Source organism: Quercus lobata, chromosome 8 (assembly GCF_001633185.2).
Source record: "Quercus lobata isolate SW786 chromosome 8, ValleyOak3.0 Primary Assembly, whole genome shotgun sequence".
Lineage (NCBI taxonomy): Eukaryota > Viridiplantae > Streptophyta > Magnoliopsida > Fagales > Fagaceae > Quercus > Quercus lobata.
Genome location: NC_044911.1, coordinates 1241534 through 1306465, shown reverse-complemented (window position 1 = coordinate 1306465; position 64932 = coordinate 1241534). Strand labels below are relative to the sequence as shown.

The window sequence follows — 64932 nt, the reverse complement described above, 5'->3', positions numbered from 1 at the left end:
AATAATCATTTAAAGGCATAATTAGTCCAAAATGGACTGAAGTAGACTGATAGGACCAAAGTGGACCGAAGTGTACCAAATGGACGAAAGTGGACTAAATGGACCAAAATTGACTGAATGGACCAAATTGGACCAAATGGGAGCGAAGTGGACTGAATTGGATGCAATAGGCCAAACGTACTTGTTGGACCAAAGTGGACTAAATGGATGGAAGTGAATTGAAATGATATTGCTCAAAAGGAGTGTAATAACTATAAATGATATATTTCAGTTTTTAGATATTATATAGACTTGTAAGACTTATATATAGTAAAATTTTGCACTAACTACAATATCACTAAAAAATAATTAAGAATTTATTTATTATGTTGTTGATCTGAAACTAATTAATCAATCATGCCACTTTGTAAGTTGGTTAGTTAGTAAATGATATCATTTAAAGTTTTAATTTTTACTATATATTAAAAATTTAAATGAAAACATTTATAAGATCCATTGCTTAAAAGATTTTACTGTTTGGAAGTGGGGGGCATGGATTTCGTAATATATAGGCTACCTTGTGGTGGATTGGAGTGTCACAGCCTCACTGGCCACTCCTTTAGGTTGTTCCTGTGTGGGTCTATTTTCTGTTGTCTTTTATTTGATTAGCCATAATGGGATTCATTAATCACGGTGCAATTTGTGGCTGTAAAGCCTTGACTTTGCTAGTTCACAATTTTAGTGCTACGTGGGATGAGGTCCTGAAGCCCTCAGGAAAAAAAACGTCATTAACGCCTTATTTATTGACTTGTCAAACATGTATTCATCCATATGTGCACACCAGCCTATTCTTAATAAATCAAGACTTGGTCACGATTTTGATGCTGTAACGGTTACTTGTTTTTTTTAAAGAGAGTTTCAGAGTTTCAACATATGGCGTCTTAATGATAATTTTTTATCATTAGATCAAGACATCAATTGAATTTTGGTGTAGATGGGAATTAAACCTCAGATCTCTTTTTCAATTATCGGAGATTTTACTAGTTAAGTTAATTAGAACCCATAAATTATGTTACTTGTTATATAAGTTTAGCTTTGTTGAACTCTTCTGTGCTCTTTCTTATTTGCAAATAGCTTGTCAGATACATAATGGCCTCTCCCAACCACTCAATGCTCTTTCTTTGCTCCAGTTCCCTTCCTTTTCTTTCACTCTTGTTCTGCCTTGCCCTTCAATCCACATGATGCCTTCTCGCTTGTCGACCAAATTTGTGGACAAACCAAAGACGTTAAGTTCTGCCAGAGTACATTCAACTCGAACCCTCGTGCCACAACAGCTAATCATAAGAACCTTTGTTTCATCATTTTGAAAATTTCCTATGCTAATGCCACGGACAATGAAGCTTATATTGCTGAGTTGCTTAACAATACTAAAGACCGAGCAGTGAAGCAAGGTCTTCACCATTGCACCATCAACTATCTTGGATCAGTTATCGCCCTAGAGGAATCCTTTTATGACCTTAAAGATAGTTACTATAAAGGGGTACAAAAAAAGTCTAGGATTGCCTATCAAAATTCGAGAGATTGTGAGCATGCATTAGTCAAAGGACCAGCCCATCAGTCACCCTTAATGAGTAGGAACAATGAACTAATACAGTTAACTGAAATCATCAATATTATCATTGTTATGCTTCTCAAATCAATGTGATTACATGCTTTGGTTATGTTTGAATGATCAAATTGTTCTCATTATCATTTCTATGGAGAATGAAAGACCATAATCAGAGTTCAATTAGCCTATGTCAAGAAAACTTGAAATGGAGGACTACATAAATACTAAATGTAAGAGGGTTTATTGTTTTAGTTGGAACCATCTTGTTAAAAGTTAATGCTTGTTGTAGCTTTCTATGCATGCGGTAGTTTCTCATATATTTTAAAGTTAAGTCCTTTTTGGTCACTTACTTGCATGTAATTTAGTTGGGTGCATGATAGACAAGTGGAAGATTGTCATTAATGTTTGAAAGTATATTCATGTATTTTGAAAAGTCTAGAATCAATTGAATGGAGGAGAAGAAGAAAAAAAATTATAAACCCTTTCTCTCTCTCTCTTGTTTTGAAAAATATTTGTTGTCCCCTTAGAAAAATTATCCTTTGGTGGCAAAATTTTAGAAAATGTCATCAAAATCAATGTGCTCCTTTATTTTAAGTCAACATTTTTAAAGAAAAACTAGTCTTTTTATCCTATGTAATCTATCCATCAACTCTTAAAATTGCAAGAAGTCTCAATTTTCAACACAACTTTAAAATTTGGGCTTATGTTTTTCTCTGGGTTTATTGTTTTATGGGTTATGTTTGGATTAAACTTGGTGTAACTCTTTGTTATATTACGCCACTATACAATTTTTTTTATTGAACAAGTATTTTGACAATCAATTGTTGGACTACATTGCCTTATTATATTCTTCATGTTTCTAAAATAGCAAGGATCAATATTAGAGTTCAATAACTATCTCATCATAAAATGTTGGGTAAATTATGTATTTGGTCCATTGCTTTTATATGGTGTGTCAATTTGATTCCTAACCTTGCAAATATGTCAATTTAGTTCACAACCATTTGGTATTGTGTCAAAATTGTCCTTATCGATTACTGTTAAGTGATAGATGAAAAAGAACAAAGTTTAACTACAAAATTGGTTGAAACTTAAGGCTACAACCTTGCTCAATATCTTTTTTATTGGAGATGAATTTTGACAAATCTACCATTGGATTATACGTTCTTCTTACATTCTCTATGCTTGCAAAATTTCTAGAAAATTAAAGATCAATAACTATGTCATCAATAAATTGTTTAAATTGCAAGTTTTTCTATATTAAAATTATGCATAAAATATAATCTTATAGATCATTAAGTAAATAATATCTAATTGATACAAAATTTGACATGTGTATTAAGAGCATAAAGAACATGCAATTTAACTGTTAGATTTACAAAATATGTAGTAATATTTATTTTATTGAATAAGTTTGTAACCTTAGACTACAACTAATTTTGTAACTAAATATTATACGATAAAAAATACTTATATGGCTAACTGCCAAAATAAAATATTATTTTTATGCTATAGAAATTGCCACCTAGATTGTCTTGTCGACATAACATTAAAAAAAAAAAAAAAAAAAAAACCTTTTCCCTACAAATTATTATTCAATTTGCATTCTTATTGCAGTCAAATATCAAGAAGTTTGATTTACACTAAGAATCATCCATCCGACACCTTATACACATTGGCATTAATCTAAGGAAATACTAAAAATAACCCTAGATGTCATTTTGTGAAACAAGACACTTAAAAATGCCACTTTTGTTAACTTAAGAATCAGATAATCCCTCATCGTTACACGCGCGCACACACACATCTTGCGGGACATTCTTTTACCCCATATATTGTCAACGTCACCAACTAAAGACTTCAATTCTTTTGTTGCTTTCACCACAAGGCATCCATAATTGACTTACTATCAAACCTCAATAAGTTGGCTTCTGTCATTGCTTTCACCTCAATAATTGCTTACTATCATATTTCAATAATTGACTGGCAAACTACAACTATATTTATAGCCTATACACTTGTATTCATACTAACTACAGGCCGTTACTATTCTCTTCTGACTCGAGTTTCAGAAAAAAAGTTTAGGCAATTTGAACACCGAGCTAAATCTCAGGCAATTTGTTTTCATAAACAATATTCATTATTCATAATTTGTCTCTAATATTAGAAATGTAAGACAGAAGAGAGAGAGAGATAGAGATTAGAGAGAGTGTGTGTGTTTTAAAAGCTTTCGGAAAGTGGAGGGAAGCTTCAACGTTGTTTAGATGTTGATATCAGATATGGACTCTTTTTTCTTAAGTACCATTCGAGTTACTTTACAGCTGTGGCGTAATTAAAAGTTAAAACATGATTGATGTTTCCGACAAAACATGACTGAAGTAGTAGTAGACTCAATGTATGTGGCTCAATAGCAAGAAAGTTTAGCGAAAGTGGATGGAAGCTTATTCTTTTTGAGAAAACCCGAAAACGTAAGCGAGTGTGGAAGCTTGTTCATAGAGAAGAACCAAATTCAGATGAAATGATGTCAGTTTCCTTGGAGTAAAAAATACACGATATGGCACAGGATGCAGTGTCCTCTCTTATTGACAAGCTGATTCCTTTGCTGACCAAAGAAGCAAAACTGTTACGAGGCATCCATGGAGAAGTTGCTGACATCAAAGGTGAGCTTGATAACATTCAGTCCTTCCTTAAGGATGCAGATACAAGGGCAGCAGCTGAAGAAGACATGAGTGAGGGTGTCAAAACATGGGTAAAACAAGTAAGAGAAGTAGCTTTTCGTATAGATGTTGCGACCGACCAATACTTGGTTCAGGTGGCACTACACGATCCTCATTGGCGTGGCTTCCGTGGTTTACTCCAGAAAACCACTCACTTGCTCAAAACATTAAAACCACGCCATGAGATAGCGGCTGAGATTCAAAAGATCAAAGCATCAATTCAGAAAATCAAGGAAAGAAGTGAAAGATATGGTTTCCAATCCACAGATCAAGGATCAAGTAGTGGTTCTCAGAGTGTTATGTGGGTTGACCCTCGAAAGGATTCCTTTTATCTTGATGATACTGACGTTGTAGGAATTGAAACTCATAGAGATAAATTGATTGGCTGGCTGGTAAAAGGACGTTCTCACCGTACTGTGCTTTCGGTGGTAGGAATGGGGGGACTGGGCAAGACCACTCTTGTTAAGAAAGTCTATGATCACCGGAGGGTACAAGGACACTTTGATTGCCATGCTTGGATTCCAGTGTCTCAATCGTACAACGTGGAAGGTTTACTAAGAAGCATGATAAGGCAATTTCGCAATGCTAGAATGGAGTCTCTCGTGGCAAGAATAGATGCAATGGATGAGGAGTTGTTGATTCATGAATTGAGAGATTACTTACGAAAAAAGAGGTACGTGGTCATATTTGATGATGTATGGAAAATAGACTTTTGGGAGGATATAAAACATGCTTTAATTGATAATAACAAGGGTAGTAGAATTATGATCACAACACGAAACACAGAGGTTGTTGATTTTTGTAAAAAATCTTCACCCGTTCTTGTGTACGAGTTGCAACCACTACCTCCTATTGAGGCTTGGAAGCTATTTTGCAAAAGGGCCTTCAAATTTGATTTTGAAGGACATTGCCCCCTAGAGTTGAGGGAATTGTCTTATGACATTATTGAGAAATGCAAAGGATTACCACTTGCTATTGTTGCTATTGGTAGCCTTTTGTCAACCAAAGATAAAACTATCTTTGAATGGAAAAACTTGCATGATAGCCTTGGATTTGAGCTAGGAAGAAGTCCACATCTTTCAGGTGTCAACAAAATTTTATCTCTGAGTTTTGAAGATTTGCCTTACAACCTCAAGTCTTCCTTATTATACCTTGGTATGTACCCGGAGGACTATTCAATTAATTGCGTAAGATTGATTAGACAATGGATAGCTGAAGGCTTTGTGAAGGAAATCGAGGGTAAAACATTTGAGGAGGTTGCACGAGAATACTTGACAGAATTAATCCATAGAAGCTTAGTTCAAGTATCAGAGTTTGATTTTGATGGAAAAGCTAGACGATGTCGACTCCATCATCTTCTTCGTGAGATCATCCTCCAAAAGATGAAGGATTTTAGTTTTTGTCATGTTTTGTCAAAAAAGGGGTCTAACTTTGAAGGACTAACTCGACGTATGTCAGTTGATAGAGTTTCATATGATGTACTAAAGGGATTTGAGGACTCTCACATTCATTCTCTTTTATTGTTCAATCTTGATGAATTGCCGAAGTCCTTTATGAGTACTTTTTTTGCTAATTTCAAGCTTTTGAAAGTAATGGATTTTGAAGATGCTTTACTAGATTTCATTCCTGAAGATGTGGGAATTTTATTTCACTTAAGGTATTTAAGTTTGAGAAATACAAAGGTAAGAATGCTTCCAAAATCCATAGGAAAGTTGCAAAATCTAGAAACTTTAGATCTAAAGCAATCTCTAGTGTCTGATATACCAATAGAGATTAACAAGCTCTGTAAGTTGAGACATCTTATAGCCTACCATCGCAACCTCCAAATTGATTTCAGTTTGACTCATGAAAAAGGGATAAAGATACAAAAGGGGGTTGGTTGTTTGAAGAACTTGCAAAAGTTGTATCATGTGGAGTTGAATCATGGAGGAGTTCATCTAATTAATGAGTTGGGAAAGTTAAGACAAATGAGGAAGCTAGGCATAAAAAACTTGTCAAAGGAAACCGCGAGGCCTTTGTGTGATTCTATTGAAAAGATGAACTACCTTGAATCTCTAGATATATCCTCAACAGGTGAAGATGAGATAATTGATTTACAATCCATTTCACCTCCACCTCAATTTCTTCAACGCCTTCACATAAAGGGGTATTTAGAAAAGTTGCCGGACTGGATTTCAAAACTTCAACATCTAGTCAGATTAAAGATTTTTTGGTCGAGGTTGAATGATGACCCATTGAAAGCCCTTCAAAATCTACCTAACTTATGTGACCTAGACATCTCATCCCAAGCATATAATGGAGAGCAATTACATTTTAAGAGAGGAGGGTTTTCAAAACTCCGTTTTCTATGTCTTAGGCAATTGGATGGATTGAACTTGTTGATTATAGATAAAGGAGCATTGGTCCTTCTTGAAACGCTTTTGATTGGGCCTAGTCCACAGTTAAAGAAGGTGCCCTCTGGAATCCGTTATTTGAAAAACCTCAAAGTATTGGGATTTTGTGATATGCCTAAAGAATTTGAAGAAAGTTTGGATCCTAAGCAAGGTCCATGTTACTCGATCATTGAGCATGTAGCACTTGTTTATCTCCGTCACAAGGTTGGCAAAGGATATTATGACTATACCAATCGCATTATCCGTTCCAAGAATTTGACATTGGCAAGTTGAAGAGGGCAAACAATCAGACAGAATGATGATTAAAAGATTCCAACCACATCAAGGAAAATTATTAGACACTCCCATATTGCGGTCTCAACGTTTCTATTGAGAAAGGTTAGTGCAATTTGGTTTTAGAGTTGTAGTTTTTGTTTTTGTTTTTCTTTGCTGGTGAATAAGGCTGTGGAGTTGTGATGATGAGTAGTACTGTAAATGCAATGGTTGTCCCTTCTTTGATTCACAACCTACGGTTTCTAGACTCTTGTGACATTTGGAATTCACTTGTTTTCATATTATGCTTGTATTGCTAACATTGGGTGCGTCCTGGAAATAATACTATACAATACTAATTGTTTTGATGACCACCAAAACATTGTGGAAGTAATTAATTTGAGATTGATACTTATATTTTTCTGTTACTGTAATTCTATTACCTATCAAAGTTTGTCCATTTGTGGTAGGTAAACAATCAAGTTCCACTCAGTGACACTAATCCAAATCTATAAGCACGTCTTCTCTATAATTCGACGCTTTAATAGTTTGAATCTATTCTTATTAGAACATTTTTATTCGCACCTTAATTAGTTCTGGAATTGTTGTGCTTTGTCTACAGACTTGCACGGAGAGTGATAATTAATGTTACTGTTGCTGCTGGGACTCTGGGAACCTGGGATACATTGGTTTTATTTTCTAAAGACAATCAACTTGGAAAATCAGAAGGTTTTCATTTTAAAGTTTTACAGTTGAATCTTGTACTATTCCGCTCATTTTTTTATTTTACTTTAAATTAGTGGTTGTTTATTATGTGAAAGGATATGAACCATTTTCAATTATGCTGTTTTTCTGGTTTTGATGTGTCTTTTGTGCATTACTAGTTTTGAGGCATGTGCACATCACGTGTAAAATTTAGAGAGTATTAATAACAGACAACATTATGATTCTATCACATGTAATATATATAGTCGAGATCAAGTTACATATGATATAATTTTAAGCAACATTAGATGAAAAAAAATCTATGAAACAATTTATATAGCCCAAATGGATCTATACAGGCGCTTTTAAGAGCTATATCGGCGTTTTTGAAGCGCCAAGATAGACCTGCTTTTTTGTAGTGTTAGTAGTACCTCTAGAGTCCATTTCTATCCCATATAAGAGTGCAAGAGAAAATATAAAGACTACCATTAAAGCAGACTATCCATATAAATTATATATCTATTATCTATGCAAATGCGAAGGAATTATTCCATTATCATTTCTATCCAATACTTTTTGTTGAATTAATATTTTGAAAATTTCACAGTTAGATTATATGTTTTCTATGTGTTTAACAAGTATGTCCAATTTTATGTTAATCAAATATTATTTATTATTTGATCCATAAACTTATTTATGCATAGTTTTAAAATATATAAAATTACAATTTAAATATTTTATAGATGAGATAATATATTGCTCTTAGATTATTGTGAAATTTTACAAACCTAGAGGGTATAAGAAGAATATGTATTCCAACCATGAATTTGTCTAAATTTGCATGAAATAAAAAATAAAAAAAGTTATACCATGATTAACTTGAATCCACTCATAACAGCATAACTTTGTTATCACAAATAAGAAATAGTTTTAAAAAAAAATGGTTAATTAAAAGAAGAGACTGCGAGGACATGGATCATATCCACTATAATATCTTAATGGGTAAAACTTAAGTATATTTTTTCTTAAGAAATTCCCTTATTAAACTTAGTTACATTAGGTCTATTAATGACAACTGTTATTATACACCCATAAGAATAAGTCACATCAATGGTCCTAAAAAATTGTGAACATTTTTATGCCTCTAGATATGTTGATCTTGGGGAGGTTAATTAGTGCAATTGGAATGACAATTGTGCCCTGCTCTATAGAGGTGATTGGGCAAGGATGGGGTGAGTAGCAATGATGGGTTTAGTCTTTTTAGTCCCGCCCCACCTTGATTTGTATTAATGATTATTTTATTATGTATTAGGAGTTTGGATTATGTTGTTATGTATAAGGCTATTAATGTTAAAGACATAGTTTGACTACCGCACACCCTTGGTTCGATGGTCACTCCGCAAGTATAAGTGCTTGTGGGGTGTAGAGGACAAGGGTCAGGGTTCAAGTCTCTAGGAGGAAGCTTAATATACATATACACTAAGATTAGGCTAGAGTAGAATTCTATCTTGTATTAAAAAAAAGACATGGTTTGTATTACTAAGTATTTTTTTTTTTTTTTGTATTATAAAATATTTAAATGCATGGGCAATAAGACTTTTTATTTTCTTATAAAAAAGAATTTTTATTTTTATTTTTATTTTGTCTTATTAAATATTTTGGATAATATTATTCAGCTATTGCTAAAAATTAGTTTCAATTGGGGTGATAAATTTATTTTAATTTTAAGTATATTTATATTAATAAGACAAATTTTATATATATAAAAAAAAAATAAAAAATAAAAATAAAAAAATTTGTAACAAGTGTGGGGCAGGTGGATTAACTCAAAGTAGAGTTTTGTGTTGGAAGGGTAAGGGAAGGAATGGGACAAGGCAATTTGCTTTGTCATGTTGGGCGGTATAGGAATGAGACAACAAAGTCATGCAAAGTGAGGCGAAGGATCCATCCTTCAGTCCTGCCTCGTCCCACTGCCATTGTTAAGTGTAATGTTAGAGTCCAATTGTAGCTTTGCCATATCAACTAAAAATTTCCATTCAGTTTAATCTAAACACAATTATTGATAGATGGTAGATTTTTTTTTTTTTTTTTTTTTAAGTCCACCGTTATAGTGGGAGTAGAGGAGATTTAAACATAGTCTTCAGTTAGAAACATTAGGTCCCAGTTAAGCCACATATTACTTAACAGGACTCTCAAGCGTCCAAGAAGTGATGGATGGCTTGAGGCTTACTCAACTGCTAAAGCTCAAGGCAATTTTTGTGTTACCTCAATCTGGCTTCAGATTCTCACTCAAATTTAGAATAGGTTCTTTTATATTTTCAATGGAATGGAATTTCGGGTTGGTCGGTGATAGGCTGATAGCTAGCTCGGTGTACTGTGTTCTCTCTCTTTATGTTTTCAGTGTAATAGCATTTTGTGTTCGTGCTAGTTTGGCTGTGGCATTGTTGGTGCATTTGTTATGTTTGACAAATTTCCTCAGTGAACTGAATGTTCAAAAAGTGTTCTTGAATATGATTATATGTAGTAAAATATTGAAAATGTGTGTTTTGTTTGACAATTTTCCTTTAAAAAAATGTTCTATACAATATATTGAGCCCATATGTCGTGTTTAACAAATTTCCTTTAAAAATGTGTTCTTGAATATGATTATACATAATAAGACCTTTTTTTTTTTCTTTTTTTTTTTTGGGATAAGAAGATAAAACATTGAGCCACATATGTTTTGTTTGCTTTAAAAAGTGTTCTTGGACATGATTATACATAATAAGACATTGCCCCATATGTATTGTTTGACCAATTTCCTTTAAAAAAGTGTTCGTGAATATGACTAAATTTAGTAAAGCATTGAGCCCACGATCAGAAAACTGTAGTTACCAATGCATTCATCTCCACAGTTGGTTTATGAAAGAGAGAGGAAGAGTGGGAGACGCGGGTGCTTTTTCTTCTTTAGTTTCTCTGCACACAACATGTGAAGGATCTCATTTTTGTTTCCACTAGCTCTTGCTTTTTGGTTTTTAGTCAATGTCATATAGATTGCATGTCTTTTTTGTTTTCTCCAATTTGACACAATAACAAGAGCTTTCAGGATTGCAGGGATAAGATTCCTGTGCAAAGACATCTTTACTTCAAATCCTTTCTGGGAATTGTTGCATTTCAAGTGGGGTTTTATGAAAGCCCACTTTTTCTTTTTCTTTTTTCCTTTTTTTGCATGAGATATTTTTCGAGCTGTTGGCAGGTTTGCATGCATTATATAGTTACAATGGTAAATTGGGAAAGGTGCAAGAGTGAGAGATATGGGAGGGGAGGCAGAAGATCAACAGTCACCCTTACTAAGAAGCTGTTCTTCACCAGAGGAGCCTCTAGAAAGAACAGGTAATTATACTTGGAAATTAAAACCCTTCTTTTTCTTTTTGATGAATAACACTCTCTTTCAATCAAAACAAAGTTTTAACAAACATGCAGCATTTGCTGCAAACTTCATCCTTGAGCCAATAACAACTTCTTACAGTTTACAGACAAAAGGCATTGCTGCAAAACTTCAACCTCACTAATCTAACTCAATTTACAAAGACGAGAAAGGGGCAACCTCCAAATACAGCATGGTGTTTTGTTTTGGATTGTGTGTTTTAATTTTGGCCTTGCTAACTATCCTTCCTTTCACATCGGTCTTAACTGCCTTCAAGGTATGTGTTGAAAATAGTCTCAAATTCTTATTTTTGACTTGGCTTGGAAGGAAAGTTTATTTCCTGCTAAAAAATCTAATTTGGTAGAACGTATTTCTAGGCCATCAAGAAAAAGGTATTGTATAGTTATATATAAGGCAATAGTGTAAAAGGTTTGGTGGTTTTGGCCCAAAAGATCCTCCATATGGAGAGAGGATATGAGTTTTAGAAAAAAAATGAACGGATTTTTTTGAAAAGTAGTTTAGTAATTCTTTTAGGGTTAATAATTGTGTGTGTGAGTTGAGAATTTTTTTGTTTGTTAGTATAGGAGTACCATTAGGTGTATTGGGGCATTGGATTATTTTTGTTTATTGATATTAAAAGTTTGTTATGGGTATATTGGGATCTAGGTTAGTTTCTATTTTTGAGAGGTTTTGAGTGTGATTGTATTTATGAGTTTTGTGGGTTATTATATGAAGAAAAAACTTAGGTACAGTTCCGTAGGCACTACCCCTTAGGCTCTCCAATTAAATCTAAATACTTGGTTGATTTGATCAATGCAGCATAAACAAGGGTTATCTTTCCAAAGGACAATTAAATTCAATACAAGCAAGTGTTTGAGTTTTATTGGAAAACCTAATGTAATTGTACCTGCATTTTTCCCTTATGAGTAGACTTTGTGAGAGTTAGTTGATTGTAACCTGTGTTGTTAATAGTGGATTATGGTTGGCATTGTCCGTGGATGTAGATATAGATTTGGTTGAATCATGTTAAATATTTTATTTTTGGTAAATGAGGCTTTTCATTGACAAAAACTAAACCACCCCAGATGAGCTAAGAGAATGACTATATGAAACAGCAGCAACATCTAAGCTAAGCAACAAGTAGACCTCCGAAGGAGATTCCAAATAAACGACAAAATCTTGAGAGAGGAGTTCCTAGTCTAGCAAGAGCATCCACACATTAAACAGTGATGTCTTATTTGCATGTTTTTTTTATAAAAAAACTGACAAGTAATATGTTTTATTGATCCAAGTTCTAAGATTACTGATCCATAAATTCCAAGAACTTAGAGAAAGGAAAATTCCCTGCAGCCAGCATCCATTCACAGCCCTCAAAAGTTCTAACATTTCTTTCACACCAAAGACACGACATTAAACAATGTGGAACAGCCTTCCATATTGCACTATTTCAATGTCTTCCAAACCCCTTTAGGCATCACCCATTGTACTCCAACAAGAGCGAAAACCATATCCCTTAAATCTCTAGTGACAGGACAATGCAAAAGCAAGTGATTCACTTTCTCCTTGTCCTCCTTATACATACAATAACAACTAACCACAATTATATTCCTCTTCTGTAAGTTCTTAGCGGTCAAACATGTTTTTAATTTCTTGTTCGTGAATGTGCTTCCACTAGGCTCAAATTCCAAAAAGCAGCTTCATTCATTTCTCTTCCATTGTCAATCCTTTCATTCCAACCCCTCCATATATTGTATCATATTATAGCTATCCAAGCTATATTGCATACTGAGTGCTTCAGACTTCTTCCCTTGAACTTGGTTCTGACCCAATTCAGATCATAATTCCAAAAGCCAATATGTCTATCAATTCCCTTGAACTTGGTTATGACCCACTTCAGCTTAAAATTCCAAGAGCCAAGAGATGAAGGCATGTTTAGGAATGTGATCATTAAATCAGACTCTCTTGCACCAATTGATAATGCTATGTTTCGTTTTAATGGCTTCTCGTGTATCTGCGCAGCTGCTTTCAATGCACTACAAAAAGTTGGATGGTTTTACTTTTAGTCTGTGGTATTGTTTAGATAGGTAAGATTGATCGTTAATGGTTGATATTTGCAAGAGAGATTACAAACACCAAAAATGTTCCCAAATTCGTTTCAGGAGTAAAAACCGCCCACTTAATTTTGTGACAACAATATTCTATGACTGTAACATTTCTCTTCACAATTCTGTTTAGTACAATTATTTATAAAAATCATGCTATTAAATTTAGAAACTTATATTGAATTACACAAAGCATGAACAAATTTCTTGGATTTTTAATTTTCATCTATATTTTAAAATGTAGGATTTAACTTTTACTTTCATAGCATAGCCTCATTCTACCTACTAATCCTCCCGCTTGATGAGATTCTTATAACATTATTATTTGAGACATTATGAAGATGCTAAAATTTTAAGCTTAGATGTGATTTCTATCTCAGAAAAAGATGCTAAAATCTTTTGCATCTTATTTATTCAGATGAAACTGGATCGTTGTCTGGAGGTTTGCGAGGGAGTAGTATTCTGACATTTTTGTACGTTGTGTATACGAGCATAAAGACTGTAGTTTTCTCAAACAAACTCAACACGCAGATTGTTTTTGGGCCAACAGCAATTCTTGTTCAGAAATTGACTGATAAATCTGTGAGTTGCATTTCTCTCTGCCTTGAATCATTTGTTTCATTCTTTGAATAGGTTTTTGTTTATTTTGTTGACGTGGATTACAGGTTTGGGTCTTCTTTCTAAGCTTAGTGGGCATAACACCTTTGGCTGAGCGTTTAGGTTATGCTACAGAGTAAGGATTTCTGTTTCTCTATTTTCTTTTCTTTTATTCCTTCAAAGAATTTGAATTATTAAGTAGCTAATGTGTTGATTTTCACTTTGATTTAGGCAGCTTCTTTTTACACTGGACCTACAGGTAAAGTTTTTGTTGTTTCTCAATATTAACTAGCAATTTTTGCTTTTCCTCTCTTGAGCCCTTTTCAGTTTATAGCCTCAGAATTTAAAAAAATTCCTGCTAGTTTTTGTTGGATGTCATATAATTTCTCCAAGCGCCTTAGATATTGTTCATTTGACTTCCCTCTCCCTTTGTATTGATGTCATTGAGGAAAATAGACTTGGAAAATCTTATTGGGATTTTTCTTTTTTCAAAATGCATTCCTGATCTCCTGATCAGGGGGGGAACACAGTTTCTTCTTTGTTAGCTACAATCTTTTTAAAATATGTAATGAACATTGTGACACCCTGAATTGAGTGAATATGGATTGTCAAGGTGTTGTGTAGGCATTTGCTGAGTCCCACATTAGGTGGGAACTAGGTCATTTTGAGCTTTGTAAGCGATTGTGGGGAGCTTTGATTATGACTAGTCTTTTTAAAATAGCTACCACTTTTCTCAGGTAGTGGCAAATATTATCATATGCAACTTTATGTTACCATGCACATTGTTTATCTTCACCTTTAGGTTGGTAATTAGTTTTATTATCCTGATTTGTTTTTAATAGTGAATTTGAAATTGCAGTCGAAGGCCTTTTGAATGCTACTTTTGGGAATGCAACAGAATTTATAATTTCAATCCTCGCAATGAAAAGTGGAATGATACGTGTTGTTCAGCTGTAATTATTGGGTTCAATTCTGTCAAACTTGTTGCTGGTACTTGGATGTGCATTCTTTTATGGTGGGTTTGTTCTTCATAAGGAACAGCTGTTTAATAAGGTGGATGTATTAGCAACTATTCTAATTTTTTTTTTTCTTTTAATTGTCCTGTATCTTCATGCTAAAGCTGATATATATGATATGTAGACAACTGCTGTTGTAAACTCCAAATTGCTGTTTATGGCAGTCATGGGCCTGCTTTTTCCAGCTGTTCTTCATTGTACACACACTGAGGTTTATTTTGGGAAGTCAGAGTTGGCTCTTTCAAGATTTAGCAGCTGCATTATGCTTGTCACATATGCTGCATACCTTTTTTTCCAGCTAAAGAGTCGAAGAAATCTCAATGTTCCTCTTAATGAGGATGGTTATGCATTTTGTCATACTCTCCACCCACTCCCCCTTACCCCCAATTATTTACAAAATGTCAGTGAGTAAATTTTTAAGCTCCATGCGTTTTCCTATTTATTTATTTTATAACATTCTTATGCATGGATATACTAGGTTTTATTGTTTCCTTACTGTCAAGCACTTCAAAGTTCAAATCACTAATTATTGTCAATCTGGAAAATTACTTATATTCTTAAATTTTCCAAGTTAGACGCTTTTCATCCGACTGATATTGTTTAAACTAATCCTGTTTTATGCTGTCTCTTCTGCTTCTTTCTACTAATAGATTAAACAATTAAACTTCTTCTACATTTGACTGATTTTTCTAATGGCCTATGGAGTCATTTAGGATATTTATATTATGACCTCAAAACTGGTTGCTGTAGCACATTCAACAATTACCAATCAATTGTAGTTGTCCAAAAGAAAAGAAAAGAAAAGATATAGGCTACACTACACTTTTGGTTGTTAACCAGTGACTGTTTTGAAATTGTTTGTTGTTCCTTAAAGGAGGCAATGCCTAATTAGAGATTGCGAGATTGTTCAGATCTTTTAAATCATAAATTATGGTCTTTGGGTGAGGGAGGGAAGTAATGAAGATAGTACTACTACCTCTCCTGGATGGGGCAGAATGCACATTTGCAACCCATTGAGGCCACCTCAGCCAACAAGACCAATCATTTTCATGCAACATTCATAATCGAGACTTTATTGGCTTAGTGACTCACTGAGTCTACAAAGCACCTTGCTTTATATGATGTATCCTATATTTTTATTGTCATATTTTGTGTTTAAATATTTCTTTTAGCTTGAATTGTTCAATTTTTATTTATGGTTGGATATATGGTTTGAACATAGGAAGGGTTTCAGATTGAAGAGGGCTCATATGATGATGAAGCTCCCCAAATCTCAAAATGGGAATCAGTAATTTGGCTTTTGATTATATCTGCTTGTGTCTCAATCCTATCTGAATATTTAGTTGATACAATAGAGGTATACTTTCTTGTTATTGTTTCTTTCTTCCAGAAAATTTATTATTATATTCTTTAAGATAAACCAGTTATTAGAGGAAACATATAATTTCCGTTTCCCCTGATTACATCTTGGAGTCATTACAGTTGGACACACTAACCACATAATACTTTGTTGGGTGATGTTTATATGTTTATATCAAATTCTGGCTTGGTATATGGTTAGTTTTCTACCCTATTTTTAGGGATCCAGCGGTCAAAAGTGACAGAGGACAGATTTTCCAAATTAGTCTTGGTGTGCTGATGATGGGCTTAAGTTTTTTTTTTTTTTTTTTTTGATAAGAGGGCTTAAGTTTTAAAGTGGGGTTATAGAGGTACAAATTATGGTTTGGCCTTGTAGTTTGTTTGTGACTTGAATAGATAGGATTGGATGGCAAACAAGGGCTGAAATAGAAAACAGGCAGATTGCAAGATTTTTTGGGCAACAGCAAATAATAGAACCTATAAGGCTTCTTTTGATGGGTTATTTGGTACTGAAAGTATATGGGGTTTTAACATTTTAATCTGTAAGAAGAAGGGTTTGATTTGGGGTTGTAAAGAAGGAGAAAAAGAGAGAAGTTTGTTGCTTCTGTTTGAACAAGTGACTTGAACAGTAATAGCATACAAAGAGGAAGAAGAGATAGAGCACAAGAACATTCAAGCCACACATGTCTTCAATAATTTAAATCACATTGATCAAGTATGAATTCTTTAAATACAATGAAGCATATTTATATATAATCATCGACTCTTATATAAACTAGTAGGACCATGACTCCTGATTTGATTAGTAACTAAAGGCTAAGAAATCCAAATAAAACACTCCTAATGATATTTAAAAATTCTGGAATAATCTAGACCAAACATAATTAAGAAAATACCCTAAAAGTAAAATTATGTGCAGGAATTTTATGAAATTCAAGATCTGTTTTTGGACATAAAAAAGCCCATAATTCAATAATGACCATACTCAAAAATTGTTGTAAACCAATTACATGTAATGTAAGCTTTGAAAGAATATAGATCTTGCTTCAATCTGATGTCGTATAATGGCCTCACATATGAGAAGTCCATAGTTCACAATTTTGCAGAAGAATAAATATATATATATATATATATAGAGAGAGAGAGAGAGAGAGAGAGAATTAGGTTCAAGTTACACCTGGTGTAACTCTAAGCAATGTTACACCACCTAATAACTTGTTATTAAATTCATATTTTGAGAATCTCACTGTTGAATTACATGTTCTATATGTGCTTAACATGCATGCCAATCGGATGTTATTTATCATGTGATCCATAACTCATCTTTTATGAATTATTTTAAACTACAAAAACTTGAATCTAAATAATTGATTGATAACATGACTATTAATATTTGATCACCATGAAATTTTGCAAGCATGGAAAATATATGAATATAATGTAATCCAACGGCAGATTTGTCAAAATTTGCATCTAATAATAAGTTATTAAGAGGTGTAATATCACTTAGAGTTACACCAAGTGTAACTTGAACTCAACTCATATATATATATATATATATATATATTTTTTTTTTTAAGTATCACCCTCCCATTTTTTTTTTAAACTCTTTTTAAAAATCTCTTTTTTACTTTAAATTTTTGTTAAAGAAATATTTTGAACTTAGATATGAAACACTCACAAATCATTTTTTGGTTTAAACTTACCTCTAAGCTGCCAAAATAATCTGTGCCAAACGAATTCTAAGCTGCCAAAATTAAAGCTTTCTTTAGAATGGAGGATAGACAAGGGAGAGGAAAGAAAATGTAAGTTGGATAATAGCGAAAGGAAAGAAGAGATTGATGTTTCCCCTCACCCCCTTACCTGCTTGTCTCTTCTTTTTTTTTCCTTTATTATTTTCAAGATTGTAATAGAATGAAATTTTGAATGACATTATTCTAGTGACTTTTTCTTGTTTCTTTACTAGAATTTGATTTAAGAACTTTCTGGTTGGGCAATTGTTTTGCAGAGAGCATCTATTGCATTGAATATGCCAGTTTCATTTATTAGTGTTATTTTGCTTCCACTTGTGGGGAATGCTGTAAATCATGCAAGTGCTATTACATTTGCCATGAAAGAGAAGCTTGTAAGCTTTCCAACAATCTCTTTTAAAAAAAATTTGTTAATGAGTTATAGTAATTTGAATTTCTCCACAGGACATAACATTAGGAATCTCAATAGGATCATCAACGCAGATAGCTTTGTTTGTGGTAGGTATTAACTGATGGGTTGCTTTTAATTTCTTTTCTATGTTTTGTGCTTCCAAATATATATATATATATATATATATATATATATATATATATCATGATTTAATGTGTGTCTTGTTTAATCTACATTGCATTGGAGCCTATATTTGTAGCACATGAATGCCTCCGATTATCATTGTGTTTAGTGCTTCCTCATTCAAGGACTAACAACTTCAGGGGAAATAATTTGATTGTTGTGAAATATTTTGTATTTTTTGTTCACTCAGAGGATTGATGGGCTTCAGTTACATGTTTGAAACTGTGTTTGGCCAATGTGGACTTACTTGTATTGGGGCTATTTTCAAGAGTAATGCTAGGACCACAACTTTTGTCACAACTTGCTCATGTGGCAAGTCGTGAGTGGTGGAGTTGTAGACCCACCATTTTTACTCCACCACTCATGACTTGCCACGTGAGCCAGTAATGGTCCTAGTATTTTCGTATTTTCTGTACATGAGAATACATTAGATTGGTTGAAATACTTGTCATCACCCAACAGTGATAATTCTGATTCTTCAGTTGCTTTGAAGTTTAGCTACAATATGTCTTTCATTGTTAAAACCATGTCAATAATTGGTGTATGATCTTCTCTCCCTCTGAGACAAAAGTGAATACAACAGAAGTGCGAATATCTATCGAGGCCAGTCATCTGCCACAATTTTGGAATTTAGGCTCTTTCATAGTCTTTACTCTTTAGTTTTGCATCTCATTGGCTGTCTCGGCAAATGGATAAACATGTTAACCGTATAAGAGAGCTGGTGATGATCATTTAGTAGTTTCTTCTTGCTGCAAAGCTCTTGTTGCCATCAGCTATGGCTGGACTAGGGCTGTCCAACGGGTTCAGGACCCGTTCAAACCGCCCGAATCCGACCGACCCGAAGCCCAACGGGTCGGCCTGAAGCCCTTGGCAGGTCGGGTTCGGTTTCTTCTCTCAGGAAACCCGAATATTCGGTTCGGGTTGCGGGTTAAGGGTTTAAAAACCCGTACAAACCGACCCGACCGAAGTTTTAAAAGAAAAAAAAAAATTCTGAACCAGGGGCAGATCACGTGAACTGAAGACTGAAGAGGAGTGGACTGATAATTGACAAGACTGAGCACTGTTGTTTCTGCCTCATTGAGAACCACACGGCTCCTGTGCACCACAAATTTCTTTCCACTCAAAAAGTAAACATCAAATCACCAGACACCAGCTGCCCAAAGTCTTCAGAACGGCTAATTGCTAAAAAATTCAAACTAAACTCTAAGTCTCAAAAGCCTAAAATTGTAACTAAAACTCTAAAAATCTAACCTTTCCCTTCATTCTTCAGTCCGGCCTTCTCTCTCTCTCTCTCTCTGTAAGTCTCAAAAGCCTAAAACTAGAAGCCTAAAATTGGAACTAAAAATCTAAAAGCCTAAACTTTCCAAAAGCCTAAACTTTCCCTTCATTCTTCACTTCAGTCCGGCCTTCTCTCTCTCACTCTCCAAGTCTCTTCACTCTTCTCTAGTCTTCGGCCTCACTAACTCTCTTCCATCTTCACTTTCCTCTAATTCTCTTCAGGCTTCACTCTCTCTCTCTCTCTCTCTATCTCTCTCTATCAGTCGGTCCAGCCCCAAATGGCTAGTCGGCTACCCTTCAAATCAAACTCAGATTTGATCTTTCCCATACCTCTGTTCATGAATCATAGTTTAGGGTTTCAAGACTCAACTTGGCTACACTTCTCAAAATCAAAATCAAAATCAGATTTTCCCTCATATCTCTCTCTTATAAATTGGACTTTTACCGAGTGTTCTACGTTCTCTCTGCTCTCTAGTCTCTCTAGTCTCTAGTGATTTCAAAATCTCTTATTTTTATTTTGAAACAAACAAATCCCTTTACTCCTTAACACTCAGCCTCTCAGACTCGGCTTCCTAGTCTCAGATCAGGTAAAGTTTCTTCCTTCCTATTTCATCCCTCTTTTTCTGTATTTTGTGTTTGTGATTCGGCAAATAAAGAGGAAAGCTTGATGATTTTCAGTCCTTTGTATGGTATAATCCGTTCTTCATTGATGCTAGAAATTGCTAAGCTTTATTTTATTTTATTTGTTAATGTTGTGATCTGCTACTTAATTGCATTGAAACTCTTGTTTGCAATTAGATTGTTAAATGCATTATAAGGAATCTAATTTTCATTTCACCTTGTACAAATATGTGTTCTTTAATGTTGTGATCTGCTACTGAGTGTTATTTTCATTCGGCAAATATGTGTTATTTCCTCTTTTTTTGCCCAATCTGGGTTTATCATTTTGTTAGTGCTCTGTGTGTGATTTGTTAGTGCTCCCTGGTTTTATCATTTTCTTGCATTGACTCATTATGGTAGTGCTCTGAGTGTGATTTGTATCTGCCCTATTTTATTCCTTGTTTTGTTTGTTTTTTTTTTTTTAATGATCAATATACTTGTATCTTCACTGTAAAAAAAGAATATGAACCCCTATTTTAACAAGATGAAATCCAAACACATTTTCATTTTCTTATCTGCCTGTTTTATTCTTTGTTTTGTTTCGTTTTCTATTATCAATGTACTTGCATCTTCACTGTATAAAAAAGAAAAAGATGAGCCTCTATTTTAAAAAGATGAAATCCACATTCTTATTTTCTTATGTGATTGTATTTTATTATTCGTTTGATTCATTTTGCTTTCTTAACTTAAAATTTTGAAATGTTAATTTTATACAGGAGTTGAAATCCTAGGCTTTTTGCTTCCTTTTCAAGGTTAAATCCCTGATAGCTAAGAGTTCTTTGAGGTATCCTTTCTTTCTCTTTTAACTTCTTGTTATTGTTTGTGTGTTACTTTTATGGTTGTTCAAGCTCAAGCAAAGGTATCTCAATTAACATTGATGACTAATCAAAAACTGGGTAAGTTTCTGCCCTTATGTTATTTCTATTGAGTTTGGTTCTGCTTTCTCTATTGTTTTTTGTTATAACTATTCTGTATTTGTTGGTCTTGTCCTTATATTTTTTATTGATAAATATCTTTTTGCCCATTTTCTTGTAGGAGGAAGGACACACATTTTGTATAGGAGGCAGATTTTTGGATGCAATTTGGAAGTTTTTTTGGACAGTGCTTTTCTAATTGATAATTGATAAATTAACTCTTGCTTATAGGATAGAAAACTTATTAAGTTTAATAGGCTTTCTTTTCTATAAGTCATGGACTAAACTCTATATAGTAGTTGCTCTTTAAATGTTTTAGAAAAGCTATTTTTTGGAAGTTTGTAACTAATTATAACTAGCTATTGCTTTACACACTTTCTGCCTTCTTTAACTCTATGGAAATATTGCAAGAGATGCTCTTATTATCTTTTGTTACCACACTTGTGATGTGGTTGTGATTGAATTATTTATTAAAATTTGTTTGCTGGTTTGCTGGTTTGTTGCCATACTTGTGGTGTGGCTGTGATTGAATTATTTGTCAGAATTTGTTTGTTGGCTTGTGTTAGTTGTGTTACATAACTTACATGTATGAGTGGTTGGCACAACTTGGTAGGTTTAATAGGCTGCCCAGGTTTACATGCAAGTTATGTATTGTGAAGTTTTAACAGGGGGTTTACATGTTGAAAATTTTTCAATGTATAGTGTTATGTATAGTGTTATAGGCATTTTGAAAAATTTTGTATAGTGTTATGTATAGTGTTATGTATAGGGGGTTTACATGCAAGTTATGTATAGTGTTATAGGCATTTTGAAAAATTTTCTTTGTATTGTGAAGTTTTAACAGGGGGTTTACATGTTAATGCCTATAAAATTTTGGGCCTCCTCTTGTGCTTTTGCTGCCCAGGTCCTATAATGTTATAGGCATTTTGAAAAATTTTCTTTGTATTGTGAAGTTTTAACAGGTGGTTAGAAAGTAATATCATGTGTTTTTTATGTGCTTGCAAATTGCAATTACTCAGGTTGTGTTGTTATATATTTACTGTATTCTTTTGTCATTAGATGTGAGCTAGAAAATTAAATTTGGACTGAAGGGCTGGAGGCCCAAAGGTTTCAAAGTTGTGTAATGGGCCAATTTGAAATAAAGGAGGTGAAAAAAGGCCCATTTGATATATATATATATATATGATTTAATGATATAAATCTTTGTTAAAAGTAGTAAGCCCATTAATTTTGGGCCCAAAAGGCCTGTCAAAAGTTGAATTAAAAAAAAAATTATGCAAATTCACAATTTTAGCCCAATTTCGGCCCAAACCCGCCTAACCGACCAAACCGACCCGTTTAACTGTTGACCCGAACCGTCGGGTCTGACCCATTATTGGGTCGGTTTCGGGTCAAATTTTTTATAACCCGATCCAGTCGGGTCGAGTTCGAGTCAGGCCCAAACCCGAGCCGACCTGACCCGTGGACAGCCCTAGGCTGGACACATAAATAGTACACTTCCAATGATAGGCTCCTACTCAAACCTTTTTACATGAATTTCGTGACTATGATCTTTGTTGTCTGCAATGTGAGACAAATCTAAACCCTGTCTAAACAAAACCATATGTTTAATTCAGAGAAGGGAAAGAATACAATGTACTGTAGGGACACATGCCGAAGATGTTGGAGAGGTAGTGATTTTTTGTCTATGATTCTCTGTTTTCTTAGCTCCAAAAAGTTCCTTTACTTTTTTTCCCATTTTATCAATGCCACGAGCAAGATTAGGTTGTTATCTGCTTTGGTTTTCATGTCTCCATCTTGTCATTAAAATGGCATCCTTATATGATTTATTTCATACTTGGAAGGTTTATTCATATATGAGAAACTTTTGCACTGATAGTTGTGCTGTTTAGTATTACTTTATTGAAGATTTTCCTTTTGGCATCAATAACCTCTAAAAGCATTATTATATTGCTGCAGATTCCGTTTTCTGTAGTCCTCGGTTGGATTATGGAGCAACCTATGGATTTAAACTTTCAGCTTTTCGAGACAGCAACACTTTTTATATTCGTCTTCATAGTAGCCTTAATGTTGCAGGTTTGTGTTTTTGTTACTAAGAAAAATAAATATCTGTAATTATTTCACATGTTTAAAAAAGAAGGAAGCATTTTAAATATATATGCCATGGTAGGCTCTAATTTAAGTAGGATGGCAGGAAACTGTTAAGTCCAGCTGCTTTCTAGGTTTTGTTCGTTTCACTGTGTTTGAAACAATTTTGTGCTAAAATTTTGCTCTTGATTATTCTGGATTTGATTTTTGCAAATATTACTATCTTTTGATAGTTTTATATACAAATTCTTGTATGTTGCTTTGTTTGCAGGAAGGAACTCATTATTTTAAGGGACTGATGCTTCTTCTTTGCTATCTGATAGTCGCAGCAAGTTTTTTTGTACATGTTGATGTTTCTCCAGGAGTTCAGCTTAAATTTCACTTTGTCTAGCATGTGACTTGGATTCCTGATGTATCATAGATGCCAGATGCTTTATGACATTGTTGAAACCTTGTATTTTGATGGTTCCAATTGAAGACCCTGTTTTGAGTACAATAATATATGGGATAAATACCCACAATTGTAGTACTTAGCTATACTCTACATCAATATTAATCCCCCCTTATGTGATATAGCCTTATTTAATTACATGGCTATAACAGTGGGTGCTATATTCATATTTAAAATTTCATTACCATTCATGTTGTAAATAACTTGTTATATAATGTGTTTTGGCATTGAGCTAACAAGCATGGACAGACACAAATACTGATATGACACGATACGATATGGCGTTGAACTTGGGTTAGGAGTTCCACCAGTCTTAAATGTTTGGAGCATACATAAGGCCTAAAGACCCAATCGGCCAGTTACACAATTGGGCTTTAAGCTCAAATCCTTCTTAAATCATTTGGGCTTTAAATCCATTAATTTAACTATTTCAAATCAGGATAGATGGCTTGTAACCAAGTCGGGCTAAATGACCCACAACTATATCAAGTTAGATGAGACGTAAGTAACTAAACCAAAATGCACTATTTGGGCCAAGCACTGAGCATATGAGCCCAAACAATACAGCAAAGTTTTCTTCTTCATTTTTTTTTTTTTGGGATGGTGGGGGGCTGTTAAGAACCTAAAACAAAGGTAATTTTTGGAATCCCTTTGATCAGCTGGTTTTAAGAAACTCCCATTAAAAAAAAAAATAATAATAAAAAAAAACTTGTTTTAAGAAATAATGCACACCTAACTTCATATTCAACTAATATGTCAAGTGGTGTATAATCTAAACATAATAATTGTACTCTTTGGTTTAAAATTATCATTGAATATAAGCAATCATAATTTTTTCTTTTTGCTTGTCCTTTTATTAATACTAAATATATAAATGATTAAAATATACAATAATGGACTATGACTTTGCACCGTCCAGAGTCTCTAGACAGGTTTTAACTTAAAAATGGCTTCTGTTTGTTTGTAACTATCATTGACCAAGCAATCATAATAAATATGGTTCATAAAAGCTTCATTCAATTTTTTTTAATAAAATGGTAAATTGCAAACACACTCCTAACCCTAAGTAAGTATACATTTTAATGAGTTTTAGTTAATTCAACTGATAAAATTTCTGATAGTTGAATAAGAGATTTGGAGTGCAAGTCCGATTTATATCAAAAATCGATTGGTGTCTTAATCTGATGATAAACCATTATTATCATGAGTAAACTTTATAGGTTGAAAATTATCTAAAAAAAAAATTATACATTTTAAAGTTATTAATTTTAGATTTTACATAATTAAATTTGATATGTTCGTGCTAAGTGATACATTAGCTAGTAACGTGTCCAATAAAATTTAATAATATTTAAAGTTTATGAAAAATATTATGCTCTAAAATTTTAAAAATTACATAAACAGAAAAAAGATTTAAAAAAAAAAACACATAATAAACAATTATATTCTATCAAAAAAAAAAAAAAACATATAAACAATTACAAATCCAGAAAAACTTCTTTCTTTGTTCTGCCCCTTCTCGAGTCAAACCCGAATGGAAGTGGGTTTTTCTTTTCAAAGATCCGAGTGATTTCTTCAACTGGGTGTTCTGGTGTGTGGTCTCAGATCAGAGGGTTTGGTTTGGTGGTGTTGTAGTAATGCAGATGAAGCTTGGATTGTGTTGTTTTGATCTGGGTTGGGTTGGGTGGGTTTGATTTACTTTATGGAGTCATGGGAAACAAAACCCAGATAAAGAGAGACCCAAAGAACGATTTGGGTCAACCAACGATTCATCTCATTCTTTGCAACCCTCTCCTTTTTTGGGTTTGTTGATGAAGCTGGAGAATTTGGTTGTTGAGGATGCTAATGAATTTTCTGGGTTTCTGCTTGATTCTCGTGTTTGTTTCCTAAGAAAAGCAAATGGATTTGTGGATCCGAGAACCAAGTTTCATTTTTCTAGGTTGTTCATTGTTTGTGTTTAATTTGTCTGGGTTATTCATCGGCTATATGTTAGATTTCCTTTAAGTTGTTTATCGGCTGTGTGATTGCTTCTTCAAATTTTTTGTCCTATTTGTCTATTTAGATTTTAAAGTTTACCAAAATTGGGAGTAACCTTAATTAATATTATTACATATTTCGGTTAAAATAAATGTCCACCTTTAATATATATGTCAAATTTTGTGTTAATTGAATATTATTAATATTATAATTTTAAATTAAAAAAATTTATTATTTAAACAATTTATTGATGACATATTTATTAATTTTTAATTTTTTTAAATTTTAATTTAAATATGAATTTATCAAAATTTACCAATAATAAAAATGATGTTAAGTAGTTTTAGATTACAACTAATTTTATATCTAAACTTTGTCAAACTATTATTCAATGTGCTTTTTTTTTTTTTCTTTCCTTGTTTGTGTAATTTTTAAAATTTTGGAGCACAAATTTTATTTTTCATAAATTTTAAATTTTGTTTAATTTATATGAAATAATAAAGATGACATTTCATTTTTTTCATTAGACCAATGAAATACACTGTACTAGCTTATCTAAATACTTTCCATTTAAAATTTAAAATTTGAAACTTCAAAAGGTAAGAGCTAAATATCCCAAAATTTCAAGGATGTATTTTACAATTTACATTTAATTTATATAATTCAAAAAATTAGTTATTACCTCTTTTTTTATTTCAAAAATACTCTTAATTTAATTAATTTATCTTTATTCTTAAAACATAAAAATAGGTAAAAATCGTAAATTGATAAAAAAAATTATTTGAAAAAAAAATGTCCATATTTATAAAACTACCCTATGTATACAACCAAAACTACTTCCATGTTTCTATTAAAAAAATAAATAAATAAATAACTACCCCATATTCTAAAAAAAAAAATATATATATATATATATCCCAACTTCCTATAAAAAAATAAATAAATAAATAAAACCTAAAAAAAAAAAAAAATATCACATTACACGCGTAAAACGCGTGTTATGAAACTAAATAAAATAAAATAAATGGTCTTGATTTTTGCATGTTTGTAGGCCCGTTATGAGTTTATTATAATGGGCTTATTCGGTTTCTGTCAAGTCTATTGCATTATCACTAATACAATAACTGTTCTCCCCTTTCTCTATTTCTTTAACTCTTTTTCTTCTCTATAATTCTTCGTCACTTTACAGTATTGTTCCAAACTCTTCATCTCCCTTTCTCTTTTCTCTTTTTCTCCCCATCCAATTTTCTGTAAATTTCCTATTATTTCCTTTGCGCCTCTCTCTCATTCATATATTTCATGTTCTCCCTACAACAAAAAAGTGACTACTCTCTCTCTTTCTATTCGATTTTCTACTTTTATTTTGGTGGATTTATTATTGTTTTTGACAGCTTTGTGGTGAATTACTTATTCTTTCTAACATTTTTGCTTTGTGCGGATACATTTTAGTGTGTTTGTCCCCTCTTTTGAATTTGGTTTAATTTAGTTTGGATTAATAATAATAAATCTAGTTTGGGTTAGTATTTAGTTGATTTAAAAGTGAGAATTTGACTTTATATCATAACGCACTCCCTTGGCTATGTATTTAAATTCATTTGCCAATTAATCGAGTAATTAATTATTACAAATTCTATTTCTTATAGCTTTAATATCATTTTGATTTTGGTTTAGTTAAAAATGTTGTAGATACCTTTTCTTTGTTTTGGATATTAGGGAGAAAAAAGTTAGGATTTTGATGTAATTTGCTTTTTGTCCTTTTGTGGTTTTGATTGGTGTTTTTGTTGGGTTTTGGATTCTAAAATTGTTTGTTTCATTTGTAACCTTACTTTATAAATTTTTAGATAGGTAACAACTATTAGATTATTTTTCAAGATATTAGATTACAAAATTTGTTTTTGAGATTGTAAATTTCTTGTATGCTTTTATTCTTTTTAAAATTTCTGTTCGATAGCGCATTTGTAATTTTGTTTTAAGTTTTGGGAAGTTGATATTGCGTAGAAGTGAAACTTATGTGTTTATTTTAATCAAATTATCAATAGGTAGACTAGACTTCTTTGTGTCTATATTATTTTACTTTGGTTAGAAATGTTGGGATTTTTATAATTTTGTAATTATTAAAAAAGTATCAATTTATCGAGCTAAGTTCTTTCTTGATATAAGTGGTGAACTTAGAAAAATGCATTCCATACCAACTAAGTTATTGCATGACTTACCAAGTGATAAATACATTTTTTCTTTTAAAAAAAAAATATTCATATGACAAATACAAGTCAACCCGACCCACAACCCGATTGATCCAATCCATTTCTAACTCGATTGAAATGACCCTCTTTTTCCTGAAGCCACATGTTTTGTAATGGCTAGGCAAGGGCAGAAAACAAATCCCTTCCTTTTACTTTCCATTATCATTATTTATCTCAACCAAACACTTGATTTAATTTCCTTCCTCTCCTATTATTTCCTCTCTCTCTCTCTCTCTCTCTCTCTCTCTCTCTCTCTCTCTCTCTCTCTCTCTCTCTCTCTCTCTCTCTCTCTCTCTCTCTCTCTCTCTCTCTCTCTCTCAAGTTTTGGACTTTGTTTTAGAGACTTGAAGTTCAACAATAACCATTGACAGCCTAATAAGGATAATTCTAAGACCATAACTTTACTACAACTTACCCATGTGATAAGTTGTGAATGGTGGAGTAAAAGTAATGGATCTATGTGAGTCCATAACTCTACCACTCACGACTAGTCATGTTGACAAATTATAATAAAAGTTGTGGTCCTAACATTTTTGGCCTAATAAAATACTAACAAGTTACATTCAATCTTAACATATTAGGCAATCCCATTAGGCAGACAAGCTACATTTTAGGACCTCGTAATGCAGCCAGAGTCCTTACAAGTCTACAACATTGAGGAACAATACCACTAAGGCACTAACGTAGCCTCTAATAATAATGAAGTTTTAGTAGGGCTAGATCTCGGTTTAGCTAAACACAAACACTTAGAGACATAAGAGGTTATTTGAAACAACAAGGAATAATATGGAATCCACCAAAAATAAACGAAAAATAAAAACCTATTTGAAATCTTTATTAATGAAATTCTCCATTTCTAAATAAAAAAAATGTTAATAGATTTGGAAGCCAATTGAAAAAACCTCCATAAAACTTGATTAACAAGGACAAAAAAATATAAAAGAAATTTTAATTAATTCCCTACCATAAAAGACCATTATCGACTATTAAAGTACTGGAAATAGTTCAAATTAAGGAAATAAGAACCCTATATCTAAAATCATGAAAATTAGATGAAAATATAAAAGATTAACAAATGATAAAAATAGACTCCTATATTTTTTTTTCCTACATCACACCCTCCATTTGAATGAAACTTGACCTAAATTTTCATTTGGAAATTGAAATCTTCTACTCCAAATAAAAAGATATTTCAAATTCTTTTGTTAGTGTAAACACAAGGAAAATCAAATAATACAAGAGAAACTGAATAAAAAATAATTTTGGATCATATTTATTTAAGAGAAATGACACAACACTATTTGGGTTGAGGTGCGACACCTCCTCCCTTTACCTTTACCTTCCCTGCAGATATATTTGACCTAATATCTACTCTAATATTTATCAGCCCATTAATTACCACACTTAAAAACAATAAAATAGTTTTTTTTTTTTCATTTTTAATGTGTGATTAAACATTTGACTAACTATTTATCTTCCATATTAATTCACATATCTTTATATTTATGTTGTCATGTTAATTTATTCATTTTAATTGTATAATATTAAAATGCTACAAAATACTTCAATAACTTGATTTGGTTTAGAAACTTGTATCCTTAGTACAACATATAATTTTTTCTCATTGGATTTTAATTGATTTGCAACATCAATCAAAAAAGAATTGAAAACAAAATCAAAATGGTTTACTATTGAAAAATTAATGAAATTTAATCTCAATTAAATCCTCCATCATAATTGTAATAATCTCAAACTCATTATTTTTGTATCCTCAATCAATTGCTCTACTTTGGAGTTTGTAGTGTATTTTTGTGTTATAACCTTGTTCACTCTCTCTTGTATGTATGTGTGTTTGTTTCTCCCCTCCCCTCCCCCCCCCCCCCCCCCCCCCAAAAAAAAGAAAAAGAAAAAATCCCTTTTTCCTCCGAGCCTCTTCAAAAATTTCCTCTAAGCTATCATCTTTGATTTCCACCAAGCTTTCCACCATCTATATAAGCAATTTTTTTTTTTGTTTTGTTTTTGCTGAATTAGGAAAAGCATTTAGACGTTTAGTATATCATTTCTTTGTTATTTAGAAATTGGGGTAGAAGGTGACAAGTGAATTATAGTAAGGCTTTTAGTTGGAATAACAGTATAGAAAATACAACATGGTTAATCATGTGAAGAGAAGCATTCCATTCTCGGTTTGGGTACTCCATAATTTCTAGTAATTTTTTTTTTCCATATCATTTCAAAGGAGAAGGCAAGATACACTGCAGATTACAAAATAACAGCACCAACTGGAGAAAACCAACAAGAAGTTAAAAAACTAACTTATTTTTTTTTTTTTAAAAATAAAGTTAGATTTTTTTTTTTAAATAACAAAAACAAAAAATAAAGTACAAAATTAATTGTAACCTAAAGTTATAAACTTACTTTATAAAATAAATATTACTACATATTTTAAAAATCTAACAGTTGAATTGCATATTCTTTACATTTTTAATACATATGTCAAATTTTATGTCAATTGGATATTATTTATTGATGTCATAGCTATCGATTTTTAATTTTACATAAATTTTGTAGGCATAAAATATATATATAAAAAAAAGATATAATCTAATAAAGGGATTTATCAAAATTTACTTTTAATAAAAAAATATTAAATAAAAAAACCAACTTTATAACTAAACATTTTTGCCAAAAACAAAAAATTAAAAATATTGCCTTTACGATATATATGTTTTTATTCTATTTATTTTTATATAATCTGCTGCTGCTGCCATGCTCAGTATGTTTTGATCGTGTCACTGTCACATCACTTTATAGCATCTTTTCTCCTACTATTATATATATATAAATATATATATATATATATATATATATATTTTGGAGAATATTCTGAATTTTACTCATATTTGCTGCATACAATATTAAACTAATTTTTAAAAAAAGTTTATTAAAAATTGAAAAAGTTTAAAACTTTTTCAAAAATAAATTTGTTAGGGCACACATTTACCAAACCCCTAATTTTATAGCAACTTTTACAGTTTTACAGCGACTTGTTTGGTGAGTGAGTTCAAATTCACGTTTTCACATTTTAAACAACATTATACACTTTTTCCTACACTTTTTTACCAACACATATTTCAAAAAACTTCTAACAACAATTCTCAAACTACTTTACTAAACACTTTCTTAGTTTCGCAGCTCAAAAAGTTGTGAAATTAGACGTTTAATTAGTTGTGTTTTTAGAATAATTCAGATTAGGACAGCTTAAGTCAACCGTTAAAAAAAAAATTTGAAAATGCATGAGACATTTAAAGAGCATGCATTGTGATATTGGGACATTAAAAATGCAGTAGAACGTGAAAATTTTCAAAGGAGAATATGGAAGGTGGGGAAGAAGATCAGCAATCACCCTTACAAAGAAGCTTTTCTTCACCTGGTGATCAGGAGGAGCTTCTTGAAAGAACAGGTAATTTAACTCCAAACCTATCTCTCTTAACAAAACAGAGTTTTTAATGCTTTATACAATCAAAACAAAGTTTTAACAGATAAATATTAGCTATGATATATATATTTCATTTTGAATATGCTTGAATAGAAGTGGAAGAGAGAAGTATAAAATAAGAATAAAAGAACATGAGAGTTACATGATTCATCCTTACGGTCTGCGTCTACGGAAGAAACCCTTAAGGACTACATCTTTATTATATAAGAGTGTAGTACAAAACTTGTGTTACAATGAACCATAATATAAGTATATATAGTAGACTAAACGCTAGACTAATAAACTTCTAGTATAAGTGAGAGACCTGACTTTCATACAAAGTAATATCCTTCTACAAAACCAAGAGAGCATTCTTGCATTGAAAAGTAATAGTGCATTTAAAAATTAATAAATATTTTTATTCTTGGTTTATATTATAATTTCTAAACATCATTTAATAGTCATAGTTTTTATTTTTTATTTTTTATTTATCTATTTCTCTTAGTTTGATATATATATATATTAACATTATATAAAAAAATAAATGCTTAGTAATATATAGAAAATATAAATAAAAATTATTTAATAGATGTATCTCTTTATACCCATGTCCTATTTTTTTTTTTTTTCAAAAATTACTATATTGTCGTGTTGTACCCAAACTTATACCTATACTTATACCCGTACCTATACCCATACTTGTGTCTGTGTTTCTTAGGTTGGGACCCAATTCAGCCCAGCAATCCAAAACCCAATCTGGTTGTAACCCAATTGCAGTGTTGATGTTTCTCCAGGAGGTCAGTTCTAAACGAAAGAGTCTGGTTTTTCTTGCTTATATTTCACTTAGTCTAGCATGTGACTTGGATTCCTGATGTATCATAGATGCCAGGTGGTTTATGACATTGTTGAAACCATGTAACATGTATTTTGATGGTTCCAATTGAAGGCCCTGTTTGAGTAGAATATAATATATGGGATAAATACCCACAAGCCACAGTTGTAGTATTTAGCTATACTCTACATCAATATTAGGTATTAACCCCCACTCATGTGATATAGCCTTATTTAATTATTTGGCTATAACAATGATAAGTACTTAATATTGAGTGGGGGTTAATACTCCACCACACATAAATAAGGCTTGGATGTGGTGGAGTAGAATTATTTGGATATAGTCCTATTTAAAAGCCCACTTGGCCCTTGAGAGTGCACCAAGCCCATAAATAAGCTTGGAGTAGAATTATTTGGTTATAGTCCTATTTAAGAGCCCACTTGGCCCTTGAGAGTGCACCAAGCCCATACATGTGGCACAGCTCTTCCATGAGTTCTCTTCTCTAATAGGATTCAAATCATACCTTCCAAACAACAAATCTTATGTTATCCCATAAAAATTGTATAAGCTTAGTTCATGATTCGAAAAGTTTGATACAGGAAAATCAGTTTGCTGTATTCGTGGGTATTGATTTCCAAATAGTGCGTTTTGCTTTAGTTACTTACGACTCATTTAACTTGGTATGGTTGTGGGCTTGTGGGTCATTTAGCCCGACTTGGTTGCAGGTCATCTATGCTGACTTGAAATAGCTAAATTAATGGATTTAAATCCCAACTTGATTAAGAAGGATTTGAGCTTAAAGCACAATTTGTGTAACTGGCTAATTGTTTTTTTAGGCCTTATGTATGCTCAAAACCTTTATGTGTGGTGGAACATAATGGTTTTTACTCCCCCTCTCTCTCATCCATTCCATTTTCTTCCTACAACAAAAAGGTGATTACTCTCACTCTCTCTCTGATTTTCCTCTTTTATTTTGGTGGATTTATTATTGTTTTTGACAACTTTGTGGTGAATTTCTTATTCTTTCTACCAGTTTTGCTTTGGGTCTATATGTTTTGGTGTTTTGCCCCTCTTTCTTTTGAATTTGGTTTAATTTAGTTTGGATTAATCTAATACCATATATAAAAACAGAAGTTGAGAGAAAGTTAAATCCTAAAATTAAGCTTGTTTTGCCATGTAGGAAATTAAAATGCCCACTTAAACTTCTGCCATGAAGATAGTTTAAAGTTACAAAAACCCCATTGTTACATTGTTTGAGGATTCTTTAAATTTTATCCATTTACTCTATACATTTTAACTTTCTATACATGAAGGAAAAAAAATTAAAAAGAAAATTTTTTGAAAATTGAAAGAAACTAAGACGTTTCCTTAATATATAATAATCAAGTTTGAGTTTATATTTAGTTGGTTTGAAAGTGAGAATATGAGTTTATATCATAACAAACTTGACTAGGATATGTATTTAAATTCATCTACCAATTATTTGAGTAATTGATTATTACAAATTCTATTTTTTATAGCTTTAATATCATTTTAATTTTGATTTGTTATAGATTTTTGAGATACCTTTTCTCTGTTTTGGATATTAGATTTAGTTTTTTTTTTTTTTTTTTTTTGAATCATGCTTTTGTTGGGTTTTGGGTCCTAAAAGTGTTTGTTTCATTTGATACCTTAATTCATAAATTTTTAGATAGGTCATATGTTTTTTGGATATATGATTAGAAAATTTGGATTTTAAGAAAGTTTTTTTTTTTTTGGGGGGGGGAATATTGTTAATTTCTAAAGTACTTTGATGATGCATAAACTTTTGTAAGTAAATGTTGTTTAAGAACGGATATTTTCTGTACCTTAATTTTTGAGTTCTTGAGAAATTTTGTTTTTCCTTTTATCTTGATAATGGAGAAATTGACTCAATTATAATGTGTATATATGTATTAACCTTAAAAAAATATTTAGTGCATATGGCACACAAGTTAGCAACTAGTAAAAATAATGTTAATGGTGGATTCATATGAAAGTAATATTACTCTCATCATAACTATTCAACATAGTGAAATTAAGTGTCAAAGTAGAATTGTTGTTTAAGAAAAATGGGTTGTCATAATTTTCTTTATTATATTGGCAAAGACTACTCTTTAATGTCTCCAACATGGGCTTATGAGTTCAACTTCAGGGATGTAGATCATTCTATTTTCCTTGATGGAAGAATTGGAAAATATCATTAGAGAAAATTTGTGATCACAATGTGTGTACCATAATTTTTGCCACAATTTCGAAGTAGTCAATTGTGGATGATAGATATACGGTTCACCGATTACAATTGACCACATCATCAAGCTATGGCAAAAATTGCGGTAAAATATATGGTTGGAGAAGAATTGATACCATTAAGCTACACTCTTAGTTTTAGTTGCACTCATTTTATCCCAATTTAATTAGAAATCTCTTCCATATAACATATACTATTATATTGTTGAACTCATGTTATCTTTATGTTGGTAGATATTCTTTACACTATGTTTGGAAAATACAATTGAGAGGGAAAAGAAAGGAAAAGGGGAGAGAAGAAAAAAGCAAAAGGAGTAGAAAGGAAATCAATTTCCCTCTCAAGTGTTTGGTTTACAAGAAAGAAAAAAAAAATGGCTTATTAATGGGTCTGACCCGTAAAACTATTTCCTCTCACCTTTTCCTCTCAAATTGGGAGGAAATGAATTGGTGGGCCAGGGAGGAAAACAAATCTCTCACTTTTACTTTCCTTTCTCACCTATTATTTGTTTTTCCTCTTATTTCCTTCAAACCAAACATCAACCTTTATTTTTTTTTCCTTCCTTCAGGTTTTGGACTTAGTTTTATAGGCTTGAAGTTCTACTGTAACCACTAACAATTCTCAACCTTAACTGTTAGGTTAAGATAGATTGACCCTAGTTAATTAATTCAATTATTCAAATTGATTAATTAAGTCAAATTACATGCAAATCTTGAAGGCATTTAACAAATCACCAAATAACATATATGCAGCGGAATTGATAAATTAACGCGATGATTTGTCAAATGAGAAAAACTATGTTTGGGCATAAACAATTGAGAGGGAAAAGAAAGGAAAAGGGAAGAGAAGAAAAAAGCAAAAGGAGGAGAAAGGAAATCAATTTCCCTCTCAAGTGTTTGGTTTACAAGAAAGAAAAAAAAATGGCTTATTAATGGGTCTGACCCGTAAAACTATTTCCTCTCACCTTTTCCTCTCAAATTGGGAGGAAATGAATTGGTGGGCCAGGGAGGAAAACAAATCTCTCACTTTTACTTTCCTTTCTCACCTATTATTTGTTTTTCCTCTTATTTCCTTCAAACCAAACATCAACCTTTATTTTTTTTTCCTTCCTTCAGGTTTTGGACTTAGTTTTATAGGCTTGAAGTTCTACTGTAACCACTAACAATTCTCAACCTTAACTGTTAGGTTAAGATAGATTGACCCTAGTTAATTAATTCAATTATTCAAATTGATTAATTAAGTCAAATTACATGCAAATCTTGAAGGCATCAACAAATCACCAAATAACTAATATGCAGCGGAATATAAATTAACGCGATGATTTGTTGACAAATGAGAAAAACCTCTTGCAAGGCAAAAACTCCATCAGGTGAATTTAAAGTCACCACTTCCAAGAATCCACTAATCAATAATCAGGTGGTTACAAGTATGAGGAATCTTACCATTACCCTGGCCTATTCCAAAATACCAAACTACAGTTGAACCTTCGCTTCAATACCCAATTGAATTTGATCTTGTAGCAAACTTCTTTGTTTTGCACAAATATCCAATCTGTAACTAGCTTTTTAATTTGCACGAATCCTAGTACGTGACTAATTCCAACAACTTGATTGATTGTTGTTAGCTGCAAATTTTTTCACTTTATAAACGATGAAGATCAATAAGTACTTAGTCACAAAACCTTAATGCGTACAAACACAGTAGCTTCACACAGAGTATGAGTTATATGTCTCTGTTTTCGTACTTGATGAATTTTAAAATAAGCCTTATATATGACTAGGGTTGTAGAGAGAGAAACCCTAATCATTCAAGTCATCATGGGCCGAATTTCAGATCTGAGAATTCTGAAATTGTAATTCTTGATAGATCGAACTTGTGTCGAGCATCTTCATTAATCTTTGATAAGCAGCTAGTGTCGAGCTTTAATGAAATAGATTTTCTTTACTTGTTTCTTGGATCAAACTTCATGTCATACCACTTGATATGTTTGAACAACATACTTCTTGATACATTAAACCAACTTAAATCTACCTAATTACAAGTATAACACGTTTTGTCAAAGAATTAGCCATTACATAGAAAATATGACTCTAACATTAACAAATTTCTAACAAGTGACATTCAATCTTAACATTTTAGGCAATCCCATTGGGTAGACAAGCTACACTTTACAACCTCATAGAGTAGACAAGGTCCCTACTCCTTACAAATGTACAACATTGAGGAACAGTAGCACTATCGCAGCCTCTAAAAATTATGAATTTTTAGTAGGCTTAGATCTTGATTTAGGTAAATGCAAAAACTTAAATTCATTAGAGGTTATTTGAATCCACAAAGAATAATATTAAATACGCCAAAACGAAATAAAAAAGAAAGAAAGGAAAAACCTAATTGAAAATTTTATTAATGAAATTCTGCGTTTCTAAATAAAAAAATGTTCATGGACTTGGAAGCAAATTCAAAAGCTCCATAAAACTTTATTAACAAGAACAAAAAAAAATTCTAAAAGAGATTTTAGCTGATACCCTACCATAAAAGACCATTAATTGATTATTAAAGTACTAGAAATAGCTCAAATTAAGGAAATAATAACCCTAAATCTAAAATTATGAAAATATCAAAAATTAACAAATAATATAAATAGAATCCTATATTTATGTCCTACATCACACCCTTCCACTTGAATGAAGGCCCGTTTGATATATGCATTTAAACACATTTTTTTAGTTTTTAAATAATATTACACGTATTTTCATACACTTTTCCACCTACACGTATATCCAAAAAATATAAACAACGTTACTAAAATAACGTTAATCTCAAGTTTTGTTTGGAAATTGAAATATTCTACTCTAAATAAAAAAGATATTTCAAATACTTCAATAACTTGATTCAGTTTAGAAACCTATATCCTTAGTGAAACATATAATTTTTTTCTCATTGGCCTTTAGTTGATTTGCAACATCAATCAACAAAAGATTGAAGACAAAATCAATTTTTTTACTCTCAGAAAATCAATAAACTTTGAGGTGTTGTCAACAGAATATTGCGGATTGAAAGTAATGAATTCACCCTTATATTTAATTTCAATTAAATCCTCCATCGTATTTGTAATAATCTCCAACTCATGATTTTTGTCATTGTTCTCAATTAATTGCTCCAATCTCCTTTAAAAGTTATCATGACTTTTTATTAGAGTTTTTGATGTATTTTTTGTATTAGAACATCATTGACTCTCCCTTATGTTATGTGTATGTGTTTTGTTTCTCCAAAAAAAAAAAAAAAAACCTCCTTTTTTCTTCACGATCCTCTTCAAGAATTTCCTTTAAGCTCTCATCTTTGATTTCCACCAAACTTTCCACTATCAGCATCTATACAATGAAAAACATTTTTTTTTTCGCTGAATAAGGAAAAGCACTTGCACGTTTAGTACATCATTTCTTTATTTAGAAAGTGAGGTAGGAGGTGACAAGTGAATTATTGTAAGCCTTTTAGTTTGGCATAACAGTATATATAGAGAATAGTACAAAATGCATAATTAATCAAGTGAAGAGAAACAATGCAATGTCTGTTTGGGTACCCATAATTTCTAATAGTAACTTATCTGTATATATAGTCTTTATAAAAAAAATAATTTTTGGTAGTTTTTATTGTAAATGTGTAATAGAAAGCTAAAAATTAGTTTTTTTAATTATTAAAAAACTAAAAATTATGTTAAAAAAAAAGTAAAAAAGCAAAACACTCTTCCAATCACGTTTGGAGTAAGTGCATCTTTACCAATCAACTTCATCTACATGGGTTTTGATGAATTTGTTGTTTTTATTTTCTTTTTGTAGGTCATGCGAACAAGTGCCCTTAGAGTACTTATTAATAATCAATTTTAGGAAAGTTCTGATACCACTTTTATGGGAAATGAAAAAAATGTCAAAATAATAATAATTTTTTTTTTTTTTCATTTCCCATAAAAACTTTCTTTAAATAGATTATTAACCATTACCCTAAGGACACTCGTTAGTATTTCCTTTTGTGTTTATGTAACCTGGTGCAATAAGTGTGAGTTTGGGAAGTGTGTTTTGCGCATTTATTAGTGGGTCTATAATTAAGCACTGTTTATAGGACACATTTAAAAATTATTTTAATACAATATTTTTAGTTTTCAGTTTTTAATTATCAGCAATAAGCGACATCCAAACTGACCTTAAGTGTACCCAGCTTTTTCATGAAATGACTAGATTAACAAAAAAAAAAAAAAAATTCCAACTATTTTTATTAAGGACTTCATAATTGTGGTAAGTTTGGATTTTGTAACGTCACTTTTACAGGTCCACCGACATCTTTTATCATACTACAACCTATACAAACTATTATCGTTTCTAATAATGTTTTACATGTCTGCCGTTTATAATAATAATAATGTTTTACATGTGAAATTGTGAATAACCAACCATCACTTCCACTTGCCACTTGGTGGGTCTATTTGGACAGTGCGATTAGTTGAAATTAAAAAATCTTTTTAATTTCTTAAAAGACACAAAATAACAAAAACACTACCAAACCTACACTAAAATGCACCGAACTGTTAGAATATCACAATTACATAGTTCACGGGCATTATATTGTTTTACGTAGTTCACAGTTGTTAAAAAAATATAACTTTCGCCTTATTAAAGATGGAAAGATAAAGATCAAAGATGGAGTGCCTCTCTTTCAATTTTCTTCGCAACACTGTCAACACATATGATTAAATTTTAAGTTAATCAACTACCGTTCCAAAAACTAGTACGTATCAGATGTTCGATAACCAAAGCCGTCGTTCAGGCCATTAATGTTGGTTGTTCGGTGGTTGAAGACACCATTCTGGCCACCGGTACTAATGGTTCAATCATCAGACCTCCAGCACTAGTGACTGGGCCACCAATTTTGGTAATTTCTTTGAAAAATTTTACACTCGAAAATATTTTACATATATCTTTTATCTATAAAATATTTTACGTTTAAAAAATGTAAAATCCTTTACTTCAAAACAGAGTGAGCGTTAAAGACCTCGTGCATGCACCGTGTTATTAGGACAGTACTAAAAATACAGTAGAAGCATCAAAACTTTCAAAGAAGAATATGGAAGGGGGGGAAGAAGATCTGCAATCACCCTTGCAAAGAAGCTTTTCTTCACCTGGTGGTCAGGAGGAGCCCCTTGAAAGAACAGGTAATTAAACTCAGAAACCCATCTCTCTTAACAAAACAGAGTTTTTAAAGCTTTATTCAATCAAAACAGAGTTTTAACAAACAATAAGCATTTGCTACAAACTTCAGCCTAACAATCACGACCATGACTACTCTACTCAACTTTAAATGACAGACTAAGGCAGGCTCCAAGATACAGCATATATAATACTTTGTTTTCGTTTTTGTTTTTGACTTTTTTCTCCATACTCTTCCATTGTGAATCCTTTTCATTCCTAAACCTACATCTGTATGATAGATGCTCGAGCCATTCTGCATATTGAGTGTTTCACACTTCTTCCCTTAAACTTGTGTTAGAAACTGAAGAGAATATGGATGGACCCCCAAAGTGGGCATGTCCTTCTGTATATTTCAGATTGTAACATTTAGGAGTTATGGAGTAATGGTTTAGACTATTACTTTACCCCACTAAGCCCATTATTCCACTCAGTATTAATGGAATAGTGTGTATATAAACACCAAGAGTGGTACCCATTGTATAGAAACGAATTCCACATTTTTCATAATGTTTTTAGAGTGTTGTGAGGTTCTTAGGTTGTGGGTTATGTTTGCATCACTTTAGTAGTGTGCAACACCGTCGGAGAAACGTTTTTGGCTCGTGGGTTGCACAAACTGGAATTCAAAACGTGTTTGAATAGCTGGTCTACATGGAGGCTGGCTCTAGACAACGTAGAACAATCTCAAGGCTCCTGTGTGATCGTCGATTTAGTCCGAGAGAGGTATGTAAAAAAAAACCAATTATTTATATTCCGCTGCGAGTCTATGTTTCTTACATTGGTATCAAAGCATTTATAGGTTGTTCTCGATGTCATAAGGCATATATGATTAGTTCTTAATGCGTTTTATGCTTCTGTGATATGCTATGAATTTCTATGCACCTCACATGGCCTTCAATGGCAAGTTTTGATTCTGAGTATTTCGTGCCTTGAAATTAATATATGTTGTTTATATTACATGTATTAATATCTACCTTAAATTTCGTAGCAAATCTCTAAGTGTGCCATGAGATATAGTTTAATAAAACTTAGAACACCGAAACTTTAAGGACAAAACTGCTCTTATATGATTTCTATTTGCAAAATATGATTTCATATTATGAATCTATGTGTTATAAGCTTTAAATCGGTACATTAAAAATGGCAGTTGAAGACAACTGATGCTGGAGGTTGAAGACAACCACGTGGGCCTGTGGCAGTTCCACTTGCATTAAGGCCTAAAGTGACAGCCAATCAAAAAATCACAAGAGGGTCCCATAGATGTTTGTTTTATTAAAATAATAATAATAATAATAATAATTATACACGTGTAATAGTAATACACACCGCTCTTTTGAAAGGAGTGTAAATGTGTTGTTTAATCAAGCGGGTCCACTCATGGAACGCTCTCTCTCTCGGGAAGAACAAGAGGAGCTTACACGTAGCACCAAGAAAGTTAAAGTTGTCAACCAGGCGGGACGTTGTGAAGGACAAGGTTCAGGGTCTCCATCTCCAAGTCACGTTGGGGGTACTAGTAGCCATAGCACCTCGTTCAAGGAAAAGCTAATGGGTGAAATACCCGGTGCTTACACTCAGGCCTTCAACTTTGATGACTTCATGGACGACGATGGCGAGTCGGACGAGGAGGTTGAATCACTCCGGCAAGGTGTTATTGCTATGAAGTTTGATAAGGATTTCAAACAGAGGATTCGCAAACCGTGGGCTAGAGCTTTGATTGTCAAGGTTTATGGCAGAACTGTAGGATTAAATTTCCTTCAAGCCAAGCTTCTGTCTCTTTGGAAACCAGCTGGGAGGCTCGACTGTGTAGATTTAGAACAAGGCTTCTTCCTCACGAGGCTCTCTCTGAGAGAAGACTTTGAGAACGTTTTGAAGAAGGGTCCTTGGTTCATTGGGGATCATTTCCTTTCTCTAAGACCATGGGAGCCAAATTTCAAGCCTGCTTCAGCTAGCGTATCTTCCATTGCGGTCTGGGTTAGACTGAATGCTCTGCCTATTGAATATTATAATGCTGAGGCGTTGCAACACATTGGTAAGGCATTAGGCAATGTCCTAAGAGTTGATACCTTTACTGCATCTGAGTCTAGAGGCAGATTCGCTAGACTTTGTATCCAAATAGATGTGGATAAGCCGTTGATCACCACCATTTTGATAGGAAAGCTTGAGCAGCCGGTTTTGTATGAAGGCATCCAGAGATTGTGCTTTGAGTGTGGCAGAGTAGGGCATAGGCGTGAGAGTTGCCCGTACATTATTCGCCAGGAGACACCATGCAAGGCGGCGATGGAGGATGAACCGGAATTGGGAGGTGCTAGCTCACACGATATGTGTGATTCTGACAAATAAAGGGCTGCGATGGGGACTGAGATGGGGACCACAAATGTGCGGCATGTCACTGAGCAAGATAGTACGCATAAAGGAGTGTATGGTCCTTGGGTTGTAGTGACTCGGAGGAAGAATGGGACAAAGTCGCATAAGAGTGGTGGGCCATCTGCTAAAAATAGGAATGTTTTTGCTTTCAAGAGTAACGGAAATGTGGAGGCAATGAAGAGGACGTGGATTAATGAGTGTGAGGATAAGGCTGGATTGCCTAGTGGGCCTCCCCGTGAAAGTAAAAGGAAGCTATCTCCTTTTAGATTTGTGGACAAAGCCCAATTGGAGAAGTCTATTCAAAGAATAGGATCCGGGCTCACCTCTGAAATGCAGTCCGATACATCCTTAAGGCCAAGTTCAAGTGAACCAAAGGTTATTCCAACTTGGGCTGCATCTGCTCAAGGTTTACTTAAGCCCAATTCGGTGAAGGGCAAGAAAGGAATTGCACGTACAAGGGCTTCCCAATCTGCTCAAGCTGGTGCCGTAGAAGCATCAAGTGTCAAAACTTCCTCTGTTCAGCTGAATAAAGGAATTGTTGCGCATGAGAGAGATGCCGTCCCTGTGCCAAGAGCGAGTGACAAACATGGAGATCGGAGTGGAGGTAAAGCTGGAGAGTTTCTTAGTGAAATTCCGAGCAAGTTTAACTTGGATTATGGGATGGATCAGCACCAATGTCAAGCCAGTAGAGAAGCAGAAAAAAATCTTCAAGCTAGCTGCCAGAGAGATGCCGTCACTGTGCCAAGAATGGGTGAAAATATTGGAGATCAGAGTGGTGGTATCGTTGGAAAGGATGTTAGTGAAATTCCGAGCAAGGGTAACTTGGAATTTGGAATGGGTCATCACCAATGTCAAGCTAGCAGAGAATTTCAAGCTAACAGTGGATTTCAGCTTCCATATGGCCGCATAGGAGATGGTTTAGAGAATGATGAAGTTCACAATGAGCTTGTTGTTCAGAGAGGGTCGGATAAAGGAGGATATGAAGCGATCCGGATGGATTTTGAGAGCGGAGGTGATGGTGGGTCTTCCGTTTGATGTTGTCTCACCCCAAATTTATTTAAATTTAATCATGAATGTTATCATTTGGAACTGTAGGGGCGCTCTGAAGCCCTCTTTTCAGAATCGTATTAGGGATTTAGTTCAAAGTTATAATCCTGCAATCTTGGTTGTTATGGAAACACGGGTTAGGGGAGATAGAGCCAAGGAAATTACTAACAGGCTTCCTTTTGATGGAGCTGTGCACACGGACACTATAGGGTATGCTGGTGGGCTGTGGGTGCTGTGGAATTCAGACAGGGTTGAGGTTTCTCCGTTGGCCACTACTGAGCAGGAAATTCACACCATGGTCAAGGTACGTTTTTCAAATGACTGTTGGTTACTTTCTGCTGTGTATGCTAGTCCTAGAAGTGCTGAGAGGCACATTCTGTGGAATAATTTGATTAATGTAGCAGAACTTCAAAATATGCCCTGGGTTATAGCCGGGGACTTTAATGAACCTTTGGTTGATGGTGATAAATTTGGGGGGAGAGCGGTGAGTGTTAATAGGTCTTTGTTGTTCAAAGAGTGTCTGGATAAATGTAGTATGATTGATATCGGTTTTGCGGGTCCCCGTTTCACTTGGACAAATAGAAGGGAAGTTCAGGCTTTGATTCAGGAAAGGCTAGATAGGTACTTTGTTAACCCCAGCTGGTGTTTGTTGTATCCAGAAGCTAGAGTTACCCATCTTACTCGGTGCCATTCAGATCATTGTCCTGTCTTATTAGAGATGCAGCCAGGTATTAGAGGTGAGAAGAAAAGACCTTTTAGATTTCAATCTTGTTGGCTGTTGGATGCTACTTTCCCGGAAATTGTTTCTCAGGCTTGGGGAGGTGCGGATTACCTTGTGGATGCCATTGATAATTTCACCAAGAAAGCGATGGTTTGGAATAAGAATCATTTTGGAAATATCTTTAAAAAGAAGAAGAACCTAATGGCTAGGATAAATGGTATTCAAAAAGCTATTGCTACTAAACCTTCTAGGTTTCTTTTTAATTTAGAAGATGAGCTTTTAAGGGAGTTAGACTCGGTGCTTAATCAAGAGGAGGAGCTTTGGGCTTTAAAGTCTCGGGTAAATTGGATGATCCAAGGGGACCGGAATACGGCCTTTTATCATGTTTCGACTTTGGTGAGAAGGAAGAGAAATCAGATTATTGCTATAAAAAATGCTGTGGGGGATTGGATTTATGAGGAAGGGGACATCAAAGATTTTATCAGAAGTGGTTTCAGTGGTATATATTCAACCTCTCATGTGGCTGTGGCTAGGGCTGATCCTATCACCTCTCGATGGCAAGCTAGTCTTTCTAAAGTGGAGAGGGATAACATAAGTGGGGGGGTTAATGAGGAAGAAATTAAGGCAGCCCTATGGTCCTTGAAACCCTTTAAAGCCCCGGGACCGGATGGCTTACATGCGGGGTTCTTCCAAAAATTTTGGCCAGTGGTGGGGGACTCAGTGATTCAAGAGGTTAAGGAGGTTTTTGTTAGCAGGAAAGTTCCGGACTTTTTGAATAAAACACTTATTGCTTTGATTCCTAAGATTCAAGGGCCGGAGACTTTAGGTAATTATAGGCCTATAAGTCTGTGCAACACGGTGTACAAAGTGGTGACCAAGATTATTGTGGCTAGGTTGAGGCCTTACTTGGACAAGCTCATTTCTCCTATGCAAACGGCCTTTGTGCCGGGTAGAAAAGGGGTGGATAATGTTATCATTGCTCAAGAGATTATCCACTCCTTAGGGAAGAAGAGAGGGAGAACGGGGTATATGGCTTTGAAGATAGATTTGGAGAAGGCGTATGACAAGTTAGAATGGAGCTTTATCCGGGATATGCTCATAAGGATTAATCTCCCAAATGATCTTATTGAAATCATAATGAGCTGTGTTACAACTGTTTCTACATCCATTTTATTCAATGGTGAAGTTCTAGACCCGATTTTCCCTTCGAGGGGAATAAGGCAGGGTGATCCTTTGTCTCCGTATCTCTTCATTATTTGTATGGACTTCCTTGGGCAACTTATAGAAGAGAAATGTAATATGAAGATGTGGCAGCCAGTCAAAGCTTCTCAAAGTGGTCCGGGCTTTTCTCATCTTTTTTTTGCAGATGATCTCATTTTCTTTGCAAAAGCTGATTGGGTTAATTGTTCAGCCATAAGAGACGTTCTGGATGATTTCTGTAGCATATCTGGTCAAACAGTAAGCGAAGCAAAATCGAAAGTTTATTTTTCTCCTAATGTTGATAGAGATACTAGGGAGTCACTTTGTGATATTCTTGGTTTTGCTTCCACCCCGTTCTTGGGGAAGTACCTTGGGTTCCCCCTAAAGCAACCGGGTTCCTCTTCACAAGATTACAATTTTATTTTAGATAGAGTTAAGCAAAAACTCTCCGGGTGGAAGGCAAATATGTTATCTTTGGCGGGACGGTCAGTTCTTATTCAAGCTTCCTCGGCGGCCATTCCGTCATATGTCATGCAATGTACTTATCTTCCGGGTAGAATTTTGGATGGAGTAGATAGAGTTAATCGAAATTTCCTTTGGGGATCTTCAGATACAGCCAAGAAAGTTCATTGGGTTGGTTGGGATAAGGTGACGAAGTCAAAGGAGGAAGGGGGTCTTGGGTTGCATTCAGCTAAGGGTAGGAATGTTGCTCTTTTGGCTAAGCTGAATTGGAGGTTCCAAACTGAATCTGAGGCTCCTTGGGTTAAGGTGTTGGAAATGAAATATTGTAATCATAGGAGGAGGGCTGCTGCTAGTGCTAATAGGCTCCCTTGCTCTTCCATTTGGTCGGCTATGAAAAGAGGTAGAGATACTTTTAACAAAGGGAGTAGGTGGCTGGTGGGGAAGGATAGTGCTTTAAATGTGTGGCATAGTAATTGAACTAATGGGGGTTCTCTTAGAGAGCTTATTCATGGTCCCATTACCCAAGAAGCTAGCCTCCTTGAAATTAAGGATTTTATGCTAGACACGGGTTGGGATTGGGGGAAAATCCCTTTTGAGATTCCTCTTGAAATTAAAAGGATGATTCAAGCTACTCCGGTGACAATCCTAAATAGGGGAACTGATAAGTTGGTTTGGGCTGGGACTCCTAAAGGCACCTTTGATTTAAGAAGTGCTTATAGGTTTGCAATGGGTTTTGATACAACTACTACTTTCCCGGCAAGTTGGATTTGGAATGCGGAAACTCTCCCAAAAATTAAAACCTTCCTTTGGAGATGTGCTCATAATAGTATTGGAGTCAAAGTTTGCTTGGAGAGAAGAGGTATAACTCAAGATATTGTTTGTCCAATTTGTCAGGGAGGATCTGAAACCATTCTGCATGCTTTAAGGGACTGCAACCAGCTGAAGTGTGTGTGGAATCAGCTTGGAATATCCTCTTTGAATCACGAATTTTGGAGGAGTGATCTTCAGAGTTGGCTGTCTTGGAATGGTAGGATGATGAGCAATCTTTGTGCTTCTCAACCCCCTTGGAAAATTGTTTTTCCGATAGCCTTGTGGAATATTTGGAAGAGCAGGAACAATTTGGTTTTCAACAATAAGAACAGAAACCCGAATCTTGCTTTGGATATTGTGAAGCAAGCTTTAGAGTATTTTCACTGTGTTGCTTCCCCAAGGCTGCAAACTCGCAAAGTGCTGAAGGAAATTCGTTGGGAGAGGCCACCTCAAGGATGGGTGAAGCTAAATACTGATGGGTCGGTCAATGGGACTTCCGGGTTGGCAGGATGTGGGGGTGTGATAAGAAATGATGAAGGGCAATGGATTGTTGGTTTTAGCAAGTGTATCGGCATCACTAGTAGTTTTGCTGCTGAATTATGGGGGCTTAGGGAGGGTCTTATCTTGTGTTGCAACCTGAATATTTCTTCTCTTGAGATTGAGATTGATGCCAAAGCTATTGTGGATATTTTGAACAAGCCAGATCTTGAAAACAGCGTTATTTCTCCTATTTTGGATGATTGTAGGCTGTTGATTGGCCGGTTTTCTCAGATTCGTGTGAAGCATTGTTTCCGTCAGGCGAATAGATGTGCGGATAGCCTTGCTAGAATGTGTTTTAGTCTAGATAGTGTTTTTTCTTCTTTTCATAGTCCGCCTGTGGACTTGTTGGATGTTTTTGAGGATGATCTCAATGGGGTGTATGTTAGCAGGCTTTGTCCTGAACTTGTTGTTCCCTTTTAGTTTGTTTTAATGAATCGTCTTTCACCAAAAAAAAAAAAGGAGTGTAAATGTACAGTGCCTATGTGCCATTTTCTTTGGATTCTTGTCTCTTGTGAATTTTTTAAATAAGCCTACTGCATCGAACATGCCAGGTTATCCAAAATATATATATATATATATATATATATATTTATATATATACATATATTATAACATTTAAAAATAATGGCAACGTGAATATGTCTTTGAATAATGTTTCTAGTTTAAATAACATGAAGATGAGAGATTCATTATTCTTAGATTTAAAGATTTGCTACATTTTACTAATGATGATACAAATTCTAGTTGTGGATATATTTTTTAAGAAATATTTGTATGAATATCAATGGATATTGGGACATTCTTAAATGCTACGGAATTGATATAATTTCTAAATTGTTTAAATTGTGATAGCATGTTTGGCTTAATAGTTAATTGATAAAATTGGTGAATTGTTTTCAATACATATATTTTGTAAATATGTTTAGAATTGAAATATATGGAAAAATGGGAGTATGGTTGAGTTGCGCTATCTCCCATACATAATTTTGCATGAATAGATTAAAATCAAGCTTAGTAATAGACACTAGTGGCGCAAGAGATGATTAAGAAGCTTAGCGAATTTTCGATCTTGTGACGTGTGTTGATTATCTAAGTTTATTTTAGATCGAACGTCAAAATTTTTGAAATATGTGTGTAATGTCCCATTTGTGAAATTTTGTAGCGAAATGGCTTCCAAAGGTATAGTTGCTGATCTCAATAAAGGAGAGAAACTGGATGGTGAAAATTATAATATTTGGCACCGCAAAATCCAGTATGTGCTGAATGAGCAAGAAGTCCTAGAGACTTTAACTCATTCGTTGAGTAAACCGGATGAGGGAAGCACTGAGCAACACCAACGTGATCTTACTGCCTATGAAAGTTGGCGTAAGAAGGATTTGTGCGCGCGCTTTACAATGCTAAGCAGCATGCACAATGACTTGATTGGTGAATTTGAGTAGTATACAACTGCACAAGACATGTGGAAAGCTCTAAAACTAAGATATGGAGGGACATCCGCCACTAGACTGCGTGGCTTAACAATGAAATTTGATTCATATAAGATGCGCTATGAACATACGATGAAGCAGCATCTTAGGGCGATGTCCTCCATGATTCGAGAGCTCAAATCAGTTGGAAACAATCTTACTGACGAACAACAAGTCCAGGCAGTGATTCGTTCACTACCAAGTTCATGGGAGACGATGTGTCAAAACTTGACCCATAATGAGAACATCAAAACATTTGATGATGTGGCTCGTCACTTGGAACTTGAAGCTGAGCGCCTTGAAGCAACCAAGCCGATTAATTCTGTGCACATGGCTGAGACTAGCTCGCGTAAGGCATCTAGGCCTAAACGCAAGCAACCTGATTACGCTCCTGGACAAGAAAGACCTAATGGGCCACCACCTAAGAAGGCTAAGTTTGTCAAGCAGAATACTAGAGGAAAGCGCGCAAAGAAGGACAAGTCTAAGTTGACTTGTTATAATTGCAGAAAGAAAGGACATTTTGCTCATGAATGCGCTGAGCCCAAAAAGGTAACACCTAATCCTACATCTCATCATGTTTTTGTAACTAGTCATGTCCTTGTTGCTAATTCTGCTCCTATGTGGACTGTAGACTCAGCGGCAACAGAACATGTAGCAAGAGATAGAGTGGGATTTGTGGAGTACCGCCGGATTCCTGTTGGCAGTAGAGACATCAAGGTGGGAAACGGAGCTAGCGTGGAGGTACTTGGAATTGGTACCTACAAGCTAGAATTGCGAGGTGGTCGCACTCTGTTGCTCCATGACGTGTTCTATGCTCCAGAGATCCGGAGGAACTTACTTTCCGTAGTTACTTTGTTAAGACTTGGTTTCCGGTTTATTTTTGAGAATAATTATGTTTTATTGCATTTGGGAACAGTTTATTATGGCCGTGGTTTTATTTCAAATGGTTTTTTAATTTTGGACATTGAATATTATAATAATGATAGCTCAGTTTTTTTGACTTCATCTGAAAATGCTTCTAATAATTCAAGTATATGGCATGCTAGGCTTGGTCATATAGGGCAAGAGAGGATGACTAGGTTAGCTAGAGAAGGCCTTATGGGCAATCTCGCTAAGGTCACTTTGTCCACATGCGAACATTGTCTTGTGGGAAAGTCAAAAAGAAAACCATTTGGAAAAGCCACAAGGGCATCTTTTCCATTGCAACTAATCCACTCTGATATATGTGGTCCAATGAATGTGAGGGCAAGACATGGTGGTTTCTACTTCATCACATTTATAGATGACTATACACGTTACGGTCATGTCTATTTGATTTCTCATAAGTCTGAGGCTTTAGATTGCTTTAGACGATACATGAGATTGGTTGAGAATTAATTAGACAAGAGCATTAAGGCTCTTAGAACTGATCGTGGGTGTGAGTATCTATCTAAGCAATTTAAGGAGCTCTATGATGAAAATGGAATTGGAAGGCAGTTAACCATGCCTTATACACCGCAACAAAATGGTGTGGCGGAAAGGAGAAATCGAACACTATTAGAGATGGTTAGGTCAATGATGGCGCAAGCAAACTTACCGATTTCGTATTGGGGGGATGCACTTTTGACTGCAGCCTATATACTTAACCGAGTGCCCTCTAAATCAGTATCTTCCACACCTTATGAACTATGGACCGGCAAGAAACCTAATTTGAATAATTTGCGGCCATGGGGTTCAACAGGTTATGTTCACAATACTTCTCATAAATATGGGAAGTTAGGGCCTAGAGGAAAGAAATGTATCTTTATAAGATATTCTGAGCATTCCAAAGGCTATGTGTTGATAGGAGAACAACTTGATGGAAGTGTAACTGAATTGGAGTCACGTGATGTTGATTTCATTGAAAGTGAATTCCCTAACATAGGTGAGGTTGAAAAGAACTTGACTCTTTATGAAATGATGGATCAAGAGGTAGGCGCCCCAAGTAGACTAGTAGAGCGACTCACAACCTAGTGGGAGCACACCACTAGAAGTTGATCCACAACAACCTCAGCCACATAGAAGCAACCATGGAAATATTCCTCGTCGTCGTTTTGAGATTGAGGGGGAAGCTTTCATGATTGCTTCACAAGATGATGATGAGCCAAAAACTGTGCAAGAGGCTCTCCCATCTTCTGTTAGTGATGAATGGATGAAAGTAATGAATGATGAAATGGAGTCTATGAGGACTACTCAGGTCTGGGATCTGGTAGACCTACCGTCAGGGTGTAAAGCAATTGGGAACAAATGGGTTCTTAAAATCAAACATAAGGCGGATGGGTCAATAGAAAGGTATAAAGCTCGATTAGTGGCAAAAGGATACACTTAAAAGGAGGGTGTTGATTATGAGGAAAATTTTTCTCCAGTTGTGAGGTTTGCCTCTGTTCGACTCATTTTGGCCATTGTTGCAAACTTGAATTTGGAATTATACCAAATGGACGTTAAGACAGCCTTTCTCAATGGAGAACTAGATGAAGAAATCTATATGGATCAACCTATTGGCTTTGTGACCAAAGGTCAAGAGCACAAAGTGTGCAAACTTAAACGATCCATATATGGTTTGAAGCAGTCGTCTAGACAATGGTATCTGAGATTTCATCAAGCCGTTCTAACGAATGGGTTTACGATGATCGAAGAAGATCATTGTGTCTACGTAAAACGATCCAAGGGAAGTTTCATTATTTTGTCATTGTATGTCGATGACAAATTGCTGGCCGGTAATGACATGGAGATGATTATCGCCACAAAAGGGTGGTTGTCCTCTAACTTTGAGATGAAGGACATGGGTGAGGCAGATTATATTCTAGGGGTTAAAATCCTTAGGGATCGCTCAAAGAAACTTTTAGGTTTATCACAACAAACCTACATTAAGAAGGTTCTTGAGCGTTTCCAAATGCATAATTGCAAACCCATAGATACTCCAGTTGCCAAAAATGAGAGCTTAAGCCTGGATATGTGTCCTAAGACTCAGGATGAAAAAGAAAAGATGGCAAGTGTTCCTTATGCTAATGCAGTTGGAAGCTTGATGTATGCAATGATGTGTACTCGGCCTGATATATGTTATGCTGTTGGATTAGTCAGTAGATTTCAGTCTAATCCAGGACTTGCTCATTGGAAAGCTGTCAAGAGGATATTAAGGTATCTAAAAGGGACAGCAGACTACATCCTTTGTTATCAGGGCTCAGATTTGCGTATGATTGACTATAGTGATGCTGATTGGGGTAGTGACCTAGATGAACGCAAATCCACATCTGGATATGCTTTCTTGCTGAATAATGGCGCCATCACTTGGAGTAGCAAGAAACAACCCTGTATAGCATTATCAACTATGGAAGCAGAGTATGTAGCATGTTCAGCAGCTGTTCAGGAAGCAGTTTGGTTGAGGAGGTTCTTTCAGAATCTTGAGGTTGTCAAGGATGCCTCGGATCCCGTTACGGTACATTGTGATAGCATGGCAGCACTTGCCTATGCTAAAGATTCTAAGTATCATGGTAGAACCAAACACATTGATATACGATATCACTATATTCGAGATATGGTTGCTCACAATAAAGTGGTTCTAAAACACATTTCTACAAGCCTCATGATTGCTGATCCTCTTACAAAGCCTATAGGAAGGGATGTCTTTCAGGTTCATGTTAGGAATTTAGGGTTACGTAGAATATGATAATATGTTGTTTTTAGTTACCATTTATTGTATTTTTTTGGGATATTTTGCTTTAAATACATATGATGTTATTCAGTTAATAATATGTATGTTTACACACACATATACCATATGATGAGTTCTGTGGTATGAAAGGTATGTCGGCAGGCTTAGGTCGGCTCACTCACACAAGCGATCGCCTCTAGCACTTGAGTAGTGAGTAGAGATGAGGTATTGTGTCATTCAATGCTTATATAGCATATATAGATGGATGACACAAACAGATGTCGCCTTAGTTGGGACTAAGATGAGGTCTATAATATATTTATCTTGATTAGACCATACATGGATAGCCCATGATCCATGTAGCCTGTGGTTAGCCAGATGCAAGAACTTATTTGATGCCTAAGGTGGCAAGCAAATAAAGGACTCGGGTTAGGCGCTTAAGTAGCGACTAGGCTAAGATTTGTACGGTGTATTGAGTTAAGACATACGCTCTTTCTTAAGAGAACTCCACCGTAGCATGTATTTCATACTACATGTGCTTGCTCGACCAAAAGTGGAGGTGAGAGAATAAATCCCTGCTTCTTCACCGTGTGAGTCCTATGGACCTTTCATTAAGATCCTTTTTATGCCCTTGTTACTTTTGACTATGTCATGAAGCTGAGGTTTTGATGTCTGCTGCTTTGGCATGTTACCTATGGCCATGTTGGATTCGGTCTAAAGGGACATTGCTGGGAAAGCGATTGGACCAAAGTTGAAGGACATGAGTGCAAAGGGAAGACTATTTTTGTAACACATCCTTATATTTGTACTCATTGTCGACAGGTTATAGCGCTTATGGTAGTGAAATAATCGTGAGTACATCTAAATAGTTTGGATCAAGCATAAGTCTGAGTATTAAACTCAAGAGGGGTTAGAGATGCTTGATTTGATGTGTTATTATATGTCTAGGGCATAACGAGACACTTTAGGGATGTTGCTATGCTGGTCTTGGTATAAGATTTAGTATAGTGCTCCCAAATTTGTTTTTTTCGAGTGTGCTCGACAGTCGCACAACATATTTGCCAGTATGAACACACTGAGAAACACGTTGAGAGATGGATAATAGGGCCATGCCCACAGTGGATGAGTGGGAGATGTTAGAAACTGAAGAGAATATGGATGGACACCCAAAGTGGGCATGTCCTTCTGTATACTTCAGATTGTAACATCTAGGAGTTATGGAGTAATGGTTTAGACTATTACTCTACCCCACTAAGCCCACTATTCCACTCAGTATTAATGGAATAGTGTGTATATAAACACCAAGAGTGGTACCCATTGTATAGAAACGAATTCCACATTTTTCATAGTGTTTTTAGAGTGTTGTGAGGTTCTTAGGTTGTGGGTTATGTTTGCATCACTCTAGTAGTGTGCAACACTGTCGGAGAAAAGTTTTTGGCTCGTGGGTTGCACAAACTGGAATTCAAAACGTGTTTGAATAGCTGGTCTACGTGGAGGCTGGCTCTAGACAACGTAGAACAATCTCAAGGCTCCTGTGTGATCGTCGGTTTAGTCCGAGAGAGGTATGTAAAAAAAAACCAATTATTTATATTCCGCTGCGAGTCTATGTTTCCTACAACTTGGTTGTGACCCAATTCATCTCATCAATCCAAAAACCAATATGATTGACAAATTAAGCAATTTCTCAGCACTTCCTTCCATATTCTTCTTATGATCTTATCATCAAGCAGTCGAAAAATAACAAGGCCATGCCCCATTCTTTCACTTGTGAGCAACCTGTCTTTTGAAAGCCAGCCAAGTTAGAAAGCAAGTCACAAATTTATATCGTTTTGCTTTTAGTAGTCCTAGTCGTGGACCCACGCGTTGTGCGTGATTATTTTTTAAGGTGGTCTCATTATTATTATTTTGTAATTTGAACTAATTTAATAAAAAGTAATGCATTTCATAATCATATTTATCACAAAATAATTTTTTATTATTGTAGAATTGTTTTATTTAAAATTTGAATCCTTAATTCTATCCTAGTCGGTTGACTAATTTTTACATCTCTAAGTCAATTAAACACGTTTTCCATGCTATATGTAAACCTTCTTTTCCATAAGAGTTGAAATAATGTGGGTAATATTTTTTTCTATGGAAGTTAAAAAAATTAAAATTCAATTTGTCTTGATGTTTTCTAAAAATTAAATTTGGCGACTCTCTTTCAATAATTGTGAAAATTCCAAGCAATAATTTAGAAGGTAATTCATGTTACATGCTCATGCTTTGATTGTGCAATTGCATGATTGATTTGGGTTGTAATTTATAAGTTGAATATGGTGGTGTATATCCAAGAAGACCTAACTCTATAGTTTAGGATATTTAATATAGTGTTGTGTGTGATTTATAGAGTAGCGACGGTTGTAATAATTAAAAATTGGTTTTTCATTGTCTTTTAAGTTAATAAAAACCTTACATATTCTTTTTTTATTTCAAAAAAACCTTTAGATATATTTTTTAACGTGAATCTTTACATACTTTTTAATAAGTAAACTCTATACATTTCATTTTCTTAGATACATAAAAAAATACATTTATTCCATAATAATAGTGGCTAATATTAGTTTTTTCATGATCTCATTTATAACGTTTTTTAATATTATCATACTTTACTGGCTGGTGATTTTCATAACAGAGGCATTAAAGCATTAAATGAGAGTTAAATTCTTAGAACCTTTCATTAGATTTTAAAAGTTGTGGTGTGTGAAGAACATAAGCATTTAAGGATTTTTTTTTATATATTTTATTATTTATAAATAATGTTAAATGAAATGTAAAAAAAAGGATTTTGAAAATTTTCATCTTTATTTCTTATATATTTCTGTTATTACTGAAGATCGTCTTCCTTTTAGTTTTGATAATAAATATGATTTTCTAGATTAGAGTTTGATTAGTTTCAAGCTTAAATTTTGTATGATTGTAATTAATTGTTGATTATATGATTTAATTAAGTGAATTTAATGATTTATTTATTTGCATTGTAAAGTTTTTAATAACCTTCGCAAGGTCATCTTTAATTAAGTTTTAACTCCTTTAACCGTCAACCTCTTTGTTTTCCAATTAACGATTACTAATTAATTAATTTAATTGACGTTTGATTTCTTTTACTAATCTCTTTCTCTCTCTCTTCGTTAACATCCTATTGTTTCCCAAATTTGATGATAATTCTAATGTACTAAATATGCATATTTTAACGTTTATTTTTATTTTTATTTTATTCCATTTTGCTGCCATGAAGTTGGTATAACTATTAGTTTATTTTATGATATGTTTGGTTTGATATTGTTATTATTATTATTATTATTAATTTAGTGTTTCTAAAACAGCATGTGTTTTGTATTCCTTTTTTCTATTGATGCATTGTAACATTTTATGGGAATATTTTATAAGAAATTTTTTTATTCTATTTTTTTTAATTGAGTGTTTCTAAATTATATTTGTTTTGTATTTTATTTTTCCATTGATGCATTGTAACATTTCATGGGAAGACTTTATAAGAACAATTTTATTTATTGAATTTAAAAAAAATATTATAATTTTAATTTAAAAAAAAAGAGACAAAATATAAATAATTATGATATGGAGGATGTTGCTAAATTTAAATGTTGAATAAAATAAGATGAGAAGAAAAATAGTAAAAATAAAATATATAGCAATAAATACTATATTATTTTAGTTATGCTATGTAATAAAATAATATTATATTTTTATATACTATCTTTATAATGCAATAATATAACACTTAACAACCAATGAGAATAAAAAAAATAACAACATAAAATGCAAAACTAAATCATATCAAGCTAGATTACCAGTCAATTCCAATTTTAGCAAACTAACTGACTTCTAGTAGTCTAAAACTGATTTCTACTATGCATTTGGTGAAGCTTTCAATATTGCATAAGTATGTTTTGATGGTTAACTTGTTACACTAAAATAAAATATATATATACCAAAAATTGAAGAAAAAAAAATTATATATATATATATATAGAGAGAGAGAGAGAGAGAGAGAGAGAGAGACTTTTGTGTGTGGAAAAATAGAAATTATGGATGGAATAAGAGAGGGAATGACAATTTTATAGTATAAGGATAAGAATAAGAAGAGTAAAAAATGAAAGGAAGATAAAAAGATAGAATAATGGTAATTTTGAGAGTAGTGAGGATATGAAAAGTTAAAATGGAATGTGAAGAGTTAAAGAAAGTTAAGATAGAGAGTAGTGGGGATATGAAAAGTTAAAATGTAATTGAAAATTTAATAATAAATAAGAATAATTAAAAATAAGATAAATTAAATATGATATTTTGATTGTAATATAATAGAGTTATTAATTCACTTTAAATGTTAAAAAATTGGAAAAAAAATTGATGATGGCATGGCTGCTGACATGGCTCAACGTGAGCAAAACAATATTAAATGCTACGTTTCAGTTTTTAGTAATATATAAATATAGATATACATGCGGTGTGAAAATCATTGTAATCTTCCCAAGACTGTCCTTTCTGTGTTGAACCTTGGACTTGATATTGTACTTGATTGTTAATGCTTACAACTCAAAACAAGATATATTGTCATGGATTTGCCAACACCATACCTAAGATATTGAAATTGGAAATTTATATCGAATGATACCAAGCAGGAATTTCTTGGATTTCTAATATTCCATCGACATCTAGGCTTTAACTTTACTTTCATACCATAGCCTTATTCTACTCACTAATCCTCTCACTTGATGAGCTTTTCACACCATTGTTAATTGAGCCATTATGATGTATACATATACTTAAAATAAATAATAAGCTTTGAGGTAATTCCTAGCTTGGAAAAACATGCTAACAAATTGCATCCTATTTATACAGCTGAAAGTGGATCGTCTTCTGGAGGTTCACGGGTTAGTAGCATCAAGACATTGATCTATGTTGTGTATAAGAGTATAAGGACTGTTGTTTTCTCCAATAAACTCAACTTGTTGCTCCCTTTTGGGCTAGCAGCAATTCTTGTTCAGGAATTGACTGATCAATCTGTGAGTTGCAGTTCTCATTGACTTGAATCATTTAAATCATTGGTCGAAGATTTTTTTTTTTTGTTTATTTGTTTTGAGGTGGATTACAGGCTTGGGTCTTCTTTCTAAGCTTAGTGGGTATAGCACCTTTGGCTGAGCGTTTAGGTTATGCTACAGAGTAAGGATTTCTGTTTCTATCTCTCTCTAAAGAATATGATTTTTTTTTTTTTAAAAGGGAACATGAATTATTAAGTTGCTAATGTGTTGGTTTTCACTCTGGTTTAGGCAGCTAGCCTTTTACACTGGACCAACAGGTAAAGCTTTTGTTGTATCTCAATTTTAATAGTCCTACATTGTTATCCTCAGTATATGCACAATTCACTTGGTTTTAGTATCAGGCACATGTATACATTACTCATTTTCATCGTTAGGTTGCGAATCAGTATTCTATCTGATTTTTTTTTTTAATGAAGTGTCAAAAATTGAGAGAATGATAAATTAACTTCCTGGTATTATTGATTGTGTGTTAGTTTCATCATTAGCTTCCCTTATATGTACAAGAGGAGGTACCACTAAGGCCAACCAAACAAGATTAACCAATTAGTTAACAAATAACTAATTCTATCTAATTACAAAAGATACATGTGGAAAATATTGAAATTATGTACAATTTCTGATATGTAGTGAATTTGAAATTTGCAGTTGGAGGTCTATTGAATGCTACTTTTGGGAATGCAACAGAACTTATTATATCAATCTTTGCTTTGAAAAGTGGATTGATACGTATTGTTCAGCTGTCGTTATTGGGTTCAATTCTGTCAAACTTGTTGCTGGTGCTTGGATGTGCATTCTTTTGTGGTGGGCTTGTTCTTCAAAAGGAGCAGCTGTTTAATAAGGTGGATCTATTGGCAGATTTTCTTTTTTTTTTTTTTTTTTTTTTTTTTTTTTTTTTTTTTTAATTTTTAATTGTCCTGTTATCTCTCATGCTAAAGTTGATATATGTGGTATGCAGGCAACTGCTGTGGTAAACTCCAGATTGTTGTTGATGGCAGTCATGGGCCTACTTTTACCAACTGATCTTCATTATACACAAACTGAGGTTTATTTTGGAAAGTCAGAGTTGGATCTTTCAAGATTTAGCAGTTGCATCATGCTTGTCACATATGCTGCATACCTTTTTTTCCAGCTAAAGAGTCAAAGTAATCTATATGTTTCTCTTAATGAGGTTGGTTATGAATATTGTTATAAACTTTTTAGTAGCATATTTTTTTGGTATTTTTCTAATGTTATACATGGACTAATTATTTTCAAGCTGGAAAGATACTTATATTACTTAATAATTTAAGTTGATGAGTCAAAATCTTTTCATCTAATAGATATTGTTTAGACTTCTACAATTTTAAGCTCTCTTCTATATCTTTGGCACTAATACAATTAAAAGATTGAACATCTTCTACATTTGGCTGGTTTTTCTAAAGGTCTATAAAAGTTCCTGCAGCATATTCAAAGAACACCAATCAATTGTATTGGCCAAATATATATAGTTTGCTAAAAAGAATATATGTGGCTGGCCCTAGTTATTTTGTTGAGATCCAAAGCTAGCTAAGTCCAAAATTTTGGGACTTTGGCTTGGTTATTATTGCTACTGTTGTAGTTTTATAGTTTGCTCTAGCAGTGACTGTTTTCAAATTTTTTGTTGTACCTTATAGGGGACAATGACTAATTAGAGATTCTAGTGTTATAGATACATTTTTACTGGGTTTATGTGTTTTATTATGAGTAAAGGCTCAAGAGGCCCAATTATGTTGTAAAGCCTATATGGGGCTAACACAACTCCTGTAGTCCCTATATATACCCTACTAGGGTTCATTGTAATTTATAGTCGAAAATATAGTAAAGATGTAGCGATTAATGCCATAAATAAAAGTCATCATTTTTTTTTTCTTTGGTTTAGGTTGGGGAGAAATGCAACATAGTTCTAATGCCAATAAGGGATAAAATGCACATTTGAACTCCATCAAGACCACCTCAGCCAACCACACCAATAATTTAATACAACATTCTTATATTGAGACTTTTATTGGCTTAGTGACTTACTGAGTCTCTACAACTTACAAGGAGGCAATGCTATATATGTAGTATACTATATTTTCATTGTCATATTTTATGGGAACATTTCTTTAAGCATGGATTGTTCAATTAATTAATTTATGACTCAACTGGTTGGCGCCTTCTGGTGTTTTCCATTGAAATTACAAGGTTCAAATTCCCCCTTTCTCATTGTAACTATCAAATTATAAAATAAAAAATATATATATTTATGATGTTATATATGGCATGAACATAGGAAGGGATTCAAATTGAAGAGGGTGCAGATGATGATGAAGCTCCCCAGATCTCAAAATGGGAATCATTAATCTGGCTTTTGGTTATAACTACTTGCGTCTCAATCCTATCCGAATATTTAGTTGATACAATAGAGGTAATATTTTCTTGTTAATGTTTCTTTCTCCGTGAAATTTGTTATCATATGTTTTAGATAAACAAGTCTGGTTCCCCTTTTTACATCTTGGAGCCATTGCAATTGGACACTCTAATAAACCCCATAATACATTATTTTGCTTTCTTTATATCAAATGCTGGCTTGGTATATGGTTACTTTTCTAGGTGTGCTTATGATGGGCTTAGGGTTTTAAAGTTGAGGTTTAGAGCTATGCATTATGGTTTAGGCTTGTACATTTTAAATGATTTGAAGACACAGAATTGAACGGCAAAGAAGAGAAATAGAAAACAAGCAGGTTGCAATTATTTCTTAGGCAACAAGCAAATAATAGAACCTAAAAAAGCTCGTTTGATGGGTTATTTGGTAGACAAAGTATATGAGGTTTTAATTCGGGTTTTGATATGTAAGCAGAAGGATTTGATTTGGGGTTGTAAAGAAGGAAAAGAGAGAATTTTTTTAGGGGTTGTGTGAACTATAGACTTGAATAGTAATATAAGCCGAAAGAAGAAGAAGACCAAGAAGAGAGAGATGAGAAGAACATTCTAGTCACACAGCTCTTCAATAATGCAAATCACTCATAATTCTATTGCTCAAGGTTAAATTCTTTAAATAAAATGAAGCATATTTTTAAAGACTCTTTGACTCTTTTTTGTTGATAATTCGACAATTGGAAACACAAGAAGGTGCGAAACTATTGAGCTACAAGACACTTGGCTCATTGACTCTTATTTAACCTAGTAAGGCTTCCAACTCCTAATTTAAGTGATAAATTATAGTCCAAGAAATCCCATTAAAAAATTCATGATTCTATTACAAACTCAAGAATAATTTAGACCTGATATAAAATAACAAAATAATCCTAAAAATAAGGGAGGAGATTCTCAAAACGAGGAAAAGGATCCAACAAAGTCAAAAGAATTGAACGAGGAGGGGTATGAGTTGCAGTAAGGGTGACTTGTCTGTCAACTTTTCCATTATCACCCCCCAAAAAAACCAAAAGCTATTTAAACGCTAAGACTTATGAATTACTATAATATAAGCATCAAAAGCAGATAGATCTTGCTTCTATCTGACATCTTATAATGGCCGCACGTATGTAAAACCCATAATTAATAGTTCTGCACAAAAGTACTCTTTTTTTATAGATACCAAACACCTATGAATCATCAGTATAGAAGTATAATTGGTGTAAAGCAAGGTGAAAATTTGGGAGGATGGTCAATGGAACCATTCAAGGGTCCATATGGGGTTGATTTGTGGAAAAGTATAAGCAGGGGATGTGACAATGCTCTCGAGATGGTTCAGAGTGAGATTTTGGTCTAGCATTTGGTGTGGTGACAATGCTCTCGAGGAATTCCCAGACCTTTACACCTTGGTGGTGAACAAGGAGGCATTGGTAGCACCATATCTAGCCAACCCAAATGAGGGAGAGATCCGACATTGGAGTCCTCTTTATTCAGGCTTTTCTGGATTAGGAGCTGGAATCAGTTGCTTCTTTTTTTGAGTTACTCTATGATAATTTACCTTCTGTGTGAGGTAATTATTGTGCCTTGCAGACGTCATTGAAAAAAAATGGATGTTTGAGGTTAATTTGTTCTATAATGCCATTGTGGGTTCGTCAGTTTCTTTTGATGGCTAAGGCTCCTCGAAAGGTGGCATACTTTGTACAGACTGCAAACTCTTGCAAAAATCTTGGCATTAATTAATCATTGCAGGAGGCTTTTGATGATGGTTGGTATTGTATGTGTTAGAGCAGTGTGGAATCTATCGATCACTTGCTTCTTCAATGTCCTGTCACAACAAATATTTGGTTCTTTGTTTTCACTTTTCAAATAGTTGGGGTTAGTGTTGTTGATGCCCAAATCTGTGTATGAGCTATTAGGATGTTGGCACAGACGTTTTTATTGCCACAGAGCAGCCAAGGTGCGTGAGCCGTGCCTCTATGTGTCATGAAGAATCTGTAATACCAAAAAAATAAGTGGATCTTCCCTACTTATAATCAAAGAACATAATTTGCAGTCTTTATGTGATTGGATGAATGTGCTAGGCAGCAACCCTTCGATGTCTTTTATTGATTTTTTTACTCTCTTTCCCTATGATTTGTATTCTTTAAAAAGGGATCACACATCCTTATATGCGTCCCCTCTTATCCTTTTCTAATGAAATTATCTACTTATAAAAAGAAATTGATTTATCAACTTTCTGATTGGGTGATTGTTTTGCAGGGAACATCTATTGCATTGAATATTCCACTTACATTTATTAGTGTTATTTTGCTCCCACTTGTGGGGAATGCTGTAGATCATGCAAGTGCTATCACGTTTGCCATGAAAGATAAGCTTGTAAGCTTTCTAACATTCACTTTAAACAGTTTTTTTTTAGAATGAGTATTAACAATTTGAGCTTCTCCACAGGACATAACATTAGGAGTCTCAATAGGATCATCAACGCAGATAGCTTTGTTTGTGGTAGGTATTAACAATATGAGTTCCTTTTAATTTCTATTTTACATTTTTTACTTCCAAAAAATAAGAGTTAGTTATAGTTAGTATTGTACAGTTTAATCTAAATTACCTTGGAACCAATATTTGAAGGAAGTAAATGCTTGGAGCTGTTTCAATTGTCAATATATCATTATGTTATTGACGAGTCACTTTGTGTTATAGCTTCCTCAAGATAGTAAATGTATTATTTTTTTTAGTTGCTTGAAGTTTAGCTCCAATATCTTTTGTAGTTAAAAATATGTTAGTAATTGTTGCATATAACAGACATCTCAATTCATATCAAGGCCAGTCATCTGCCAGAGTTTGGGAATTAAATCTCTTTCAAAGTTTTTTGTTTTGCACCACATTGGCTGTCTCTCAGCAAATGGATAAAAATTTAAACTGGAAAAGAGAGCTGGTGATGATCATATTGATCATGAGTAATTTCTACTTTCTGCACAGCTCTTGTTGCATCATCTGTCTGAAACTTATGTCATTTACACCTTCTAGATATGCTTCTGGTAATACCTTTTAACATGAATTTGGTTTGGGTGATCTTTGCTGCCTGTGATGTGATGTTCATTGCAGCTTGAGCAAGAAACCTTTGAGACAAATTAATTTAGAGAAAAGAAAGAATAGAAATGTACAAGTAGGGATACATGTTGAAGATGTTGGTGAGACAGTAATTTTAAGTTTATTATTATCTGTTTGTTTAGCACCAAAAACTGGCATCCCTTTGAGATACATTTGTATTGATAATTGTGCTGTTTAGTATTACTTCATTGAAGATTTTTATTTTATTTTATTTTATCAATATCTGCTAAAACCATTATTATATTGCTGCAGATTCCTTTTTCTGTAGTCCTTGGTTGGATTATAGGGCAAGCTATGGACTTAAACTTTCAGCTTTTCGAGACAACTACACTTGTTATATCCGTCTTAGTAGTAGCCTTAATGCTGCAGGTTTGTATTTCAGTGATAGAAAAGCAAATCTCCATGATCTGGTCAAATTTTTATAAGAGAAGGAAGCATTTTAAGTAATATATGCCATGATGGGTTCTAATTTAAGCTGGATGATTGGAAATTCCGAAATTGTATATTTCAATATCTTTTTGAGTTGTCTTGTTCACTTCTTGTGTTTTGAACAAGTTTGTGGTAATAGTTTTCCTTTAATTGTTATGGATTCCATTTTCTTTCGTAATTATTATTAACTTTTGTTAATTTTATATACACATTCTTATATGCTGCAAATGCTTTTTTGCAGGAAGGAACTTCCCACTATTTTAAAGGACTAATACTTCTTCTTTGCTATCTGATAGTTGCTGCAAGTTTTTTTGTACATGATTCATCTGCAGGAGGTCAGTTCTGATTTGAAGTGTCCATTTTTCAAGCTTAACTTGCACCTAGTCTATTTCCCATTGAGAATTTATAATTATATGAATACACTATATAAAGTTTGTCTTGAAGTGGAGGGCGACTGCATCAGTAATCAACAGTGTCTGCAGATGATATGCAATACAAAATGTAGTTAGTGAAGCAATGGATTCATGAGGTCTATTTCCAAAAGCTTTGGTCTGTGTTTTTAGCCTTCTGCTTGTTTTTGTCAGTAAATTCAATTGACTGGTATCTTGCCTATTATGTTCTCTCTTCTTCAGCTACTGCTTGGAGGTCAAATGTTCACTTATATTTACAAGGCAGAAGTGCCCTGTAAAAAATTGAGATACTTTTTCTTGTTAAATAATTTGTACCTTTTCATTTAGTCATGAAGGGGAAACACCCAATGAAATACTGGTTATATGGTCTGTGTCATTTGAAGAATTAAATTCATAATCATGGAAGGGATTTTCGGATTACACATTTGCATCTCGCGTATTATATAATATTGAGATTTTTTTGGTTATATAACATGTACCTTTCTATGTTACAGGACATGCATCCAATGTTGTATGCCTCATTTGAAAGTATGAATTTCTCGTCATAAGTGGGATTTTCGGAACTTACGGAAGCCATTGGGACTGGTAGTAGAAAGTTTTTTTAGGAATTATAAAATGTTCATTATTATTATTGAAATTTTTTATTATTTTTATTAAATCTTATCTAATGGTGTTTGTGATATTTTGTAATGGCCTGACTCAAGAAAATTGCATGTGTAGAAAGTTTACAAAAAATACATTGGTAGGTTAGTAGCTGTATATTTGTGGTTTTGTGTCAGATGCTTAATGGCATTGTTGGACTGGTAAGTGGTATTTGATAAATGTAATTTGAATTTGATGGTTCAAATTGAAGACCCTTTTGAGTTTTGAGTATAATAATACAATGGGTAAACACCAACAATTTTAGGAATTGGATATAATCTAGATTAGGACCAAATTGGACTGAATAGGACCACAGTGGGCTGAATAGGACTAATGTCGACTGTATAGGACTGAAATAGATAGAATGGACCGAACAAGACGAATGTGGACTGAATAGAACTATAGTATGTAGAATGGACCGAATGACCAGAATAGGACTAAAGTGGATATAATGGACCAAATAGGACCAGTGTGGACTGAAAAAAAAGAGGTGCATAGGATAGGACTAATGTGGACCAAATAAGACCAAGTGGACCGAATAGAACAATGTGGACTGAATAGGACTTTTGAATATTTATCATTTTTATTGCATTTTTAGTGCTCATATTTCTAATTTCTAATGTCTATTTTATTTGTATTTTTTAACTCAAAACTAAGAAAGAGTTTAG

At 33.7% G+C, this 64932-nt stretch overlaps 2 protein-coding genes, 1 long non-coding RNA gene and 1 pseudogene across 4 annotated transcripts; all 4 read left to right on the top strand.

The window, feature by feature from the left end:
• The first annotated feature begins 4142 nt into the window (after positions 1–4142).
• Positions 4143–6082, top strand: LOC115955442 (disease resistance protein RPM1-like). The gene is made up of 2 exons (XM_031073563.1): positions 4143–5962; positions 6076–6082. Exons 1-2 carry the CDS (start codon positions 4143–4145, stop codon positions 6080–6082), a joined length of 1827 nt encoding a protein of 608 aa, XP_030929423.1.
• Positions 6083–10315: 4233 nt separating this feature from the next.
• On the top strand, positions 10316–23791 carry LOC115955441 (annotated as a pseudogene). The gene is made up of 12 exons (XR_004084142.1): positions 10316–11027; positions 13526–13549; positions 13582–13745; positions 13829–13898; positions 13993–14019; positions 14620–14813; positions 14901–15117; positions 16003–16133; positions 18144–18260; positions 18331–18384; positions 23272–23388; positions 23672–23791. The product of XR_004084142.1 is annotated as a vacuolar cation/proton exchanger 5-like (transcript).
• LOC115955865 lies at positions 19748–21775 on the top strand. Its single transcript, XR_004084209.1, has 3 exons — positions 19748–20325; positions 21115–21294; positions 21434–21775. It is a non-coding gene; the product is annotated as an uncharacterized LOC115955865 (long non-coding RNA).
• Positions 23792–39693: 15902 nt separating the features above from the next.
• Positions 39694–64212, top strand: LOC115955864 (vacuolar cation/proton exchanger 5-like). Its single transcript, XM_031074243.1, has 12 exons — positions 39694–39847; positions 57061–57224; positions 57314–57381; positions 57489–57517; positions 57906–58099; positions 58216–58428; positions 59551–59685; positions 61932–62048; positions 62121–62174; positions 63036–63152; positions 63454–63547; positions 64117–64212. The coding sequence occupies exons 1-12, from the start codon at positions 39760–39762 to the stop codon at positions 64146–64148; spliced, it is 1305 nt and encodes a 434-aa protein (XP_030930103.1). The 5' UTR covers positions 39694–39759; the 3' UTR covers positions 64149–64212.
• Positions 64213–64932: the final 720 nt, after the last annotated feature.

Coding starts and splice junctions, on each gene's coding strand:
- LOC115955442 (XM_031073563.1), top strand. CDS start 4,143: ATGGCACAGGATGCAGTGTCCTCTCTTATTGACAAGCTGATTCCTTTG.
- LOC115955864 (XM_031074243.1), top strand. CDS start 39,760: ATGGAAGGGGGGGAAGAAGATCTGCAATCACCCTTGCAAAGAAGCTTT. Junction 57,382..57,488: donor CGTTTAGGTTATGCTACAGA/GTAAGGATTTCT, acceptor ACTCTGGTTTAG/GCAGCTAGCCTTTTACACTG. Junction 63,548..64,116: donor ACATGATTCATCTGCAGGAG/GTCAGTTCTGAT, acceptor TCTATGTTACAG/GACATGCATCCAATGTTGTA.